The 72,089-nt window shown below is 41.3% G+C and overlaps 2 protein-coding genes across 2 annotated transcripts; one reads left to right on the forward strand and one right to left on the reverse strand.

Annotated features, from left to right (window-relative positions):
• The first annotated feature begins 7,922 nt into the window (after nucleotides 1-7,922).
• Nucleotides 7,923-13,120, forward strand: LOC140799272 (DNA-directed RNA polymerases II and IV subunit 5A). Its single transcript, XM_073153525.1, has 4 exons — nucleotides 7,923-8,297; nucleotides 10,351-10,530; nucleotides 10,716-10,829; nucleotides 12,880-13,120. The coding sequence occupies exons 1-4, from the start codon at nucleotides 8,100-8,102 to the stop codon at nucleotides 13,003-13,005; spliced, it is 618 nt and encodes a 205-aa protein (XP_073009626.1). The 5' UTR covers nucleotides 7,923-8,099; the 3' UTR covers nucleotides 13,006-13,120.
• Nucleotides 13,121-25,728: 12,608 nt separating this feature from the next.
• On the reverse strand, nucleotides 25,729-28,944 carry LOC140798446 (pentatricopeptide repeat-containing protein At4g39530). The gene has a single exon (XM_073152276.1). The coding sequence runs from the start codon at nucleotides 28,664-28,666 to the stop codon at nucleotides 26,186-26,188; it is 2,481 nt and encodes an 826-aa protein (XP_073008377.1). The 5' UTR covers nucleotides 28,667-28,944; the 3' UTR covers nucleotides 25,729-26,185.
• Nucleotides 28,945-72,089: the final 43,145 nt, after the last annotated feature.

The raw sequence follows: 72,089 nt of genomic DNA on the forward strand, positions 1-72,089 counted from the left end.
TAGAGGCTAGCCAACAAGTTCTAAAACAATATGAAATCCTAATTCTAGAGGATTCCTGTTGATCGCGTTCGAACGCACCCGATCGTGTTCGAATGCACTCAAAAAGTCCCTTCTCTAGATTTGCGAATGCGACACAGTCGTTCACAAGTCGTTCGAACACGAGCATTCACAAACGCGTTCACAAGGCGTTCACAAACGCGGGTGTTCACAAGGCGTTCACAAGCATTCACAAGCGCTCGAACGTGACTCCACATGCGTTCGAACGCGACCTATAAGAATTTTATTTTAATGAAAATAAACACCAAATGCAATAAGAAAAGATCCTAACTAAGTGTATCAGCCCATCACGCTTCCCCCACCTTGCCCTTAAGGTGAAAAGTTAGGGAAACACTCCAAGATATCAGTCTCCAACTTCCATGTCGCCTTATCAGATGGTTTGCCAAGCCACTATACTAGAATCTCTATCTCCAATTTGGTACCATGTCGTCATCGGCGTCTAGCAAGTACTCGAACTAGCTCTACGATCTCTATCTCCTCCAATGGCTCCGGTAGAACCAATCCAACAATCTCCAATGTGCTCTCTCAATAATAAAACATGAAAGACAGGGTGCACTCTCGACCCCTCCGGCAGCTCCAAACGATATGCAACCGGACCAATACGCTCCAACATCTGAATGCATTCGCAGTCCAGCAGCAAACCGCTTCGATTCTCCAACTCTGGATGGCGCTCTGAATTATCCATCACCTCCTGCAATAATCTCAAAATATCTGGGTCAGATGTACATGTATACCTCAGCTCATCAAGGAAGAAAAAGGTAGGAGATGAATAGGCTGCAAGCTCGGCGGTATCGGGTTGGCGCGATAGTGCATCCGATGCTCTATTTTCCGTTCCATTCTTGTATTGAATTTCATAATCATACCCCAGCAATTTTGTGATCCATTGCTGCTGTGCCGGAGTGTGTATGCACTGTCCCATAAAGTATGGAAGGCTCATTTGATCGGTTCGGATAATGAATCGTCTACCGATCAAATAAGGCCTCCACTTTGACGCCGCATGCAGAATTGTCAATATCTCTCTCTCATAAGTCAATAATTGGTGATATTTTTGCAATAAAGCCTTGCTAAGATAGGCAATAGGACGTCCTTCTTGCATTAGTACTTCCCCTATGCCAACACCCGATGCATCACACTCAATAATGAATTCTTTGGTGAAGTTCGATAGCCCTAGAATGAGTGCCGTCGTCATTGCTGTTTTTAATTTTTCAAAGGCTAAAGTGGCTTCATCCGTCCATCTAAAAAAGTCCTTCAACAAAGAAGTGAGAGGAGGGCTACTTGCCATATCCGATGATGAATCGACAATAATAACCAATCAGCCCCAAAAATCCTCTCAATCCGGTGGTAGTAGTAGGAATAGGCCAAGCAGTCATACATGCAACCTTTTGAGGATCTGCCGCTACACCATTCGCTGAAATGATGTAGCCTAAATATTCCACCTTCGGTACTCCCCATAGGCACTTGGACTTCTTGATCTTCAATTGGTTTTGTTCTACCAAATTCAGCACATTTTCCAAATGCCGCCAATGCTCCAATTCAGTCTTATTATACACCAAAATATCGTCAAAAAATACTAAGACATACCATCATAAGAGAGGCCAAAATATATCATTCATGAGGCCTTGAAAAGTAATTGAAGCATTGGTGAGACCAAAAGGCATCACTTGGAACTCATAATGCCCGTCCGGAGTCCGAAATACAGTTTTGTGCACATCCGCCGGATGAACTCTAATTTGATGATACCCAGCCCTTAAGTCAAGCTTACTAAATATAGTCGCCCATGCAAGCTCGTCGAGCAACTCCTTAATAATTGGAATAGGATACCGATCCTTGACAGTAATAGCGTTTAATGCTCAATAGTCGACAAAAAAATGCCATGTCCCATCTTTTTTTTGCACCAAAAGCACGGGGGATGAGTATGAGCTATGACTTGGTTATATAAGGCCTTGCTCCAATATCTCGGCTACCATCTTTGAGATAACTTCTTTTTGCACATGTGGATACCGATATGGCCTCATGTTCGCCGGTGCAGCCTCAAGTACAATCTCTATGCGATGGTTTGTCGCTCTCCTCGGTGGCAACTCCTGTGGCTCCTCAAATAGTCCAGAAAAGTTATCTAATAGATTAGACAATTCAATGATAGTACCTGAACTCGTTTGAGGCTCATCTCTTGCTGGTCCTAACTGAAGAAGATAGACCAAATCATACGCACCAAGCAGCCCCACCATAGGCTGTATCGTAGGAATCAGCGAAGTCCCCACCATCAAGCCACACATCTTTGTTTCCTTGTTTATATTTCATCCACATGCTTCGAAAATCAAATATGACGGGTTTCAAACTTTGTAACCACTGAGCACCAAGGACAATGTCCGCTTCTCGTAGCGCCAACAGATACAAGTCCACAATGATGTTGTGTCCTTGCACCCGTATACCGACTCGGCGACATAAGCTTTCCGCCCTAAGCTTCGTGCCGTCTCCAATAGCAATGTCAAACCCCATAGTCAGTTCAACATCCAAACCCAATCTCCTCACTAGCCTCTCATCTAGAAAGTTGTGTGTACTCCCCGAATCGATGAGGATGTGCACACAATACTTTCTAACGAGTCCGTCTACTCGTAACGTTCTCGGCGCGGAAGTACCCAAATATGCATGCATCAATATTTCAGCTTGGATATCCTCCTCCACGCCCTCCTCCACAATCTCCTCATGGGTCTCCTCTGGACTCTCTCCATCATCAACTACCTCATCATCCTCCTCAGGACCATCGATAAGCATCACGCTCCCGATCGGTTTAGAACACCGATGACTGGGGGTGAAATGCTCATCACATCGAAAGCAAAGGCCCTTCGCTTTTCGCTCCTCCACCTGGGAAGGTGTGAGAGTTGGAACGGGGGGTATTGTGCCTCCTCTAACATCGGAAGAATGTCTCAAATGTGGTTGTGATCTAGTAGTCGCAGCCGCTATTTTTGAAACTACAGAATTTCCAATCGATGTTCTAGGTGCAAACCGCCCATCTCGATTGCCCCAATTGGTTTTCGCTGCCATTTTTAGAGCTCTATGCTTTTGTTCCATCCTCACGGCCTTCTCAAAGACCTCCTGAAGAGTAGTAGGACATAGAGCATGAACATCCTCTTGTATCTCCTCTCGTAGGCTTGAAAACAAATATACTCATCAATGTACGTTCGGGCCACAGTGGCTCATAACGACTACTAACTCTTTCAAACTCAGCTTGGTACTCAAATACGGTAGTCCTTTGAACCATCTTGCTTAATATGGCAGCAAAATCTTCATATGCCGCTGTCCCAAATCTGCGTGTAATCCTCCTATAAAAATCAGCCCATCTAGTAAATCCACCACCACGAATAACCGATCTATACCAATGCAATGCCGTTCCTTGGAGGTGGAAGCTTGTCATCTGGACTTTTGCACCTTTCGCTGTACCTTGACAATCAAAATATTATTCAACTTGAAACACCCAATCCGTTGGATCAGCGCATTGGAATTTTGGAAAGTCCAAGCGTGCGGTTCTCCCTCGAATAGCATTGTCGGGTTCGCGAAGGATTCTTGGTTCAAGTCTAAACCTTTGTGCATGTTGATCATCTTCTCTAAATCCTCGAGCACGTACATCACCATATCCATAGGGATCAACCTCATCCTCATAGTGCCAATCCTCCTCATCGACAAAGCGCACCGGTGCCAGCACGCATGCCTCTCGGGTCCCACCACCGCAGTCTTAGATTTTGTAATGGAGGTGGGGGATGATGTGAAGGCATAGGTAGGAGGGGATCATTGACACTCATATGACGCACCTGGACCTATAGGGTATCGGTTCTATGGAGTCCCACCGTTGGTCCTTCTTGAAACTCTGTTCGTCGTCGAGGAGATGACGAACCCAATCGATTCACGACATATTCCTTGAATTCATTGTGATCCTTTTGTATGTTGTCAACTCTATGCAATAATATTTGGAACATGCCCCTTAGTTCATCCATACTCGAACTCATGGACGTTGGTTGACTCGGTCTTGCCGTGGTTGCTCCAAAGGAATCAACCTCATGGTTAGGATCATTGTGCATTGAATCCTCCCTTGTCGGTGTGCTCTCCATAGGTCTCCTTGTTGATGTCATCTTCCTTGTTTCAACCATTAATGGAGGTCTGAGGTTTGTCTGCTCTAATACCAATTTGATAGGCTCTGATATCAATTGATAAGCTCTGATACCAAATTGAGGCTCTGATACCAATTGATACCAATTGTTAGGCTCTGATACCAATTTGATAAGATCTGGAACCAAAGATAGCCTATGTTAAGATTCCTTCAAGATCTGAATTTATAACAGAAATTAGTTCGCGCAATCGAGAAAAAATATTTATCAAATGTTCTCTGGTAGTCATAAAATTATGAAACTAATTGGGTTGGATCTGTAACTTCCTAATCTACAACTTTAATATTCGAACTGTAGCAGGGAAAATAATACAGAATAACATGGGTGACGGTGGTAGTGACGGGTGGAGTGGATGTTATGGTTATGGATGGGTATGGAGATGGGGGTGGATTGTGGAAGTGATTAAGAAAAGTAGACGAAAGGAACAAAGTGATCGAGATCCCAAAGAAGAGGAGTGATTCGACAGGGAGATTAAAAACGAGGAGAAACCTTTCCAATGGTAGAGATGACAGAATGGTGAAGAGGAAGGAGGGAGGAGTCTAGAGAGAAGATAGGAGGCAAGAAATCAAGAATCCAATTCTTATATGAAGTTGGTTGCCATGCACATATTTATAGAGGCTAGCCAACAAGTCTTAAAATAATATGAAACCCTAATTCTAGAGGATTTCTGTCGATCGCGTTCGAACGCGCCCGATCACGTTCGAACTTGCCCATTCGTGTTCGAACGGACTCAAAAAGCCCCTTCTCTGGATTTGTGAGCGACACAGGTGTTCACAAGTCGTTCGAACGCGGGCGTTCAGAAACACGTTCACAAGGCATTCACAAGGCATTCACAAGAGTTCATAAGGTGTTTACAAGGGTTCACAAGCATTCGAATGCAACTCCACCTGCGTTCGAACGCGACCTATAGAAATTTTATTTTAATAAAAATAAACACCTAATGTAATACGAAAAGATCCTATCTAAGTGTATCACACATGAGCATAATATTGTGATAACATACTGTAAATAAAATAATAGTAAAATAAATACTACGTAAGACAATTATAACTGAATTAATATAACACTCATTAATAACAAGCTAAGATTCATATCATCTTTAGACTATGGAAGATTCACTTGCCTAGGTATTATAAATGAATTGTAAAGAGCTCTCCTCAAACGTCGATCCCCTCCTGCGTCTCGAAATCCTCTCCAAATGGTAATAGATCTACCAAGTAGTAATATTGAAACATAAGCTATTTATCTAGCTTCCTTAAACAATATATTTTGGCTAAGCTGTCATAACTTATTTGGTAGTTCCAAATAAAATTATCATCTTTATATATATATATATATATATATTTAGACAAATATTAAATCATTTTTGTTATTTCTTTAACCATTATAAAAATTATTTCATTGATCATTCAGAATTATAATATCCAAATTTAATTAATTAAATTAATTATTGAATAATTTAGTGGTAGAAGAAAATATTATTATATTTATAAGTTATCATATTATTTCAAATTTATTAGTACCTAATTCCTCAACTTCTAAAATAAATAATCTGGTTTAAACTAGGTTTTACACCTAAGTTATTAAATATCATTATCCTAATAATCAATCTTTGGGTATGGTGGTGATCCAAGAAGACATAGGAAGAGGCTCAAAGAGCCTCCTAGGAAAGTCCTCACGAAGAGGGAGATGCCCTAGGCCAAAGGTCTCGACCAAAAATGCCTCACGCAACCGAATTTGGTTTTGGTAGTCACCAACGAAAGGCTGCATGGCACAAAAGGTCGCATGGCACAACCTCCTTGGGACCTCGGTAGCCCATCAAAGGGTACCAATGAGTAGATCTTCCCTTGGGGAAACTCCCCGTACAGATGAGGCACTGGTCGGAGGTCATCGGTTGGAGAATTTCTCCGATTGAGCCGAAAATGGGATTTCATCTATTTAAAGCCAATTTTGCAAAAAATTATAAAATTAAAATGACAAGACTATAAAGACTAACCGGTAGATTGGGCAGAATGTTTTCTTTGCTTCGGTGAGGCTCCGACAACTTCTCCAAAGTGTCGATTAGCCGGTGAAGGTAACAGCAAACAATAAGGAACAAGAAGTAGAAAGAAGAGATGGAGGAATAGGAAGGGTGAGAAGGGGAAGGGGTTTTTGAAGAGGAAGGATGACCCCTCCCCTCCCCTAGGTAGCCGTGTGAATAGTGTCATTGCACTGTTCCACCTCATCCTTGATGAGGAAGATGAAGGGATTGCCGCGCACGAGCGCGACATGCGTACAATTTTTTAAAATTTTTTTTTTGTTTTGTTTTGGGTGTTACAGTTTGAACGCGATGTGGAAGCACAATCATAATTTGTTTCTACACCACGCATAATAGCTACTATATGTGCGATATCAATTCTACCACTTCATTGACCTAGGCCTACATTATACTGATCTTCATTCTTGTTAAGATATATTAACAGTTGAAATATCTTAAGGCTTACATTATTAAAACTTGACTGATTTAGATCTGCATAATATTATTTATGATAATTTAGATTAGCTGATGCTTTAGATATCACTAAGCTGATATTGTTAAAACTTGGTTGACTTAGGTATGCATAATATTGTTCATGAAAATTCAAGTTTACTAGTGATTAAGATATCACTTGTTCATTAGATTGTATGAGCAAAGTAATGAATTTCATCAAACCACTATGTACTCTATTATTTGGCGTAGACCCTATAAATAATTTATGAATCGTTTTCCCATAGAGTCTAATCACTTTCTTTCGAGAGAGCGAGTAATCACTTTTTCTGAAAGCGATTTACTTAGTTGCAAAATAAGGCTAAGAGCGATAAATTCTAGTTAAGACATCTTATGAAACCTACTCGATGCCCTAAGAGCATCTCCAACGGATGCTCCATATTTGGAGCCAAAAATGGAGCAAGAGCCCCGTGCACCATATTTATTAAAATAATATATATATATATATTTATATTAGATATTTTAAATTACTTAATAAGTCCTCTTAGTGTTATTATTTTTTAATAAAAAAATATGGTTAGAAAACTCTCATTGAGATCTTTAAAATAAGACTAATATTCAATAGTTTCAGAAGTAATTTTAAATTTCTAATTTTTTAATTAAATGCATCGAAATTACATTACACGAAATAAACATCGAAATAAGCATTACATGTCATTAACTAAAAATATCAAAATTACATTACATAAAATAAGCAGAAATTAACATTTTATAATAAAAATAATAGATGTTTAATAGTCTGGTAAGTCATCTCTATAGCCACCGATTCGGGTTCTTTAGCCACCGGTTCCGATTCCATAGCCACTTCCTCTTTCTTGACTGTCCTTTATATTGAGCTTCGAAATGCACTAATTTAATACTTATGGCAGAAGCATAGGAATGAAGGAATATAAATTTTAATATAATTTTTATTTAATGTATTTTATATTTGATGTATTTCATATTTGATGTAATTTAATATTTAATATTTACATTGGGAAATAATTTTGAGTAATTATATTTTAGGACACATAATTTATTATACTTATTTTTATAAATAATAAAAAAAAATTTAAATTAACTCAAAAATAATTTAATATTATACCCATTTTAAAGGTAATGGAACTTTCCAATAATATTATTTTTATTAAAAACTGATTAATAAAACTAATTATATACTCAGTTTAACTAATTAGATTATTTATGAAAAAGACAAATGGAGCCGGGCTAAATTTTTATGTTGGGGGGTTCCGGAGCTCCATGTGCTCCAAGTTCCAAATTGTTAGAGTTGCTCTAATATTCCCACTTTCGTCGGCACGACGCTTCTCCTCCTCCTCCACCGATAAACCCTAATAGGTCCTTGAAACCCTAAACCCATGGCGTCAGAGGACGAGATCAGTCGTCTTTTTCGAATCCGGCGGACGGTGATGCAGATGCTGAGGGACCGGGGCTACCTCGTCCTCGATGTGGAGGTCAACATGAACAAGCGCCAGTTCTTGGACAAGTTTGGCGAGGGTGTCAGGCGTGACGACCTCGTCATCAACAAGTCCAAGAAGAATGGCCCCTCAGATCAGGTGATTCTTGCACTTTGGGATCGTCGTGTCGTCTTTGAAAGTTGAAACTACTCATGTTATACAATTAACTGTGAAAGAGACAACATTGGTCGAAGGGCAATAAGGCTTTATTTTTTATTCTTTTATCAAAATTTTCAGAAATTTAATATGATCTATCTTTAGAAATATCCTTGTCAGAAATCAATGAGTTACTGAATTCAAGTTATATTGAATAATGTTTGAAACTTCTTATTAAACGCTCTCTGTTGAAAATATTTAGCCTCATTGTAGCTGGTGAGATATTAGATGAGAAAATTTGTCCCGTGTTCCTAAATATTTACCTGATTATGAGAAACCAATGGTTATTTTCGTACTTGTAAATTTCTGTTAATCAGTTCTCACAAGTATGGCACATAAATCCTAATATGCAATGCTAGTTAGCATTACAAATAACAAATAAGAAAGGTAACATATTTATTCCCTTCCTTTACCCCTTATCTTCACACCTTTTTGATTATCAGAAAGAAGAAAGGCATCCATAATGCAAATAATTTTGATGCCATTAAGTACTTTCTCACAACTGGTGACTTATCAAAAATCTATAGATCTTTACAATCTTTGTTGTAAGTATCAAGGATATGATAATTTCCATCTAGTTAAACTGCTGATTTGGAAAACTTATATATAGCTTTTTCTATATAAAGTGGGGGGTATAAGGAGTATTTATGTTTTTATACTGAATAAGAGGGGCCCAAATACACCAATTTCCAAGACTGAGGTGGAACCCCTTCGATGAGAAATTTGTTTGGTCTTTGTTCTTCAAGAGGGAGTAGAAGAAGGAAACTGATGTAGAGGAATTATTATGAAAGGAATTAAAGATATAACAGCATGTGATTTGGCGGAACAAATTATTGCATTAAATAGAGATGAATGTAGAGAAAGGATCCATATAGCCAAACCAAATGATGTTTTGGTTCTTTAGCAAGAACTAGAACAGTTACCTCATTCAGCTTTTTAGTGTCTGTTCTTTTTCCATCACATGCTTTTTTGTTTCCCAATATTCCTACTATTTAGTTTGTTGATTCAAATAAATTGTATGTAATTAACGGACATGTTTTATCCAAGAATCCTCCCTTTTCTTTTATGAAGAACATCTATTATGATTAGGATGTTCAATTCGTTATGATCTTGTGAAGTGGTTAAAAGCTGAATGATATAAGGATCAACAAGTTTTTGGTGTATTAAACTGGGCTTGACCATACATTTGTTTCTGTCGAGGGCTACTTTCTCCTAGTAGAGCCATAATAAATGCTTAAATGCTCCCTCTAATTTAGCCCTCTTATGATGGCTTACTTCCCTTTGTATCATAAAATCATCATATTTTATGTGATTTTCCATAAATTAATTGGAAATAGGTAGCCCTGTGCATGCATATGGTTTAGAGTCATATTTAGCTTATATTGGCTTTCATTTTGTTGATGACCAGAATACAAGAAGAAAAAACCAATTCATTTCCTTTTGTACATGGAGATCTAGCATTTCTTTTGTGGCAAATATGAAAACATTTAATATTTTAGTGTGCTGTAGTTTCTGCATAATTTATTTGTCATTAATGTACTGATACTTGGCATTCTCATTCTGGTGCACTTTCTGTGTTAATATTGGAATATATTGTAAATAGAAATGGTAATAAGAATCATTCTTTTATTTTTATGTTCAAAATTCACACAAAGAAGTCTTGTTTTACTTTTAGCATGAAGTCGGTAATAAGAAATTCTGTGTACGACATTTCTATGATGAATCTGTAAGTTAATAGACTATGTCTTGACTACTAATAGATAGACACTTCCATATTTTGATTGATGTGCGATTGTGCAACCATGGAGTACAGATTCTCTACGCCAGCTATTATGCTTTTTCTTTTTATACAAAATATATTTGATACCTCTATATATATATTAAGATCTCCAGAAAACTTTCTGGTTCTCTTTTGAGGAAATCTGATTAGACTTTAATATCTCTACTAATTAAAGACTAATCATTTTCGAAATACTCTTCTGTTTTGTGGAACTAGATTTACGTGTTCTTTCCAAATGAACCAAAAGTTGGTGTGAAGCAAATTAAGCAGTATGTTGAACGAATGAAATCGGATAATGTGATGAACGGAATATTAGTTGTTCAGCAAAATCTTACTCCCTTTGCAAGATCATCCATGCAAGAAGTTTCTCAAAAATATCATTTGGAGGTTTTTCAGGTGATTTTGCTTTCTCATTTTCTCATGACAATACACCTTAAGATAATAAATTGTGTTTGAATAGATGCCAAAAAGAAACTAAAAACTGAAATATTTGCATTTCTGTTTCATCTGCTGCATTTACTTGTATTTTATGTTGATGAGAACTTACTAATGATACTTACATCAAGATATGCTAAATGTAGGAGACAGAGCTCTTGGTCAACATTAAGGATCATGTACTTGTTCCAGAGCATCAATTATTGACTCCCGAGGAGAAGAAGACATTGTTGGAACGCTATACCCTAAAAGAAACTCAGGTAGAGTAAGCTTATAGAACTTATCATGCAATAGCGTATAGAACTTATCTTGCAATATATTATCTTTTCATTAATTAGTGATGGTCTCTTTTACAAGTACTTGAACTTTGTTAAGAGTTGCATATTGTCTACTCTGTACCTATATTCCTTAGTCCTTAAAGGTTTAAATTATAGTTAGTTTTTATAGTGTCAACATTATCCCTACTTTGATTCAATAACTTGTAGTACTTTAAACAAGATGGGCCCAAAGTTCTAAATATGTCTATAGCCCTATATCTAAGAAAAGAAATAGCACCCACTTAAACTTCTTGGTCTAGCCATAACACCTACACCTAGTGATGGTCTGTATTGAGTATGCTTCTGTGCTCGTATTCCATTGTCAACACTAATAACAAGTATCTTGATACTCCTTTGTTATGAGTTGTGTTGAGCCATTTCTCTCTTGCTTCGACAAATTCAATTCAATTTATGCACTCATCAAGTGCATGTATCTGTAGTCTGCTCCATTCATTGAGCAAGTATGTGCTAATTACTAGCTAGGTTCATATGTATTTATGAAGGTGAGATCGGGCACCAACATTGGAGCTTGTGCTCTTGCTAAGCTTAGTCTAATAATTGATAGTTGAGTTGAGCCTAAAATCTCTATTACATGGTTAGACTTGTCTTTGACGGTGACAAAATTTTGACCCGACATGCTAATGATACGAGTTGGATCAAACCAAGCTGCCTCGATCGAGCCCATAGAGATTGGATCTTTTTTTTTTATATTTGCTGCTTATTTCTTATTGCATTATAATCCTTTGCTTTAGTAATGTTTGCTTTTGAGTGCTTGTGAGTCCAATCCGGACTAGCTAACTGAATAGGCTTGATGGTAGCCATCTATATAACATTATGGTGCACACTGTATTGAATTTATGGAATGAATTGATCCTTTTCTACCCTTGCTCTCTCTTTTCTTTTCCTTTCTCATTCTCTTTATCTACGACTGTAGCCACCCACGACTATGTCGCCTCTAACCTCCGTCGATCGGCCAACCACCCTAGTTCTTTAGGAGTGGCCTACTCCTCCCCCTTCTTCCTTTTCCTTTACTGACGTCCTAAACTATCTCCACCTTCCCTAACATTCCACCACTACCATCCCTGTTGGCGCCACCTGATCACCGCTGACCATCACCTCCATTTGACCCCTAGGAGTCCATGCCTCCACTCACTGAGTCCCCACAAATCAGCTCAAGTCCTTCATCCTATAGGTCCGTCTTCTCCGACGTTCGGCCACTCTTTGGTTGATATCTGAAAATCTAACTGGCCAAACCTTGTGGTCTTGGATTCATTGGATTCTCTTTAAGAGCAATAATATATCCAAATTTTAAAAGGTTCCAACAGGTATATCTTTCCGAATCGCTCTCGCAAGGTCTGCCCTGAAATTTGTCGAGAGACCGTTGCAGATTGGATTAAGTCGCTTCCCATCCGATAGACCGGTGTTCATATTAGCCAACATAACAATTTCCCATGACCTTTAAATGGATTTGGGTTATGGATTTGTTTCTTAAATGTGTTGACTGACCTAATGAATTATTAGGTTGACTAACCTAATAAATTATTAGGTGTGTGATGTTTGTATTTGTGAACTTTGAATTTATTAAACTTAATCTGGTTCTGCAAGTCGACATATTTTAGGTGTATTAGTCATATATTTGAATTATTCACTTAGCCAATTTAAAACTAACCATGCTATATAGGCAAGTAATGTGGTTAGGTAGGTCAGACGTATAGTATAACCCGTGTTGTTTGTAAATAAACAAATTGTGTTCGTTTTTTTCAGAGAAAAAAAAAACCAACCTGTTCATTTGTTGGGTCTGGTTTGTAAAGGTGTCTTACGGTGTTAGGTCTGATATTTTATAGTAAACCCAACGGAATTGATACCTAGCCACATAGTACAATATCTTCTATGCTTTTGTTGTAAATTGTTCAAGTTATTTTCTCAAAGCATGTCTGAAGAAACATCATGACGTTTAATCTTAGCTTTTGTTTCCTGACTGGTTGTACTCCAGCTTCCTCGAATTCAGGTGACAGACCCTGTAGCTAGATACTACGGCCTAAAGCGTGGACAGGTTGTGAAGATCATCCGACCCAGTGAGACTGCAGGCCGATATGTAACTTACAGATATGTTGTCTGATTATGCCAGTTTTGGGGCTGAGTCTTTTATTCGCTAAAATCAAGCAGAACAGTGTGTAGCTATATGTCACTGCTCTTGAAGATTAATGGGTATGCTCTATTTTCTGAGTTCTTCCTGGAGACGCCTAATCACTAATCCTGTTTTTCAGTAGTTTTACCCAGCTTGATGTCAATAGGTATCTAACCTGGTAGAGCAGTGGAAAATTAAAAAAAAAAAAGAGTAAGAACAAGATATTGAATTGGCCTTGTGATTCTTGTACCAAATTTGCTCATTATGGATTGAGACTGAATACATTACAGGTTCAATGACTCTACTTGTCAGTGCTATTATATCTGAGTTATCCTTTTGCTTTTAGAAAAGAAATGGGTTGGGATAAAATGAAATAAAGAAATAAAAACTGTCTACCTTTTCCATCGGTTGGAATTAAATTCTTCCACTTTTGTTTAGAATTTAAGAACTTGTAAATTATAAGCTGGACAATAGGATCAACTTTGCTTGCATAGAGATTGGCCAGGTTCTAGTTATTGTAAACGCTTCCATGCAGGCCAGCTATAGTTACTGTACACTCAATGTAACTTCTTATTTAGCAAGAACTGTAACCCATTTATGCTACTGACTGGGCCTTATCTCTTCCTCTTCCCTTTTGAATATATATTTTTCTAGCTATCTGATCGGAAATGGCCCATCTTATATTAGAAACAGTTCTCTATTTTAACACTCTCTCCTTAATTCTTGCCCTTCCAATTCTTTTTCTTGCAATACTTGTAGATCTGAGGTAGTTAAAAGTACTCACTTTTAAGCAGCTTAAAATTTGGTCATACGAAGACAGGAGGTAGACACTTGATTAAAGAGAAATTTTGTTGGTCCATTTGCAATAAAATGCTCAATACCAATAGCTCTTAATAAGGTTCAATTACACTATTTCCAACGAAGTAGCTAAATGTAAACATTTATAACCACAGTATATACTAATTAACTCTTCTTTTAAATGGAAAAAATCCCACCAGTTTAGAACTAAGATAGCTATACAAAATGTCACCAGAATGAAATTCTAAAAAGATACCTACCAACTACCAATTCTATGTATCACAAGCATTTAAGTCCTCAAGATAAGAAAGTAAATCAACATTTAGTTTACAAATAGTTTTCGCAGTGATCAAACCAATTAAAGTAGTCATCCAACTAGATAACAAAAGCAGATATCCTAACCTCGTAGATCTTCTAAATTCTAAATGATCTAATCCATCAATTCTCTAATCAACTATGGCTATGGCTAACTATTAGTGGACTAAATTTGCAATAGATTAGCACATTACATGTTCTTCCATAGCATGATAAGCATCATCTATTAAGAATACAAGAGCCAAGTTAGTAAAATCACCTTATTAAAAGACTGTCAACTAAGGACAGATCTTGGAACTCCATTATTTTCAAAATCATCAATTTCTCTGTAAGCAACCCTTAAACCCTACTAGTTAACCAGGTATGCCAAAATCCAAATCAAATTCTTTCAAATTTTAGTCAGCATATTATATTCTCTTATTCCCACACAAATCTACCAACCATTTTCTATATGAAATTGTAATCAACTAAGTAATTTGTTCTACCTGATCTCTAAGTCTAAAAATTTCGTCCCTGGATTTGATTAAGCAAATTTCAGACTTATCATCTTTGGATCTGATTTGAAACACTTTTTGCTAACATGGAAATTTCATTTGACTTGGGAGGATTTTATTTGGATTGACTTATTGGTAAGTTCTTAGTGATTTTAAAGCCAATATGTTGTTTTTTTTTAATTTCGAGTTCAAATTCCAAATTTTATTCAAATAAATTCGGTATTACAGCAAAGGCCAATGGATGGAGCAGTCCACTTTTTTGTTATACAATTCTGAATTGCTAGGCTGGCTAGCAAGTGGGCCTTCGTGTTGTTAACCATACTCGTATAGCACACCCTATGAGAAAGATACAAAGAGATCTACCTTGTGCATTTCCGTATGATTGGTCTAACAGACTAATATATATCTTCATGATCATCGTTGATGGCCTTAACTACTTTGGCTGAGTCACTGAAAATCCAATAGGTTTTGTTCGGGCAGCACATGGAAGCAATGTCTACGCCGGCCAAGACTGCTAATGCCTCACCAGTATGCCAACTCCACCAACCAAAGCTCCACGCCAAGCTGCATCAATCCAAACCACATAATCCCCCGACTCGAGTACTACACTCAGATCCATGCGAGCAATGGCCCCATGCAATGTCTCGGTGGTTTCCGCTGCTTGGTTCTCTTGATTTATATACTGAGGATGATTCGTAGCCCATGAGTGATCTGCTTTAAGGACTATCTCATTCGGCGAGGAGGCAATCGCTCTGAACACCAAGTCATTCCTCGCCTTCCAAAGAGATCACAAGAGTTCCAGTGCAAATCCGAGAAGCTCTAGAGTCAAGATATCCTACTGCTTAGTAATCCACACGTCAAGGCGAGAAACTCTCTTGTCCAATTCTAGTCCAAGCCTGCGGTGGAACCAGGCAGCCCGAGCGAACTCGTAGTTGAAGAGAAGATGCTCCACAGTTTCATCCTTAGTCCTGCAACCGGGGCAGCAGGGGTCTGTCGTAGGAAGTTGATTGTTTAGGATTGCCTTCACTAGCAGCGCGAAAACTAAACAACGTTAGAGGAAAGTTCTTATTCTTGGTATGCTGGGGCAACTCTTCTAGACAAACTTTCACAAGGCCTTGGAGTGGTGAGAAACAAGAACTGTGCCAGTCACCCTTCTCGAGGGATTCATAGGCTGACTTGGCTGAGAAGATACCTCTTGGTGCAAGTTTCCATATTAAGCGGTCGGGGTGGGTCCTAGAAGCCGGATCTATCTATAGGTTTAGTATACACTAGGCTACTTCCTTTACTGTTGATTAGATCATAATCCCAACCTTCTTCTTTCATCAGGTCTTTAACTCGTTTAATCTTAGGGGTTAAGGTACTAGGGCAAATGTCAAGGATGGGGAGCCAAGGATCTTGAGCAATGCCAATAGAGCTACCATCACCCACCTCCTAGACAACATTGGCTCGAAGGCTTTCTTTTAAGTTTCATAATAGAGCTCCACATCCACAATGGTAGGCCTTTAGGCTTGGCATTCCAAAAAGAGGATTTAGGATAATACTTGCATTTTAGAAGCCGAGCCCAATTACTATTCATGGAGGAGACCAGCCTCCATGCAAGTTTGGCAATGAGGCTCTTGTTTACTAGTCGTGGGTTATGAATACCTAGTCCGCCATTAGAGGTTGGCCGACATAGTAGACTCCAACTGCGCTAGTAGATGTGCTTGTCCCCCTCCTTGTAGCCCCACTAGAAATCTCTCATGATAATTTTTTATCTTGTTAAGAGTTGTTTGCAGAAGAAGAGTTGCAGCCATGAAGTAGATCTGGATTGAGCTTAGAATAGATTTGATGAGGACTAGCCGATCGGCATGGGAAAGGTTTTTGACTTGCCACCCGGCTAGTTTGGCTTGCATCTTGTCCACTACATGGTTGCAATTTTTAGATTTTCTTCTAGTTAGTAGAAATGGGCTTCCAAGGTACTTCTCCTTTGGTTGGGTGGTTCTTACACGAAGCAGCGATATTATTTGATCTTTTAGTTGGTTATTGGTGTGAGAACTTATATAAATAGCTAATTTGTCCAGATTTAAAGCTTGGCCAGATATGCTACTGTAAAGCTCAAGGGTGTCCTTCAGATTGCATACTCCACATATAGAAGCCTTGCTAAAGAGAAGGAGATCGTCCGCGAACATAAGGTGATTGATTTTCAAGGCTTCCATTGCAAGCTTGATGCCTATGAAACTGCCTAGGCTAGCCTCATTGTCTAAGAGGATTGAGAGGATATTTGAGCCTAGTATGAACAAGTATGGTGATAAGGGGCATCCTTGCCAAATGTCGCGGCCCGGAGAGAAGAACTTGCTTGCCTCCCCATTCACCATAATAGTTAGATATGCCAACAAGAGGCAGGTTAGTACTCGATCAGCAAACTTATCTAGAAACCCAAAGAGCTTGAGGCAATCTCGAATAAAAGGTCATTCCATGCGATCAAACACCTTGGACAAGTCAGCCTTGATCACAGAACTTCCAATTTTGCTCTTGGAATGCTTGAGGAAGTGCATCACTTCTTGAGAGATTATAAGATTATCAACTATCTACCTGCTTAGAACAAACGTGTTTTGAGCATTAGAGATCATATTGCAAAGGAAAGGCTTCATTCTTTGGGCAAGGAGTTTAGATATGATCTTATAGATGGTGTTGCAGAGGCTTATGGGTCTGAAGTTCCCCACTTGCTCAGAGACCTCCTTCTTGGGTATGAGGACAATGCAGGGCTAGTTTAGCTCATTTTCCATCCTTCTAGTTGCAAAGAAATCCCTGACAATAAGTTCTACCTCCAGGGTCCAAGACAAGAGTGGAGATAAGATTCCTCTTCCTCGAAGAAGCATGAATTTGGAAATACTTGGTCTTACAGTCTCCTCCTTTTTGCTAATCAACTCTAGAAGGTAAAGGTCCTCAAGGCGGCATTGAAGGGGTTTTTCAGTAATCCAGGAATATGCTTGGTTGTCTACAGATTGGAGGTTGAGGAGAGCTTCTTTAGCATTTCTGATGTCTTTGTTGATGCTTCTGGCGTGTCTCCTCGCCTAGGATCGAATGGAGCAGGTAAGGGATCTCAAATATGAGGCAAGAGATTGCTGAGGATCATAGAGATTTGGCCACTCCCTGTAGTGCTTAGTGTAGGACTGAACTCTAAGCCACCAGTTCTCAACTCGGAAACTACGCTGCTTTGTAGTCCTTATTGGGGTGGTGTCAAGGAGAAGAGGGTTATAGTCCGACGACACCACAGGGAGGTAATAAACCCATGCAGAGGAGAACATATTGCACCAGTTTGATGAGACCTCTATCAAGGCCTTCGCGAATCAAGCTGTCATCCGCTCTGTGGTAAGACCAGGTGTAAGCTAGCCTCTAGAAATCCAGGTCTAGTAATCCGGCTTCATTTACTTTTCTTTTGAAATTTCTAAGTCTAGCCGAGGTAGGAGGAGAACCTCCATACTTCTCACCATGGTCGGAGATGCTATTGAAGTCTTCGATGTAGCAGAGCAGCCGCTGACCAGAGGCATACAAGTTGATGGTCATTCACAAAACTTCGTCATCACCATGGTGGGGATCTCCATAAATGCCACAAAATGCCCATTTGTCTTCGAGATCGAGTTCATGTATAGTTGCAGTGATGTAGCTACTGTTGGCTTCGATCACCTTCACCTGGAGTGTATCATCCTAGAGTAACCATAGACCTCTAGTGAAGCCAATAGTTCAACAATAAAATTGTTCTTGAGAGGAAGAGAGAGAATGATTCTTTCGGCATTTATTTTTCCATATTTTGTTTCAGAAAGGAAGGCCAAGGATGAGCGGGTGCTGTAGAGGAGGTTTGTGAGGTTGTGAACTGTTGAGGCCCCTCCGCCACCCTGATAGTTACATGCCAATACCCTCATTGGTGGCTTCATGATGAGTAGCTGCTCATCACGGGTTTTGAGATTGGTGCTTTGTTTTGGACATTCTTTTGGGTGCAAGCCTGCAGGGTGTCCAATGGCATGGCTTTAGTGATCTCATGGAGCTCTCGAGGTATGGATAGGGAGATAGCTTTCTTTCGAATAGAGAAGAGGGGTTGATGAGCTTTCTTTTTGTTTGGCGAGGCGGGAGGGATTGCCACATGAGTAGAGGAGGGAGTTGGAGCTGCGTCCTTTGCATGGACACTTGCATAGGGTTGAACAGATGGCATGTCAGTGTTGTGATGGGCTGTGGGGCCAATAACGGTCATCAAATCCGCGTGCGCCACTTTGTCCTTGCCTTTCTTGTCATCAACAGTTGGTTTGTGTGCGCCTATCGCTTTCATTCCCTAGCTACTATCAAAATGCACCGGGATGAGAACAAACTGCTCTCTTCATTAATGCGAACAACTGACTTGAGAGGTGATGTCGCCTTGTTGAGGCAAGTATTGCCTTCGAGCAGGGATACCCCCACTAGGCCCTCAACAGGTGTATGAGTAGGAGTTGCAGGACTGACACCCTCCCTCACTAGTATCAAAAGGGACAACACATCTTCTAACCTGGCAAATCTCGTACCTTCAGCACCATCGTCTCCCCTTCTAGGCTTAGGCAATTGTGGCATCAAGCCACGCAACCCCATGTCCAGCATGCTGGAGTTGGAACCTTCAAGGAAATGCCTAAGAGGAGGATTGTTTCCTTCTCCCCCTTTGTAGGGGGATTCAGACTGAGTTGCCACCGCATTAAGACTAACGAACCTTGGTTTGACGAGGCTAAGCAGCTGGGACCTCATATGGGGTGGGAACTCCGCTTTTGCTTTCTCCTCAAGGGCTCCCTTTTGCATGCACTCAATGAGATCATGGCCGATTCATTCGTAGAAGAAATAGTGGCGAGGAATCCTTTTGTATCTCACTGTGACTTCTACAGTGGAGCCGTTTAGAAGGGTGATGGAGATTAAGGGGGTCAGGGGTCAGGGGTCAGGGGTCTGGTGATATCTATAGAGATTCTCATTTTGATGAAGCGAGTCCATTTGCAACTATCGGCTGTGTCCGAGGTGATTAGGGTCCTAACTCTCTCCACGAGGGTTATTTCAGTTCTCATCGACATGTATTCTAGAGGAAGCCCATGGAATTGCACTTAGAACTCGTAGTGGGAGAAGGTCCATAGCTCGGTTGGGAGATTGGGTTGAAAAGGAGCAATAAAGAAGAAATCTCTGTTGAAGGACCAAGGTGAGCCCAACCAAACCTTCCATATGTCTATTTCCAGCTCAAAAGCTAGAAGATAAACTCCTTTGCCACCTTCGAAGAAGTCAAGTTCACCTTCCAAGTTCCAAACTCCAGTGAGGGTAGTTTCGAGGCCAGTAGAGTTGAAATTTCTATTAGTGATGAGCTTGCCAGTGAGGCACAAACTTGGTTTACATTTGGGAGCCATGCATTCTTCCACCATTGGGATCACCATCTCCATTTTCCCCTCGGGAGAGAAGTTCGAGAACTTTTGAAGAAACTCCTCATCCGAAGAAGCCATGGTTAGTGAAGGGAAAGAAACTCTTTGATGGTTAGAGAGTAGGAGTGTAGGGCAACAAATACTAAGGTAGATGAGAGCATACTTGACGGCGAGAAAGCTTGAGGGAAGACTAGAGAGATCTCTAGAGAAAAAAAAGAGTTAAGCCTATATGTTGTTTCTCTACTGAAATATGCCTTTCAGATTTTTGGACCTTTCTGATGAATCACTTATCTTTGATCCAAATGTTGGTGAAAATTGATCAACCAACATTGTTTTTCTCTTTTCTCCCTTCCTATTGGCATTCCATGTTTACCCTTTCTATTTTCCGAGAAAATGTCCATAGACATGGTATTTATTATCGATAAGAGACTAGAATACAATTCCAATCCATAGGAGGATCAGTCCAAGTTTTACGGATATCATTTTAATCAGCTAGACTAGAAAAATCATAAGCTAAGGTGTTATTCCACCTACTCATGATACAATCCATCCCTCTATTTGGACAATGGGCCAGTCCAAATAGTCTTGTTTTAGTTTTTTTTTCCTTTAGTTTGACCTTATTAAATTAAACTTGAGACATTAAAATTTAATTTTTAGAAAATAATAATGTACTTGTTTATAATATTAGGAGGACAGGAACTTTAGTAACTATAAAAAACACTGCATTTAGATTAATTATTCCTATAACTCTTGTGGGTTTATTTTTCATAGTTGTTTTACTAACAAATAAAACCTATCTAAACTTGTGACGTTAGTTCTACAATCTAATTTATTATTTAGTTTCTAAGTTATGTTTTTTTACTTATATTGCGATTATATTTGTCAATTGATAGATCTGTTACCATACGAGGAGGATCTCGTGTTATAGGAGGAACACTTGTAGCAGTTAGATACACTTCAAATAAGTGATTGTTTTGTAATCTAAGAATAGAGTAGACACATATTGGGATGATGCATTTTGACATTGTAATAATATTATGATATTTGAAAAATCCCTAGACACAAGTATGTATCTAAATACTAGGCAATGATATCACTCGTTTGCTTAAGTAAAAGTCTGAAGAAATATTAAAAACGAAAGCAGAGATGAACGCCAAGATTTTAACATGGAAAAACCCAAACGGGAAAAAACCACGGATCCAAACTCGGATCAAAACCAATCACTAGGATAGTAGCAGTTACAAGACTGACTCACAAAGCAACCCGTCGATTCAAACGACTTTGTTCCTCTTAGTCTTGCTCGCTAGAACCTATGATTCACTGCTTTTCGTGATTGATGTCCAACCTCAGTAGTCCTCGAGATTGATTTTTTGTCTAGTAGTCCTTAAGACGAAAGATTAAGCTTTTTAGAAGAGTAGGACCTTGTTAGTTGAAGAACCGATATAGCCTCAAGAAGTCTCCTTTGATATTACTTCTTCAACCACCCTAGAGTTAGGGCATCATATTACTTATATATGATCTCCAAGATAGAGCCAAATCCAAGTCTTATCCGAACTCACGAAAGTCCAAGAATTTCAAACTTCATTGGTGCGTTCGAACGCGGCCCGGGTGCGTTTGAACGGCCTGACTTGATCTCAGGTGCGTTCAAACGGGCCCAAGTGCGTTCGAACGCGACAGCTTGAATTTTTCCGGTTGCGTTCAAACGCGTTTGTGAACGCTGCTCTCGGTCTGAGTGAATGCATGTATCCGCGTTCGAACGCGTTTGTGAACGCACCTCTCGGTCTATGTTAATGCGTGAGCCCCCGTTCAAATGCGCTTGTGAACACAGCTCTCGGTCTGTGTGAACGTATGAGCCCGCGTTTGAATGCGCTTGTGAACGCAGCTCTCGATCTGTGTGAACACGTGAGCCCGCGTTCAAACGCGCTTGTGAACGCAGCTCTTGATCTGTGTGAACGCATGCGCCCGCGTTCGAACGTGCTGTGAACACGGTGTGAACGCGATGTGAACTCATAAACTTTTCTCCAATAATCTTGCAATTCTTCAAACTAGAGATTTTCTAGACTTGTATGAAACTCATACACATCTAAAAATACAATTGCCAACAATTAAAAACCTAACAATATTTTTATTCATTATTTTATTATTAACATTTATATGCTATAAATTCATAATGATTAACTACATGCTTTATATATCATGCACTTTAATTATGTTGATTATGTCATGTATGTTGTTACATATTGCACCACATGCATATATCCCCAATTAGTTAATATGTATGTTGAGAGTAGGCATGAGTACTATCAAGTATGATGGTCAAACACTTGATGATCATGAAAATTAATGATTGTGAGGTAGTGTTCATACTAGCGGTACTATTACGAACCAGATCTAGATCGATTTGTACATCAAAAAATTATAAATATTTAGATGGTGGTAGTTTCGCGAGTTAGGATTCTAATAGCTTTGGTTTTACCTAAATCGAAGGTCAAAATAAATGTATATATATATAAAAGTGGAACAAGGTTAGAACGGAGCAGAAAGGCAAATATCCAATGTTGTGGCAGTCGTTCAAGGGTGGTGGATGACCAAAGGTGATAGTGAACACCCGTAAGGTAAGGTGGCTGCTCGAGGAAGATGGTGGCTAGAGTTTAAAAGATCAGAAGATTTCTACGATTATGATCTACTCCTAAAAAGATAAGAACGATTTAATGGCTATATGAAAAAATAAAGACGAAAAAAATAATTTAACTAAGTTCAGATTCATTTCATGATAATTAACAACATATGTCCACTCCTATTTATAGGAGTAGAAATTCTAGCATATCGATCCACATACAGTTTATCTATATTATTTGAAATTTAAAGCAATAAGATAAATCTAACTTACTAACTCAATTTGAATTGACTTGACTCAATCGACTCGACTAACTTAACCTATATGATCGGATCATAACAATCCACCACGCTTCTAACCATCTTGTCCTTAATGTATCAATGGTAGTTTTCTTACCTTCCGTCACTCTTGAAATGCATGTCCTCGATTTCCATGTGGATCTCGTCTGCCACGTGGAGAAGGGAGCCCCTAGTGGGTTCTACTCTAGGGCCCACTTGTTTGAGCCACAGTGTGCCCTAGTCGTGGTTGTCTTGGACAAAATCCTAGTCATGGGTGGTTCGAGCCAAAGTCTTAGCGCATGCAATTTAGGGCATGACACTGGTGTGAAAGGTCCAAGAAAGTGACCGGTCATGATGGTTTAGGCCGATGGGACTTGGATTGCCACTAATGGAAAGCTAGGGGTTTCCATCGTAGCTTCCACCACAGGTGGGGAAGACGACGTCTCAACCGTTGCTGGGGGCTACTTCGGTGTTGCTACGATGGAGGGCTTAGTCTACAAGGATAGAGGGTGTTCCAATACGACCATAGAAGGGATGGTTGCCGCGGTTTCGATGATCTCCACGATTTCACCATTATTATGCTTGAAAGTGGATGTGGTGTAAAACCCAACTTAAAAAAAAAAAAAAATTGGGCATGACATGGCTGACCACAGCCGGCCTCGTGCCCATGCGACTAGCTGCATGAGGCAGCTTGCGTGGTGAGGCACCACACGCCCACCACCGCGGCGGGCCCCGACGCCACCATCCTCTCTCTCTCTCGCTGAGGCCGGCCTACCGCCGCCGTTGTCCTTGGAAACCACCGCCGCCACCTCCTCAAGCGTCGGTGAGCTCCTTTCCCTTCCTCTCTCTCTCTCTCACCCGAGCTCGGGCTCGTCGGAGCCGAGCCGCCGGTGAGAGGCCCGCAAGCTACCGGTGTCGGACCGGCCGGCCCGGGTCTGCACTTCCTTCCCCTCCTCTTTCTCTTCTCTTCTTCTTCTTCTTCTTCTTCCTTCTTTTCTTTCTTTCTTTCTTTTGTTCTTCCTTTCTTCTTCTTTTTCTCGGTCCCTCCTCTCCTCTTGCTGCAACAGTGCTGGGTCGAGCTGGGCATTGTAGCAAAGAGGATTATTTTATATATATATATGATTATTTCCCAATGTTAGATAAATTAATCTATTTAAATAATTAATTATTTTGATAATTTACACTCACTAATATAATTTAACTAACTATTTTTAGTATAATAATTTATTAATTTTAATTATAAATATTGCCTATAAATTTATTTATAGTTTAACTCACTAATATAATTATACTAAGTATTTTTAGTATAATAATTTATTAATTTTAATTATAAATTGATACGATCTCACCATTATTTTTAGTAATATAATTATTGTCTGTATCACGTTCGCAAATCTAGAGAAGTGGGAAATAGGTGCGTTCAGTTGCGCGTTTGAATCCCTACATCGCGTTTGCAAATCCAGAGAAGAGCGAACTAGGTGCGTTCAAACGCGAGCAGGCGTTTGAACACTATCAGCGATAATGTACTATTTAGGGTTAATTTTGAATTGTTTGGTTAGCCTCTAAAGGATGTAGATAGAAATCATAGTCATTATTCAAGAATTGAGTTTTGCTTTGCCTCCTTCGTCTTCTTCGCTCTTGTTCTCTCGATCCCCAGCGACGCCGCTTCTAACCTCCCTTGATCGGCTAATCACCCTAGTCCCTTAGAGGTGGCCCTCTATTCCCCCTTCTTCCAATCTATCCAACACTTTCTGTAACCCTTCCATCAACCATAACCCTTCCACCACCACTTTTCACCGGTGCCACCCCATTAACGCCGGTCCACCCCCAACCACCATCATCCTAGGATCTTGTGCCTCCATCCACGGATCCTGATCAAACCCCCTGACATTCGTCCACTAATCAGACAATATCTCGAGATCCCCACATCCGATCCGTCTAAAACTTGATTTGTTGAAAGTTCTTTTCCGGACTACAACCTATCCAAATTTCACGTCGATCCGACGACGGCATCTTTTAGGATCTATTTATAAAGTTACGTGCCAAAATCAATCCAGATCTGAGAATTGGAAGAGATCAAACCTTAGCCAAAATGGGAGATTATATCAATGTCATGATTATATGTGCACAGGAGTGTATCTGTGCGTGACGGGCTCTGCTCGTCCTGTCACGTGAGCCACATGTGTCATGTGGGCGCGTGGCTGTGCAGGTGCTTATGCCAGGCAGGGGTGTTACAGGTGGCAGCTATTTTGTGGCGGTCGACAGCGGTGGTAGTCGAGGGTAGCTAGTATGGCCTTTGTCAAGGCCTGGATTGAGTTCTTGAGGGAGGTTTGCATCTCCTTCAAGTTCTCGATGGACTCTATCATTACCTTCGCCCACGTGGGTGGCTTACGTTAGCGATTGCTAGTGATGATAGTGGCCCTAAGAAAACCTCCACAGGAATGGAGATGAGTTCCTGATCCTCCATAGTCGATCTTTCCTTGTTCATTTTGGATCGCATGATAACTATTGTCCAAGAAATGTCGACTCTGATACCAATGTTATGAACTAGATCTAAACTGTTATTAAATTAAATAAATGAAACTATCACAAAGATTTATTAAATTGGAAATGAATACGATACACGACACAAAAGAGCATTAGTGAGTTTTTCTGGAGTAAACCAACTCAGCAGCTCTAACCAGGAAACAACTATTCCAACTGAATGCTAATCAGAAAGAAGTATTCTAGAACTTATTTCACTCAAAGTGAATCACATAGTTAATTTTTTTTTGGAATTAGAGGCAAAAATCAAACAGCTTAAATTTGCTCAAGGGTTGCATGAAATAGATTTATAACCAGGGAAAAACTTTGGACTTATCAACAGATGGTAAATATTTCTCTAACTTATACGACATTGTTTCAATTGAAGAATGCATCATATAGTCAAACCAATACAGTTCAGGAATAAGGTTCATAGTGTTGCAGTTGTTGCCGCTTTCAATGGTTGTATATATTTGTTATCATCACCATACAAGAGATTAAAGAGAGTGGATTAGACGTAAAGGCTCACATGATTGTCTCTGCTCAGATGGTTAGGATATTTGGATCAAGTTAACTAGTGCAGAATTACTAGCAAAGCTTCTCGAATTGCACAATCCATTAGGGTTCCCTGTGAACTTCAAGGTCTCTGCTCTGTAATAGATTTGCATTTGCTTGAAAAATGACAGCTCTTCAAGAAAAATATGGGCACAGACATGCAATAATTTCAAATTATCGCAAATTGACTTCCTACTAACAACAATAATCATTCTCATCGAATAATGAACGTTCCAACATGTTGTCATAACCAACACCTTTTAGTAGTTCTGTCAATCCATCCAACACTGAATAGATCAACTCTGCCTGTTGATGCTCTTTTCCTCTTGCAATGAATACATGGACCTCCTTCATCACTTCAATCCAACTATAACCTGGCTCCTTAACTGCTCCAATTGAATCCATTTCCTCTCGCACCTTCTCCACATCAACCCACATCCCCTTGGAAGCAAGCATATTTGACAAGAGGACATGAGGGCCACTATCTGTGGGATCCATCAAAAGTGCCATTTTAGCGGCATATCTTCCTATTTCAATGTTGCCAAACACTCGACATGCATTGAGTAAGCTCCTCCACACAACTGCAGCTGGTTCAATTGGCATGTGTTCAATAAATTCTTTTGCCTCCTGCAGTTTCCCTGAACGACCAAAAAGACTAACTACAGAAGCATAATGTTCCATTCCTGGCTCAATGCTGTAATTTTCTTTCATCAAATTAAAATAATGTAATCCTTCATCAAGAAGCCCTACATGGGCACATGCTGATAGTACACCAACAAATGTAACATAGTTTGGTTCTACTTGCTTGTTGGTCATCATCTTGAAAACTTTGAGAGCTTCTTCTGCATACCCATGTTGTGCATACCTTGAAATCATGGAGTTCCAACACACAATGTCCTTCCCACGAGTCGACTCAAAGAGGACCCAAGCTTCTCTGATGCAACCACACTTTGCATACATGTCTATAAGAGCATTTGAAACATGAGGATCAAAGTCTACACCTGCTTTTATGATCTGGTTGTGAAACTGTAAGCCATGAAATATGCTTGCAAGATAACTAGCTACAGTAACAAGAGCAACAAAAGTGAACTCGTTAGGTACCATTGGAGAAACCTGCAATTGGTGGAAGAGTCTTATGGCCTCTTCACCTTGCTCATTTTGGGCATACCCAAAAATCATTGCATTCCACACCACGAGATCTCTGTCTTCCATCTCATCAAAGACAGCTCTTGCATTTTCAACAAGTGAACACTTTGAATAGACATCAACCAAAGCACTACCAGCATAGGGATCCAACAATATCCCTGCTCTAATGATAACACCGTGAATCTGCTTGCTCAAATCCACAGCCGATAGTGATGCTGATGCCCCAAGAAGGCTAACAAACGTCAAAAGGCTTGGACATAACGAGTGAGACCGCATTTTATTGAATAGATTGAACGCTTTTGTGAGCTCCCCGTGGCTTGCATATCCTTCAATCATGGCATTGTAAGAGATCACATTATCTTCTGCCAAGACATCAAATACATCTCTTGCCTCATGTAAAGAACTACACTTTGCATACATATCAATGAGGCCATTCTTTACATATTCATCAGACTCGATATTAGCTTTAATGGCATAACCATGTATTTGCCTCCCTTTCTGCAAATCCATCAACGAGCCACATGAGCTCAGGATACTCGTACAAGCAAAACCATCAGGCCGCCACCCTGACTGACTCATTTCCAAAAACAAGACCATTGCTTCACTGTCATAGGAATTTTGCATGTAGCCTACTATCATTGTGGTCCATGAGACAAGGTTCCTAGCAAACATCCAGTCAAATAACTTTCGTGCAGTACCCAATCTAGAGCATTTGGAGTATAAATCTATCAACACATTGTTCACAGAAATATCCATTTCTGTGGCACTTCTATATGCATAACCATGGATTTGCCTCCCTCCCTCTAGAAAATCAACTGCAGAGCAGGCACTAATGGCACTCGAAAGAACAAATCTATCAGGTCGAACCCCCTCATCCCTCATCAAGTTAAATAACTGCAATGACACGTCGCTCTTTCCAATTTGTGAATAACCCGTAATTACTGCAGTCCAAGTCACTGAGTTCCTAATGGGGAGTGCATCAAATATCAAAGTAGCCTCGTCCATACATCCAATCTTTGCATATAAATTAATCAAAGAAGTACCAACATAGACATCGATATCAAAACCCAATTTGATGGCAAGATTATGAACTTGGATGGCAGGGCGAACGGCCTTTGACTGGACACATGCTCGCAGGACACTGGCGAGAATGAATTCATTCGGCATATCCAAAGAGACCATTCGGAAGCATGAAAAGAGGGAGAGGGCCTCTTCCTCTCGACCGTGCTGTGCATACATGGAGATCATTGATGACCAAGAGATCAAATTCCTGCGAGGCATTCTGTCGAACAGTTGGCGTGCAGAACGAAGTCTGCCGAATTTGGAATAGCCATTTAAGAAAAGGTTGCTTAAGAAGAGATCGGGGTAGAGGCCGGAAACGATGGATTGGGCGTGGATGGGTCGGAGATGGAGGTGGTGCGTTTGATCTGTGATGCATGACTGCAAGAGATGGGTTAGGGCTTGGGCTTTAGAGTGGGTGTTTTGCTGCGAAGGAGATGGGAAAGCGCATGCGAAGGATTTAAATTTCATGCAGGCGGAACGGCTAGCTAGCTGAAGGATTTCCACAGCAATTGCTAGATTTGACGGGAGCTAGGGTTTCAAGATTAGGATTTGGTTTCGAAGTGAAGAGATGTAGCGGCATATCTCGTCTTCAATGTCTTTGATCTTTTGCATCAAGGTCGTCATTGTCGCCCCAGCTCTGGTGGTGGCCTTCCGCCCCCGCCTTCTCGATGTTCCCCTCCCGAGGAAGGATAAGAGGAAATTACGAAAGTGTCACTGTGTACTGTGGGCCTTTCTTTCGGCTCAAAACTGGCCACATAGGTACGAAGCTTTTAGACCCCATTGTTGGATCCTATATAGTAGGGCTGCCAAAATAAACAACTAACTTGGGCTCAATGCGAGCTGAGCTTGAGTTGAGTTGAGTTGAGTAGATCATAAGCCAAAGTTTATTTCTCTTTTATATTTGATTTCATCTACAAAGCAAATTCAAGAATACATGCCTACCTACCAAATCATTTCCAAAAATCATTTACCTATCTATCAAATATGAAATGATTCGTACAACCTCTTTTAAATATCCATCACCTCACATGGTGCATTTCCATCTACTTATGTGCAACTCAATCCATTCCCTATTCTTCGGCTGTGTTTTTCATAATTCAATTCCAAAAGGAGATTGCCAAGTAAGTGTATCTATGAATTCTTACAATCTAGGGTGTAGACGATCTGAGCATTGTCTTCCTAAACCTCACCAAAAACGATAATGGAGAATCTTCTCTTCTTGAGAGTGATGGGAAGAGCACCACCGGCCTCGGAAGGAGAAGAGGATGTATCTCTTCGGGGAGCTTCATCATCTAAGTCGACTAAGGACAGACAACTAGAGAGGCGATTCTAGGCAGATGTGGCAACAGGTCATCAAACGCCCCCTTGGCACACAAGGGTGCATACCGAAAGCAATACTAGCAAAGTTAAAGGCCCAAACAGACGACTGCATTATGGTAGACCCGGAGGTGCTGTAGGCATGTCGAGATAGGTGGAGACTTACCATGTTAGGGCATTTCCTTTGTAGGGGCTTTCCCTTGACCAGGATAAAGTTCATTCTAGCAAAACTATGGAACAGGATTGACAGGTGATAGGTTACGGAATAATTTCTTTAAGATCTGAATTTATTGCAGAAAGCAGTCCACGTAACCGAGGGAAAATATTCAACAAATATTCTTCCGTAGTTAGAAAATTACGAAACTAAGTGAAATCGATCCATAACTCCCTGATCTACGTTTTTCGTATACCCCTTTCGCATATTTGAACTGCAATTGGGATGAAAATATGATATAATGCGGATGATGGTGATGGTGACGGGTGGAGTGGAAGTTAGGGTTATGGATGATAATGGAGATGAGGGTGGATGGTGGATGTTGTTTAAGGGATAAAGACGAAGGGAAAGAAGTGGCCTAGATCCCAAAGAAGAGGGAGGACTCAATAGACGAGAGAGATTAGAAGTTAGGAGAGACCTTGCCAACGAAAGAGGTGGTATGTTGGTGAATAGGGAGGAAGAGATTAGGGTAGAGAGAATAGAGAGAAGATAGGAGACAAGAAACTAATAATTCAATAGCATAATAAATTTGGCTGCCATCCACACCTTTACAGAGGCTAGCCAATAAGCCCTAATAACCCTAATCCTAGTGGAATCCCGCCAATGATGTTCGAACGCGCCCATTGCGTTTGAATGCACAAAAAGCGTTCTTTGTCGATGCGAACGCGATGCAGGCGTTTGAACGCACCCGACCGTGTTCGAACGCGCATTTCACGTTCTCTATTTTTGCGAACCTGATGTAGGTGTTCGCAAGGGCGATCGAACGGGACCTATAGGTATTTTACTTTAATGAAAATAGATAACTAGTGCAATAAGAAAAGACTCTAACAAGGTGTATCAATGGGTTCTCCGTCTCAGGCATGGAAGAAGGCTTCTATGTGTTCCGATTTGAAAGAGAGCCTGATCTTCAATACGTGTTGGCTAATGGCCCATGGATGATCCAAGGGATGGTGCTTAATCTAATACCATGGCAAACAACTTTTAGCTAACAGAGGATGCCTTTGTTATTGCACCTGTTTGGATCTAGTTGCACAACCTACCAAAAGAGTACTGGGAGCTCGAGGCCCTCATCCTAGTGATTGCCTACTTTGGAAAACCTTTGAGGGTGGATGAGACTACACTAGACCATACGCGAAGCAGATTTGCCTATGTGTGTGTAGGTGGACCTGATGAGGCCGTTGAAGACGGCAATTTGGTTAGGGCCGAGGTTGGAAAACCTAGACCAAACAGTGGTGTATGAAATGTCTCACTATACTATTTCACCGTTTAAAGGAAGCTGCGACAAGGTGCCCAGTGGAGAGCAGCGGCCTACAAGCCACCAAACGAACCAATGGGTAAATCAGGCGAACAACACAAATGACCAGTGGCAAGTCGAATGGCTCACGCACAAGGCCCAAGGCACGAGGAAAGGAAATCACCTCAGGAGGCTTCTATTCTCAGGAGCAGTACGAAACAAACAAAACCAACAAATAATAGTGGGGATGGGCATGCGCCAACCAATGTGTCCTCAAGGGATAGTGACAACTCAACCTCCCCCTTACGTTAGGATTACCAAACCCATGCAAACCCTAGAGTGAAAGGGGGAACATCCACTGGGGCTAACAAAGGGAAAGCTAAGATACAGGACTTGCTAGAGATCTCGAGGTCGCCAAAAATCTCTCCACTGGATAACCCGCTCTAGAAGGACATCCTGCACACTTGCCAATCAAGTATAAGTCAAGCCAACAAGGAAGATGGGCATGGCCTAGAAGAAAACAGAGGCTATTTGATGGGAGACAATGCCCAAGTCAAGCCAGCGGTGCACCAATGGGGTTCATGTCAGACTAGGCTTAGGTATGACCAGAGAGCAACGTTCTGCATATGTATGAACCAGCAAGGGAAGACTCCAAGTTGGTAAGGCACAAGGTTGGTACCCTGCTGAAGTCCTTCAGTATGGCTTAGCATAGGCAAGCTCAGGTCCATCCTTACGAGTTGAGGGCAAGCCCGATGCGACCAACGACAAAGTGGTAGTCGAGCTAAAGAAGGCCTCGTCCCAGAGTGGAGAAATTGAATAAATAGACATGGAGATAGATCAAAGCAAGTCATAGCTAGCGCTTGTAGCCTATGGGGAGGACATTTTGATGGTGCCAACACACCAACAGGAGGAAATGATGCCGATTGGTGGTGCGGTAGATAAGAGACTATTGCCCACCTCAAAGAGAGGTAGGATTCATTGAGTTGTGCTCACTATCTCCTATATAGCGGTTTCCATGATTAAGACAATTGTATGGAACTGTCGGGGAGCACTAAAGAACGAAGTACATGACTAATGTCATGACCTCAATAGGGAGCATAACTTGGATTTCCTTGTCCTGCTTGAATCCCATGCCTGCTAGGAGTCAGCCAAGGGAGTGGCCAAAGCGCTAGGGAGATACTAGAGCTGCTTTGCGATTCTGGTTGCTGCTAAAGCGGCATCATAGTATTATGGAAAAAAATAAACTAGCTAGGTAGATGTGGTAGCTTCATCAAGGTATGCTATTCACCTAGAAATCTCTAACACTGCAGGCAAGACTTGGGGTCGGACGGCGATTTGCGCTAGCAATAATTTGAGTGAACAGAAGGATCTCTAGGAGGAGTTGAACAATGTCATGACAATCAAGACCCTATGGGCAGTAATCGGGGACTTCAACGCTTACCTCTCCATTATAGGTTACGGAATGATCCCTGCAAGATCTGAATTGATTGTAGGAAGCAGTCTGCACAGTCGAGAAAAAATATTCATTAAATATTTTTCCATAGTCAGAAAATTAAAAAACTATCATTGATCGATTTGTAACTTCCTGATCTATGTTTTTTATATTTACAGCTTTTGCAGATTCGAACTGAAACTGAGACGAAAATACGCTTTAGTAGGGGTGAGGGTGGTGGTGACGAGTGGAGTGGATGATAGTGTTATGGATAATAATGGAGATGATCGTGGATGGTTGATGTAGTTTAAGGGATAAAGACGAAGGGGGAGAAGTGGTCGAGATCCCAAGAAGGAGGGAGGACTCGACAGATGAAGGAGATTAGAAGATAGATAAGACCTTGCCAACGGTAGATGTGGCTGGTTGGTGAAAAGGGAGGAGGGAGATTAGGGTAGAGAGACTAGAGAGACGATAGATGAGGGTAGAAATCAATATTCATTCATCATAATGATTTTAGCCGCCATCCACACCTCTATAGAAACTAGCCAACAAGTCAAAATAATAATTATTAACCCTAATTCTACTAAACTCTAGCTGATCACGTTCGAACGGGGTCGACCGCATTCGAAGGCCACAAAAGACATTCTCTATGGATGCAAACTGATGCAAGCGTTTGCACGCGGGCGTTCGAACGCGCCCGACTAAAATCTCCATCTCATCGGATGGCTTGCCAAGCCACTCGACTAGAATCTCCATATCTAATTTGGTACCATGTCATCGTCGGCCCCTACTGAGTACTCGAACTGGCTCTACGATCTCTGTCTCCTCCAATGGCTTCAGTAGAGCTTATCTAACGACCTCATGATCACTAATCGCTCTCTCAGCAATGAAACATAGAAGACAGGATGCATTCTCGACCCTTCCGGCAGCTCCAAACGATATGCAACTGGACCGATACACTCTAACACCCGGAACGGACCAAAATAGTGATGTGCTAACTTTTGGTTACGCATCGGACGCAAGGTCACCTGTCGATACGGTTGTACCCTCACAAACACCCAACTACCGATGTCGAACTCCTACTCCTAATGGCTATGATCATAAACTTGCTTCATGCAGTTTTGACCAAGTTTAAGATTGGCACGTAACCTCGTCAATGTGGCATCTCTATTTATCAAAGCTAAGTCTACCTCCGTTAGATCTACAGATGTCATTGGATCATAAGCACGTAATGTCAGAGCAGTGCATCCATACACCGTCTCAAATGGAGTCATGTTAATGCTACTATGGTAGGCGGTGTTGTAAGACCACTCTGCCCACGGTAAGAACTCCAACCGTCGTCTCGGCATATCTCCAACAAAGCACCTCAATTACTGCTCAATGCCTCGATTAACCACCTTAGTTTGGTCGTCCGTCTGTGGATGGTAAGCCAAACTGAAATACAATCGAGTCCCCTACAATCTGAAAAATTCAATCCAAAAGTCACTCATAAATACAGGATCATGATCGGAGACGATCGTGCATGGCATGCCATGTAACCAAGCAACATCTCTAACACAAATTTTAGCCAATGGCTTGGCTAAAAATGGATGTGACAATGTAGAAAAGTGCGCATACTTGCTCAATCTGTTAACAAACCATAAAAATAATGGAATAATTATGTACCAACGGAAGACCCTCTATGAAATCCATAGAAATATCTTCCCAAACATGGTCCGGTATGGGTAAAGGCTGTAGTAATCCGACCGATTTTAATGTGGTTGCTTTAGCCCTTTGACAGACTTCGCAAGCACTGACAACACTCCTCACATCCCGCCTCAATTCTAGCCATGTGCAACTCTGAGATATCCACCTATAAGTCCTCAAGACACCCTCATGACCAGCCTCTCGAGTTTGGTGGAAGTGCTCTAATAATTTCTGCCGCAATCCATCATTTGTGGGCACTCGAATGCATCCGCGGTCCAGCAGCAAACCGCCTTGATTCTCCAACTCTGAATAGCGCTCCGGATCATCCAACACCTCCTACAACAATCTCAAAACATCTAGTCAGATGTACATGCATACCTCAGCTCGTCAAGGAAGGAAAAGGTAGGAGAAGAATAGGCTGCAAGCTCGGCAGTATCAGGTTAGCGCGATAATGCATCTGCCGCTTTATTTTTCGTTCCCTTCTTGTATTGTATTTCATAATCATATCCCAGCAATTTTGTGACCAATCTCTACTATGCTGGAGTGTGTATACGCTGTCCTACAAACTATGTAAGGCTCCTTTTATCAGTTCGGATGATGAATCGCCTACCGATCAAATAAGGCCTCTACTTTGTCACTACATGCAGAATTATCAACATCTCTCTCTCTCTCATAAGTCGATAATTACTGAAATTTTTATGATAGAGCCTTACTAAGAAAAGCTATGGGCCGTCATTCTTGCATTAGTATAGCTCCTATGCCAACTCCCGACACATCACATTCCATAACGAACTCTTTAGTGAAGTCCGGTAGAGCTAGAACGGGCGTCGTCGTCATTGCTATTTTCAGTTTTTCAAAGGCTGTAGTGGCTTCATCCGTCAAAAATGTGAGAGGAGCAGGGATCTTGCCATACCCGGTGATAAAGCGGCGATAATATCCGGTCAACCCCAAAAATCCTCGCAATCCGGTTGTAGTAGTAGAAATAGGCCAAGCGGTCATGCATGCAACCTTTTGAGGATTCGCCGCTACACCATCTGCTGAAATGATGTGGCCTAAATACTCCACTTGTGGCGCTCCCCATAGGTACTTGGACTTCTTGATCTTCAATTAATTTTGTTAGGTTTTTATTTATTGGCAATTGTGTACAAAATATTCTAAGTGTAGTTTTTCATGTATATGAGCTTTACACAAGTCTAGAATATCTCTGGTTTGAAGAATTGCAAGATTATTGGAGAAAAGCCGTCAAGTTCACACCGTGTTCACAAACGCGTTCGAACGCGGAATCTGCGTTCACACAGACAGAGAGCCGCGTTCACAAACACGTTCGAACGCGGGTACTGCGTTCACACAAACAGAGAGCCGCGTTCACAAACGCGTTCGAACGCAACTTGAAGAATTCAAGTTGTCGCGTTCGAACGCACTCGGGCCCGTTCGAACGCACCTGACTTCAAGTCATGTCGTTCGAACGCACCCGGGCCGCGTTCGAACGCACCAACGAAGTTTGATAAAATTGGACTTTCGTGAGTACGGATAAGACTTGGATTTGTGAGTACGGATAAGACTTGGATTTGGCTCTATCTTGGAGATCATATATAAGGATTGTAATGCCCTATCTTGAGGGTGGTTGAAGAAGCATTATTGAAGGAGACTTCTTGAGGCTACATCAGTTCTTCAACTAACAAGGTTCCACTCATCTACAAAAGTTAATCTTTCATCTTAAGGGCTATCTAGACGAAAGATCAATCTCAAGGGTTACTGAGATTGGACTTCAATCACGAGAAGCGGTGAATCGTGGGTTCTAGCGAGCAAGACTGAGAGGAACAAAGTCGTTTGGATCGACGGGTTATTTTGTGAGTCAGTCTTGTAACTGCTACTATTCTAGGGATTTTTTCAAATTTTGCTTCATCCTCCAAATGCCGCCAATGCTCCAATTTAGTTCTACTATACACCAAAATATCGTCAAAGAATACCAAGACATACCTTCGCAATAGAGGCCAAAATATATCATTCATGAGACCTTGAAAGGTAGCTGGAGCATTGGTGAGACCAAAAGGCGTCACCCGAAACTCATAATATCCATCCGGAGTTCGAAATCCAGTTTTGTGCAGATCCGCTGGGTGAACTCGCCCTTGCAAGCTCGTCTAGTAGCTCCTCTATAATCGGAATGGGATACCGATCCTTGACGGTAATAGCATTTAGTGCCCGGTAGTCAACACAATAGCACGGAGGATGAGTATGAGCTATGACTTAGTTGAATGAGGCATTGCTCTAACATCTCAGCTACCATCTTGGGAATAATTTCTTTTTGCATATTTGAATACCGATATGGCTTCACATTTGTCGGTGCAGCTCCAGGTACAATCTCTATGTGATGGTCCACCGTTCAGCTCGGTGGCAACTCCTGTGGCTTCTCAAACAGTCCAAAAAAATTATCTAATAAATTACACAATTCAATTTTAATACCTAAACTCGTTTGAGGCTCATCTCCTACTGGTCCTAACTGAAGAAGATAGGCTAAATCATATGCACAAGGCAGCCCCACCATCGGCTGCATCGCTGGAATCGGCGAAGAACGAACGCCATCAAGACACACATCTTTATTTCCTTGTTTAAATTTCATCCACATGCTACGGAAATCAAATGTGATGGTTCCCAAGCTTTGTAACCACTGAGTGCTAAGGACAATGTCCGCTCCTCGCAGCGCCAAAGGATACAAGTCCACAATGATGTCGTGTCCTTGCACCCATATACCGACCCGGCGACACAAGCTCTCCGCCTTAAGCTTCGTGCTGTCTCCAATAGCAACGTCAAACCCCGTGGTCGGTTCGACATCCAAACTCAATCTCCTCACTAATCTCTCGTCTAGAATGTTGTGTGTACTTGCCGAATTGATGTGGATGTGCACACAATGCTTTCTAACGAGTTCGTCGACCTGTAATGTCCTCAGCGTGGAATTACTCGAATATGCATGTATCGATATTTCAGCTTGGATATCTTCTTCCGCGCCCTCCTCGATGGCCTCCTCATGGACCTCCTCTGGACACTCTCTATCATCAACAACCTCTTCATCCTCCTCAAGACCGTTGATGAGCATCACACTCCCGATCGGTTTAGAACACTGATGACCGGGGGTGAAACGTTCATCGCATCAAAAGTAAAAACCCTTCGCTCTTTGCTCCTCCACCTTGGCAGGTGTGAAAGTTGGAACGGGGGTTCTAGTGCCTCCTCTAATATCAGAAGAAGGTCTCAAAGGTAGTCATGGTCTAGTACTCATAGCCGCTGTTTTTGAATTCGCAGAATTTCTAGCCGGCGTTCTAGGTGCAAACCGCCCATCTCGGTTGCCCCAATTGGTTTTCGCTGCCATCTTTAGAGCCTTATGCTTTTGCAACATCCTCACAGCCTTCTCAAAGGCCTCCTCAAGAGTGATAGGACAAAGAGTACGAACATCTACCTGTATTTCCTCCTATAGTCCTGAAATAAATGTGCTCATCAATGTCGGTTCGGGCCAAGGTGGCTCACAACAACTACTAACTCTTTCAAACTTTGCTTGGTACTCTAATATGGTCATCCTCTGAACCATCTTGCTTAATGTGGCAGCAAAATTTTCATATGCCGCTGTTCCAAATCTATGTATAATCCTCCTACAAAAGTCAGCCTAACCGATAAACCCTACACCACGAATAACCGATCTATACCAATGAAGTGTTGTTCCTTGGAGGTGAAAACTTGCCATCTGGACCTTTGCGTCCCTTGACAATCAAAGTATTGTTCAACTTGAGACACCCAATCCGTTGGATCACCGCCTTAAAATTTTGGAAAGTCCAAGCGTGCGGTTCTCCCCTGAATAGTGTTGTCGGGTTCGCGAAAGATCGTTGGTTTAGGTCTGAACCTTTGTGCATGTTAATCTCCTTCTCTAAATCCTCGAGCACGTCCATCACCATCTCCAAAGGGATCAACCTCATCCTCAAAGTGCCAATCCTCCTCATCGACGAAGCGTACCGGTGCCGCAAGCCTCTCGGTTTCCACCACTATCGGTCTTAGGTTTTGTATTGGAGGTGGGGAATGATGTGTAGGCATAGGTAAGAGGGGATCATTGACACTAACATGTCACACCTGGACCTGTTGAGTATCGGATTGGTGTGGTTTCACCACTGGTCCTTCTTGAGGTACCGATCTTCATCGAGGAGATGATGAAGCCGATCGGTTCATAACATTTTCCTTTAGATCATTGTGATCCTTTTGTATTGCATCAACTCTATGCAGCAATATTTGGAACATGACCCTAAGTTCATCCGCCAAGCTCATATTCACACCCATGAACGTTGGTTGACTCGGTCCTGCCGTGGTCACTCCAAAGGAATCGACCTCACGGTTAGGATTATCATGGGTTGAGTCTTCCCTTGTCGGTGTGCTATCTATTGGTCTCCTTGTTGATGTCATCTTCCTTGTTTCCACCATTAATGGAGGTATGAGGTTCGCCTGCTCTGATACCAAATTGATGGGTTCTTGTATTAAAAGATAGGCTATGAAATGATTCCTTCAAGATTTGGATTTATTATTTGAATCAGTCCGCGCAACCATAGAAAAATATTCTTCAAATATTATATTGTAGTCAGAAAATTACGAAATAAGTGGATTAGATCCGTAACTCCCTGATAGACAATTTTTGTATTTATGCCCTTTGTAGATTCGGACTGACACTGGGAAGAAAAGATGAAAGAACGCGGGTGATGGTGGTAGTGACGGGTGGAGTGGATGTTAGGGTTATGGACGATTATGGAGATGAAGGTGGAGGGTGAATGTGTTTAAGGGATATAGAAGAAGGGGAAAAAGTGGTCAAGATCCAAAGAAGAGGGGGGAATCGACAGTCGACGAAGATTAGAAGTTAGGAGAGACCTTGCCAATGGTAGAGGTGGAAGGATGGTGAAGAAGGAGGAGGGAGATTAGGGTAGATAGATGAAAGAGAGGCAAAAAATCAATATTCCAATAGCATAATGAATTTAGTTGGCATCCACATATTTATAGATGCTAGGCAACAAGTCCTAATAACAATAAGTAATCCTAATTCTATAGGATTCCCACCGATCGCATTCGAACGCGCCCGATCGTGTTCAATGTACAAAAGACGTTCTCTATATGTGCGAACGAGATGCAGGTGTTCGAATGCAGCGTTCGAACTCGCCTGACTGTATTTGAATGCGCATTATGCGTTCTATGTATTTGCGAACCTGATGCAGGCGTTCGCAAGAGCGTTCGAACATGACCCCTCCTGCGTTCGAACGCGACCTACAAGAATTTTATTTTAATGAAAATAACTAACTAATGCAGTAAGAAAAGATCCTAACTAAATATATCATCTATCTAGTCTCTCTACCCTAATTTGCCTCCTCTCTCTTCACCAACCAGCCACCTCTACCGTTGGCAAGGTCTCATCTATCTTCTAATCTCCCTCATCTGTCGAGTCTTCCCTCCTCCTTGGGATCTCGACCACTTCTCCCCCTTCATCTTTATCCCTTAAACTACATCAACCATCTACCCTCATCTCCATTATCATCTATAACCCTATCATCAACTCCACGTGTCACCACCACCATCACCCCCACTATAGCGTATTTTTGTCTCAATTGCAGTTCGAATTTGCAAAAGGTGTAAATACAAAAAATGTAAATAAGGAAGTTACGAATCGATCAACCTTAGTTTCATAATTTTATGACTATGGGAGAATCTTTGGTGAATATTTTCCCTCAATTGCGGGGACTGCTTATTGTAATTAATCCAGATCTTGAAGGGATCATTCCGTAACCTATCAAGGCCAAAGTGCAAAGCCTTTGAAGAATTCATGGACAAAGTAGAGCTTTGTGACTTGGGGTACAAAGGCTCTCCATTCACGTGGTGCAATAATCAATAGGGGAGTAAACGAATATGGGTAATGCTAGATAGAGCGCTAGCAAATATCATGCCCCCTTATTGCTCATGGTGCCTTCAAATCGAGATAGACCGAACCGTCCAAACAAATTTGAATTGTACTAGCTTGAACATGATATAATTCGGACTTCACCGATGTCGTCCCAAGCAAGGATACACCTTATGGGTGTCTTTTCTCATTGTTTTAGTGTTTTATTAAGAGAAAAATAAGATTTTTGTAGGTTGCGTTCGAACGTGGGTGGGTGCGTTTGAACGCGCTTGCGAATGCCTGCAGGCATTCACAAATATAGAGAATGGGAATTGTGCATTCGAACGTTGCGTTGGAATGCGGGTGGATGCGTTCGAACGCACTTGTAAACGCTTGTAGGCGTTCACAAATACAGAGAATGCATTTGGTACGTTTGAACGCATTCGACCCCATTCGAACGCGGTCGGCGGAAATCCATTATTTCTAGTGTTAATAAGTGCCATTTTTGAATTGTTCGGTTAGCCTCTTAAGGTGTGGATGGCAACCAAATAGGGGATTATCAAAGAATTGAGTTTTTGCCCTAATCTTCTTCTTCTTCTCCTTCTCTCTCATTCCCTCATCCCACGGCTCTGCCGCCTCTAGCCTCCTTCGACCGGCCACTCACCCTAGTCCCTTAGGGGCGGCCCTCTCCTCCCCCTTCTTCAAATCTCTCTACCTTTGCATTAACCCTTTCCACCATCCATAGTCCTTTCACCACCACCTTCATTACCGGTGCCACCCCATTACCGCAGGCCTACCATCTCCATAATCTACCTAAGGTTCCGTGCCCCCATCCATTGATCCAAAGAACGGACTCCGTGATGTCCGCCCACTTATATGAAGATATCTCCAAATTCTGCTGTCTGATTCACCTAAAATTATTCTTCGAAAGCTCTTTACCAGGCTACGACCTATCAAAATTTCACGTTAATCTGATAGCTGTATTTCCAAGAATCCTCTTCTAAAGTTCAGTACAAGATCCTGTGCAGATCTAAAAATGGGATAGATCAAACCTTAATCTAGGGGAGATCGTATCAAAAGTGGATCAGAGCCATCATTTATTGGACACGCACTTCCTATGATGACAACAAGAGCCATGGCTGCACGGCGAAATGAGGAGGATGAGATTTCCCCAATGGAGGAGAGGGAAACGGCTAGAGGAACTTCCACCCGCGGAATCGCTCAACCGAATCTGAATACAGAAGAGCCCAACATTCAAGCCATGATTGGATCTCTTTCTGAACAGATGGCCATCAATAATCAGATGATGATAGAGATGATGCAGGAAATACGAGCGACAAGAGAAGCTATGGCGATCAAAAATGCACTAATAACTCCCTGACACGAGTCTACCACCATGAACCCACCGCCACTGGTTTAGAACCTTCACCAGCAAGAACCCATGCTGCCACAACCCTATGGACAAAGGCCAGCAAGGATGATTCTGCCAGGCCAAGTTGCAGGTGAGCCCATCCATCGGGCAAACCTAAATGGAGATCATCTTGGAGGTCTAGACCCTTAGGCGAAGCAAGATGAACTAGAACTGTGTTGGGTTAACATAAACCAAAGGAGGAATCATCCACCATTCAGGGCTTGGATATGATCCAGACTGAGGCAATGGTATTCATGGGTGAACCATGCATCTTGACTTTCCAAAGTTCAAAGGCGGCGACCCGGTCGATTGGTTGTATACGGCGGAATAATTTTTCTAATACATTTAGTTAGGATCTTTTCTTACTGCATTAGTTATTTATTTTCATTAAAATAAAATTCTTGTAGGTCGTGTTCGAATATAGGAGGGGTCGCGTTCAAACGCCCTTGTGAATGTCTGCATTAGATTCCCAAATACAGAGAACGCGTAATAAGCGTTCGAACGCCTACATTGCGTTCACACATACAAAGAACGTCTTTTGTGCGTTCGAACGTGATCGGCGGGAATCCTCTAGAATAAGGGTTACTTATTATTTTAGGATTTGTTGGCTAGCCTCTATATATATGTGGATGGTAGCCAAATTCATTATGCTATTGCATTATTGCTTTTTTGCCTCTTAACTTCTCTCTAGACTCTCCCTTCTCCCTTTTCACCATCCTTCAATCTCTACCGTTGGCAAGGTTTCTCCTAACTTCTAATCTCCCTCGACTGTCAAGCCATCCCTCTTCTTTGGGATCTCGACCACTTCGTTCCCTTTGTCTATATCCCTTAATTATATCCATCATCCCCCTTCATCTCCATACCCATCCATAACCTTAACATCCACTCCACCCGTCATGACCACCATCACCCATGTTATTCTGTGCTTACGTCCCATGTGTAGTTCGAATTTGCGAAGGGCGTAAATACAAAAGTTGTAGATCAGGAAGTTATAAATCTAATCCACTTTGTTTCATAATTTTATGACTATAGGGGAATATCTGACGATCATTTTTCCATGGTTGCGTGGACTACCTTTTCCTATAAATTCAGATCTTAATGGAATTGTTCCGTAGCCGATCTTTTGGTACAAGAACCTATTAATTTGGCATTAGAGCTTATCATTGGTATCAGAGCCTATTTTTGGTAGCATAGAACCTATCATCTTGTATTAGAGCCCATCATTTTTGCATACCAAGGTATAGCGGAAGAGTATAAGGTGACACTTGCGAGCTTCCACCTTGAAGATGCAGCACTTCATTGGTTTCGGGCAGCCAATGCACGTGATACGATTGAAAGTTTGGCCGATTTCTGCACCGATATCACACAGCGATTTGGAGTGTCGGGGTATGAAGATTTCAATACTTTTCTCTCAAAGACTATACAAAGGACCACGTTTGGAGCATACCAAGAAGAATTTAAGAAAATAAGTAGTCGCTGCCAACCTCCTTGGACTGATCAACAACTTCACAGCACTTTCATCTTGGGGCTGCAGGGAGACATACAAGCCGACGTGAGGGTTTTAAGGCCTAGAGCCTTAAAGGAGGCCTTCGAGGAAGCGGTATTAATGGAAGATAAGCATCGAGCAATGAGGATGCACATCAAATAAAACTGGACAAGCCAAGATAGCCACAACCCAGTTCGGCCTACCATCGCGGTAAGAAATGCAGCCGGCGTACCAAGGGTTGCTGCTGCAATGGTGCCTCCTCGGGCACTCTTGAGGCCCTCCCATGATGTGAAGTACGCACCTAGAGGTCCAAGTCAAGCACTCACACCTGCTCAAGTGGAAGAGCCGAGAGCCAAAGGCCTTTGCTTTCGCTATGATGAAAAGTTCGTACTTGAACATCGCTGCGCCAAACCGATGGGATCGGTGATGCTAATAGATGGATTAGAAGAAGTTGCGGATGCGATTGCAGCGGAAGATGAGAGTGTGGCTGGATAGCAAGAAGGAGTAGTGGAGGAGCATCCCGTAGAAGACATTATGGCTGAAATCTCCCTCCACGCATATTCAGGGATAGCCGCGCCAAAGACTTTGTGGGTGAACGGTGTAGTAAAAAAAACCATAGTGAGAATCTTGATCAACACCGAGTCCACCCACAACTTCATTGACAAGAGGCTTCTTAGGAAGATTGGGCTCGAGTTGGAACCCACGGAAGGGTTCAATGTGACAATTGGAGATGGCACCACATTGCGGACATATTTTATTTGTGAAGGTGTGGAGTTGAAGGTGCAAGGCCAAACTTTCACATTAGATCTTTATCCATTGAATTTGCGGGGTGCCGACATCATCTTGGGGACTCAATGGCTTCAAAGATTGGGGCCCGTAACATTTGATTTTATAAACCTCACACTGACATTTTGGAGGAATGACCGGAGAGTCCTGCTGGATGGAAACCAGCCGCGGTAAGGGCCAATATTGCAACCGCTGTTTGGACTTCCATGTGTAGGGGACCGAGCTCTACTCTTGCAAATAGCTATTGCTAAACCAGAACATCCACCATCAAATGTAATACCCATTGACATGAAGGAGCTGCTGTAGGAATTCATCGACCTCTTCAAGAAGCCCTGAGGACTACCGCCGACCCGCCACCATGACCACCAAATCCATATTATCCCAGGGGCTGAACTAGCCAATGTTCGGTCGTATCGGTACCCATATGTCTAGAAGGAGATTGATACACCTTATTAGAGTCTTTTCTTATTACATTAGTTCTTTATTTTAATTAAAATAAAATTCCTATTAGTCGCGTTCGAACACCCTTGCAAGTGCCTGCATCAGGTTCACAAAAATAGAGAACACAAAATGCATGTTCGAACGTCTGCATCGATAGAGAACGCGTTTTGTGCATTCAAACGCGATCGGACATGTTCGAACGCGATCGAGCGCATTCGAACGCGATTGGCAGGATTCTAGTAGGATTAGGGTTAATTATTGTTATTAGGGCTTGTTGGCTAGCCTCTATAAAGGTGTGGATGGCAGCCAAAATGATTATGCTATTGGAATATTAATTTCTTGCCTCCCTATCTTCTCTATACCTAATATCCCTCCTCCATCTTCACCAACCTACCACCTCTACCATTGGCAAAGTATCTCCTAACTTCTAATCTCCCTCGTTTGTCGAGTCCTCCCTCTTATTTGGGATTTTGACTCATCTTTATCCCTTAAACAATATCACCTATCCACCCTCATCTCCATTATCATCCATAACCCTAACATCCACTCCACTCATCACCACCACCACCATTCGCATTGTATCATATTTTCATCCTAGTTGTTGTTCGAATCTGCGAAGGGCGTAAATACAAAAAACATAGATCAGGGAGTTACGGATCGATTCTTTCATAATTTTATGACTATGGGAGAATATTTGGTGAATATTTTCCCTCGATTGCGTGGACTATTTCCTGCAATAAATTCAAATCTTATAGGAATTGTTTCGTGACATATTAGTGGTATCGAGGCCAGACAAACCTCAGACCTCTACAAAACAAGAAAGATAAGGAGACCAATGGAGAGTACACCGATAAGAGAAGACTCAATCCATGATAACCCTAACCGTGAGGCCGATTCCTTTGGAGCGATCATGGCAGGACCGAGTTAACCAATGTCCATGGGTGTGAACATGGGCTTGGTGGATGAACTTAGGGGCATGTTCCAAACATTGCTGCATAGAGTTGACGCAATGCAGAATGATCATAATGCTTTAAAGGAATATATCATGAATCGATCAGCTTCGTCATCTCCTCAAAGATCGGTGCCTCAAGAAGGACCAACGGTGGGACCATATCGAACGGATACCCTATAGGTCTAGGTGTGACATTTTAATGTCAATGATCCTCTTTTACCTATGCCTTCACATCATCCCTCACCTCCAATACAAAATCTAAGACTAGCGGTGGTGGAACCTGAGAGGCGTGCGGCACCAGACCTAAACCAAGGATCTTTCGTAAACCCAACAATGCTATTCGAGGGAGAACCGCATGCTTGGACTTTCCATAATTCCAAGGCGGTAATCCAATGGATTGGGTGTTTCAACTGGAATAATACTTTGATTGTCAAGGGACAGTGGAGGACGCAAAGGTCTAGATGGCAAGCTTTCACCTCCAAGGAACGACATTGCATTAGTATCGATTAGTTATTGGTGGTGGAGAAGATTTACCGGTTGGCCTAACTTTTGTAGGAGGATTATACGTAGATTTGAGACAGCGACATATGAATATTTTGCTGCCATATTAAGCAAGGTGGTTTAGAGGACGACCGTATTGGAGTACCAAGAAGAATTTGAAGGAGCTAGTAGTCGTTGTGAGCCACCTTGGCCCGAATTGACATTAATGAGCATGTTTATTTCAGGGCTGCAGGAGGAGATATAGGCGGATTTTCGTGCTCTTTGTCCTACCACTCTTGAGGAGGCCTTTGAGAAGGTCGTGAGGATGGTGCAAAAGCATAAGGCTCTCAAGATGGCAGCGAAAATGAGTTGGGGCAACCAAGATGGGTGGTTTGCACTTAGAACGTCGGCTAGAACTTCTGTGGGTTCAAGGATAGTGGCTGCTAGTACTAGATCACAACCACCTTTGAGACCTTCTTCCGATATTAGAGGAGACACAAGACCCCTCGTTCAAACTCTCACACTTGCCTAGGTGGAGGAGCGAAGAGGGAAGGGCCTTTGCTTTCGATGTGATGAACGTTTCACCCCCAATCTTCGGTGTTCCAAACCGATCAGGAGTGTGATGCTCATCGACGATCTCAAGGAAGACGATGAGGTTGTTGGAGATAGAGAGTGTTCAGAGGAGGTCCATGAGGAGGCCATGGAGGAGGGCGCGGAGGAAGATGTCAAAGCTGAAATATTAATGCATGCATATTCAGTTACTTTTGCACCGAGGACATTGCAGATGGATGGACTCGTTAGAAAGCATTGTGTGCACATCCTCATTGATTCGAGGAGTACACACAACTTTCTAGATGAGAGATTAGTAAGGATATTGGGCTTGGAGATTGAATTGACCGCATGGTTTGATGTTGCTATAGGAAACGGCACGAAGCTTTGGATGAAGAGCTTGTGTCGCCGGGTCAGTATACGGCTGCAAGGACACGATATCATTGTGGACTTATATTCGTTGGTGCTGTGAGGAGCGGACATTGTCCTTGACACTCAGTGGTTACAAAGCTTGGGACCCGTCACTTTTGATTTCCGAAGCATGTGGATGAAATTTAAGCAAGGAAACAAAGATGTGCGGCTTGATGGTATTCGATCTTCGTCGATTCCTGCGATGCAATCGATCGGGGGGGGCTGTCAGGTGCAAGTGATTTGACCTATCTTCTTCAGTTAGGACCAGCAGGAGATGAGCCTCAAATGAGTCCAGATACTACCATGAAGTTGTCTAATTTATTAGATAAATTTGCTGGACTATTTGAGGAACCAAATGAGTTACCACCAAGGTGAACGGCGGACCATCGCATAGAGATTGTGCCTAGGGCTGCACTAGCGAATGTGACCATATCGGTATTCACATGTGCAAAAGAAAGTTATCTCCAAGATGGTAGCCGAGATGCTGAAATAAGGCCTCATACAACCAAGTCATATCTCTTACTCATCGCCCGTGCTATTGGTGCGAAAGAAGGATGGAACATGGCATTTTTGTGTCGACTATCAGGCACTAAATGCTATCACCGTCAAGAATTAGTATCCCATTCCAGCCATAAAGGAGTTGTTGGATGAGCTTGTAGGGGCGACCATATTCAGCAAGCTTGACTTGAGGGCCGGGTATCATCAAATTAGAGTTCACATGATGTGCATAAAACTGCATTTTGGACGGGCACTACGAGTTCTGAGTGATGCCCTTTGGTCTTACCAATGTTCTAGCTACTTTTTAAGGCCTCATGAATAATATTTTTCAGCCTCTACTGTGAAAGTATGTCTTAGTACTTTGACAATATTTTGGTGTATAGCAGGACTGAATTGGAGCATTGGCAGCATTTGGAGGATGTATTGAATTTGTTGAAGCAAAACCAGCTGAAGATCAAGAAATCTAAGTGCCTATGGGAAGTACCACAAGTGGAGTATTTAGGCCACATCATCTTAGCGAAAGGTATAGTGGCGGATCCTAAAAAGGTAGCATATATGACCGCTTAGCCGATACCTACTACTACCATAGGATTGCGAGGATTCTTGGGGCTGACCGGGTATTATCGCCGCTTCATCGCCGGGTATGGCGAGATCGCTACACCTCTCACTTCTTTGTTGAAGATGGACTCATTTAGATGGACGGATGAAACCACTATAGCTTTTGAAAAATTGAAAACAGCAAGGACAACGACGCCCATTCTAGCTCTACTAGACTTCACCAAAGAGTTCATTATAGAATGTGATGCATCAGGAATTGGCATAGAAGCTGTACTAAATTTTTTTATGAGAGATGTTGCTCGGTTACATGGCATGCCATGCACGATTGTCTCGAATTATGATCATATATTTATGAGAGACTTCTAGAGGGAGTTTTTCATATTATGGGGACTCGATTGAACTTTAGTTTGACCTACCATCTATAGACGGATGGCCAAACCGAGATGGTCAATCGAGGCATTGAGCAGTACTTGAGGTGTTTTATTGGAGAGATGTCGAGAAGATGATTAGAGTTCTTACCGTGGGTGGAGTGGTTTTACAACACCGCCTACCATAGCAGCATTGGCATGACTCCATTCGAGGTGGTATATGGGTGCATGGCTCCGACATTATACGCTTATGATCCAGTGACATCTGCAGATCGGATGGAGGTGGACTTAACTTTGATGGAGACAGACGCCACATTGAGGAGGTTGCGAAGCCAGCTTAAACTTTCTCAAAACCGTATGAAGCAAGTTTATTATCATAGCCATCATGAGCAGGAGTTCGACATTAGTAGTTGGGTGTTTGTGAGGATACAATCATATCGACCAGTGACCTTGCATCTGATGAGAAACTAAAAGTTGGCACATCACTACTTTGGTCCGTTTTAGATATTGGAGCGTATCGGTCCAGTTGCATATAGTTTGGACCTGCCGAAGGGGTCAAGAATGCATTCTATATTCCATGTTTCATTGCTGAGAGAGCGCATTGGAGATCATGAGGTCATTAGATTAGCTCTACTAGAGCCATTGGAGGAGACAGAGATCGCAGAGCCAGTTCGAGTACTTGCTAGGCACCGACGACGTCATAGTACGAGATTAGGGATGGAGATTCTAGTTGAGTCGCTTGGCAAGCCATCTGATGAGGCTACATGGGAGTTAGAGACGGACATCTTGGAGTGTTTCCCTGACTTTACCCCTTGAGGGCAAGGTGGAGGAAGCGTGGTGAGCTAATACACCTTATTAGAGTCTTTTCTTATTACATTAGTTGTTTATTTTTATTAAAATAAAATTCCTGTAGGTCATGTTCGAACACGGAATGGGTCGCATTCAAACACCCTTGCGAATGCCTGCATCTGGTTCGCAAAAATAGAGAACGTAAAATGCGTGTTCGAACGCGGTTGGGTGCGTTCAAACGCCTGCATTGCGTCCACATCGACAGAGAATGATTTTTGTGCGTTCGAACGTGATCGGGCGCGTTCAAACGCGATCGGCGGGATTCCATTAGGATTAGGGTTAATTATTATTATTAGGGCTTGTTGGCTAGCCTCTACAAAGGTGTGGATGGCAACCAAAATCATTATGCTATTGGAATATTGGTTTCTTGCCTCTCTATCTTCTCTATACCTAATCTTCCTCCTCCCTCATCACCAACCTACCACCTCTATCGTTGGCAAGGTCTCTCCTAACTTCTAATCTCCCTTGTCTATCGAGTCCTCCCTCTTCTTTGGGATCTCGACCACGTCTTCCCTTTCGTCTTTATCCCTTAAACAACACCACCCATCCACCCTCATCTCCATTATCATTTATAACCCTAACATCCACTCCACCTATCACCACCATGATACGATTTGGACTTCACTGATGACGTCTCGAGCATGGATACACTTTAGGGGTGTCTTTTATTCTTGTTTTAGTATTTATTTCATAGAAAAATAAGTTTTTTTTGTATGTCACGTTCGAACGCGCTTGCGAATACCTACATCAGGTTCACAAATACAAAGAACACAAAATGTGTGTTCGAACGCGATATGGGCACGTTCGAACGCGTTTGTGAACGTGTATATCAGGTTCGCAAATACAGAGAACACAAAATGTGCATTCGAGCATGTTCGAACGTGATCGGCAAAAATCTATTATTTTAGGGTTAATAATTACCATTTTTGAATTATTTGGTTAGCCTCTAAAGGTGTGGATGGCAACCATGGAATCTTTATTGAATGAATTGGGTTTTGCCCTTGTCTCCTTCATTTTCTTCTCTCTCTCGTTCTCTTGTTCCCCGACGATGCCGCTTCTAACTCCCCTCGACCGGCCACTCACCCTAGTCCCTTAGAGGCAGCCCACTCCTCCCCCTTCTTCCAATCTATCTATCTATCACCTTGCCCTAAACCCTTCCATCATACGTAACCCTTCAACCTCCACTTACTCACCGGTACCACCCCATCATTGTCGGTCCACCACCCTTCACCATTATCATGGATCTCGTGCCTCCATCCACGAATCTAAAGACGTACTCCCTAATGTGTGTCTACTTAGCAGACGATATCTTGAGATTTCACCATCTGATTTGCTTGAAACTAGATTTGTTGGAAAGCTCTTTGCCGAGGCTACAGCATATCAAAATTTCACGTTGCTCCGATAGTTGCATCTTTCGAGATCTATTTTCAAAGTTCCATGTTAGATCTTGTCTAGATCTAAAAATCGGGATAGATCGAGCATTGGCCTAACGGGAGATTGTATCAAGTTGGTATTAGAGTAAGGTTCATATCACACCACCACCATCCGAATTATATCATATTTTTGTCCTAGTTGCATTTCGAATATGCGAAGGGCGTAAATACAAAAAATGTAGAGTAGGGAGATATAGATTGATTCCACTTAGTTTAATAATTTGCTAACTACGAAAGAATATTTTGTGAATATTTTCCCTTGGTTGTGCGGACTGCTTCCTACAATAAATTCAGATCTTGAAGGAATTGTTTCGTGACATATTAGAGATCAGCAAATTGGTAGTCGAGATGCTAGAGCAAGGGATCATCCAGCCAAGTAGGAGCGCCTACTCATCACTGGTGTTGCTGGTTCGAAAGAATGACGGGAGTTGGTAGTTCTATGTTGACTACCGAGCCTTGAATACAATCACCGTCAAAGATCGGTACCCAATACCGGTGATCGAGGAGCTGTTGGACGAACTCACAAGGTCGGCTTATTTCAGCAAGCTTGACTTAAGAGTAGGGTACCATCAAATCTGCGTCGACCCGGATGATGTACACAAAATGGTGTTTCGAACTCACGATAGCTACTACGAGTTCTGAGTCATGCCGTTTGGGCTTACCAACGCACCGGCGACCTTCCAAGGGCTGATGAATGATCTTTTTCGTCCACTCTTGCGTTGGTATGTGCACGTTTTTTTATGATATTCTGGTATATAGTAGGAGTTGGAGCGAACAATTGATGCATGTGCATGAGGTGTTGAATATCTTGCAACTGAACTAGTTGAAGGTCAAGATGAGCAAGTGCCTTTGGGGTAAGCCGATCCAAGCAAGATCAAACACATGGTGAATTGGCCGATTCCCACTACTCCGCGGGAATTAAGGGAATTCCTTAGGTTGACGGGGTACTATCGGCGATTCGTTGCCAATTATGGCAAGATCGCTGCCTTGCTGACCTCCTTACTTAGAAAAGGAGGGTTTCAATGGAAGAGCAAGGCGACGGTGGCTTTCAAAGCATTGAAGACAACCATGTCTACTGCACCTGTTTTGGCTTTGCAAGATTTTAGCAAGCCCTTCATGGTGGAATGTGATGCCTCGGGTGCAGGCATTGGAGCTGTTTTGATGCAAAAGGGAAGTCCCATGGCATATATGAGTAAGGCATTGTCAAACCATTCACAACAATTATCCACCTATGAGTTGAAATGCTAGCAATTCTGCACGCCGTCACCAAATGGCGACCCTATTTGATTGGCCGATGATTTACTATCCGCACGGACCAGCATAGCTTACCTGTTACGATCACGCCTCTGGCTATGGAGCTCTGATACCAGCTTGATACGATCTCGCCTTTTTGGTGAAGGGTCGATCTCTTCCAATTCTTGATTTGGAATAGATCTGGCGCGGAACGTTGAAATAAAATCTCAAAATATTCCGCCGTCGGATCGATGTGAAATTTTGATATATTGTAGGCCCGGAAAAGAATTTCCAACAAATCAAGTTTCAGGCGAATCGGAGTTGGGGATCTCGAGATATCGTTTGTTTAGTGGACGAACGTCAAGATGCTCTATTTTGGATCCGTGGATGGAGGCACGAGATCCTAGGTAATGGTGGATGGTGGAGGACCGGCGTTAATGTGGTGGCACCGGTAAAAAGTGATGGTGGAAAGGTTGTGGTTGATGGAAGGATTAGGGCAAGTGTTGGATAGATTGGACGAAGGGGGAGAAGAGGGCCACCCCTAAGGGACTATGGTGATTAGCCAGACGAGGGAGGTTAGAAGCGGCGTCGCCGGGGATTGAGAGAACGGGAGCGAAGAAGACGAAGGAGGCAAGGCAAAACTCAATCTCAATAATCAATAATCAATTTGGTTGCCTACCACATCCTTTTATAGGCTAACCAACAACTCAAATTAACCCTAAAAACACAATTTTTGTCGACCGCGTTCGAACTCGCCCGACCGCGTTCGAACGCACCGAGTTCGCTCTTCTGGATTTTCGAACGCGATGCAGGCGTTTGAACGCACGATCGAACGCGCCTGTCGGTATTTGCGAACGCGATGCAGGAGTTCACAGTGCGTTCAAACGCACTGCGTTCGAACGCGCAGTACACTATCTTCACCCACGTTCACAACCATGTTCACAAACCGCGTTCGAACTCACTCCACCCGCGTTCGAACGCGACTTACAGAAAACTTATTTTAATGGAAATTAAATACTAAAACATGAAACAAAAACACTCCTAAAGTGAATCCATGCTCGAGACGACGTTGGTGAAGTCCGAATCGTATCATTACCCTACTTCATGGAGCAACGTCTGCACACCCTGGCACAACAATGGTGGGTCACGAAACTCCTTGGGTATGACTATGAGCTAGTCTACAAAAAGGGGATCGAGAACTGAGTCGCCGATGCCCTTCCGCACCAACCGGACACAAGCGAGCTCGCTTCCTTTTCAAAACCAACCTTCCCTTTATTTTTAGATCTACGGAGAGCCATTGTAGAGGATCGAGTCATGGAGGAGCTCAAGTATGATATTATGGATTGCTTCCCCAATTTCACACCTTGAGGACAAGGTGGTGGAAGCATGGTGGATTGATATGATTCAGACTTCACCGATGTTGTCTCGAGGAAAGATACACCTTATGGGTGTCTTTTCTTACTGTTCCCTCGACTGTCGAGCCACCCCTCTTCTTTGGGATCTCGACGATTTTGTTCCCCTCGTCTACATCCTTTAACCACTTCCACAATCCACCTTCATCTCCATACCCATCTATAACCCTAACATCCAATGCACCCGTCACCACCACCATCACCCACGTTATTCTATATTTCCATCCCTTCTACAGTTCGAATCTGCTAAGAACATAAATACAAAACTTGTAAATCAGGAAGTTATGGATTTAACCCAATTAGTTTTGTAATTTTTTGACTACAGGAGAATATTTGACGAATATTTTCGCACGGTCATACAGATTGATTCTTGTAATACATCCAAATCTTGAAAAAATTATTGTGTAGCCTATCTTTGGTATCAGAGCTTATCAGTTAGTATTAGAGCTTATCAATTTGGTTCCATATCTTAACAAGTGATATCAGAGCTTAACAATTGGTATCAGAGCCTATCAAAGTGGTATTAGAGCAGGCGAACCTCAGACCTCTATTAATGGATGAAACAAGGAAGATGATATCAACAAGGATGTAACGACCCAAAAAAAAAGTTATGGGCACGACGCGACCGACCACACTGTGGCCGGCCTCGTGCCTATGCAAGCTACGCATGCAGCTTGCGTGGTGGGGGTGCCACGTGCCCGCTGCCGCTGCCGCAGCCAACGGGCTGCGACGGGCCTCGGCGCCGCCGCAACCCCCTCCACCGCCTTCTCTCTCTCTCTCTCTCTCTCTCTCTCTCTCTCTCTCTCTCTCTCTCTCTTTCTCTCTCTCTCTCTATATCTATTTATCTCTCTCGGTCTCTCTCCACTATCTTTCGCACTCCTCGTCGCCGATGTCGGCCCGCCGCCACCTTCCCAAAGCCGCCGCCACCAGTGAGAAGCTGTCTCTCCCTCCCGGCCGACTAGCACGTCGGCCCGGCCGGCTAGCACGTCGGCCCGGCCGGCTAGCACGATGGGCCCCGTCGTCGCTGTTGTGGCCTCCCTCCCCATCGCCTCTCTCTCTTTTACTTCTCTCCTCTCTCTCTCTTGGTCTCTCTCCCAATATTACCACCGCCGAACCGTCGCTGTCGTCGTTGCCACGGTGGCCAAGGTGAGCTTCTTTTCCTCTCTCCTCTCCTCCCTTCTCTCTCTCTCTCCCTCCCTCCTCTCTCTCTCTCTCTCTCTCTCTCTCTCTCTCTCTCTCTCTCTCTCTCTCTCTCTCTCTCGCCCGAGCTCGTCGGAGCCAAGCCGCCGGTGAGAGGCCGGCCACTGGCTGGCCAGTAGCGGCTGGTGCCCTCCACGCCGGCCCGGGTCCATAAGCTCCTCCCTTAACTTCTCTCTTTCTCCTCTTCCTCTTCTCTTCTTCTTCTTCTTCTTCTTCTTCTTCTTCTTCTTCTTCTTCTTCTTCTTCCTCTTTCGTCTTTTTATTTCTTATTTCTATTTATTCTTCCTTTCTTTTTCCTCAGCTCCCCTCCCCCTCTTCTTCTTCTCCTTCTCCTCCCTTCTTCTTCTTCTTCTTCTTCTTCTTCTCCTTCTTCTTCTTCTTCTTCTTCTTCTTCTCCTTCTTCTTCTTCTTCTCCTTCTTCTTCTTCTTCTCCTTCTTCTTCTTCTTCTTCTTCTTTCCTTCTTTTTCTTCTTCTGCTTTCCTTCTTTTTCTTCTTCCTCCTTGGCTTCTACTTCTTTTCTCTTCTCTGCACAGTGCTGGGCTTAGCCCAGCACTTATGGCAGATTTAATTAATTTATTAATTAATTATTTTATTTATGTTATTTATTTAGGTATTTTTTCTTCTTAATTAATGCAAATAGATTATTTAGACATTAACTATTTTAATAATATTATATATTCTTCAATATAATTTTATTAATGATAATTTTATAATTAATGATTAATTAGGTATAAATATAGGTAATACTTATATTTATTTATTTATTTATATATCTATTAGATTAATAGATAGATTTGTAAATTATAATTATTAGATTTATATTCTAATACCCTCATCATATATATTTTAAGTATTTCTACTAATTTTATGATTATTCTGCAACAAATAAAATACTAAGCTTATTTAGTTATTTATTTATTATTTTATCGTGTAAAGACTGCATTGTCCCTAATTAATCAAGATAGTGTATGAACTATAAAATTAATTATAATTAGATCTTGTCTATACTTATTTAGCTTTTTATTTTATTTTATAGTTATATATTTAGAAATACTCTCATATAAAAGGAAACAGGCCTCTTCTCCTTATGTTATAACTAACATTTTATAATAATACTAGAATTATAATATTTGAATCATATCTATATTATAGACCTAGTTATGTAATAAAAAATAAAGAAAAGTGATTCTAAACCTAATAAACCTTTATATTTTAACTGAATTAATTCTAATTAGATAAACGGCTAACATCATACTACTTAAATATTTCATATCCGGAACCCCCTTATTTGAGACCCCGTGGACCTTGCTAGCGATGAGTGTCACTCGGTTACCTAACGGACGTGAGAGATGCGTGGTTTGTGTCTTCTGATCAGACGATCCGGAACTCTCTTATTTGAGACCCCGTGGACCTTGTTAGCAATGAGTGTCACTCGGTTACCTAACGGACGTGAGAGATGCGTGGTTTGTGTCTTCTGATTAAATGGTGAGTAGTCTTATCCCCTAGACGTCTTTCTCAAATTAGATTATATTATATATTATGTACATGCATGTTTTGGCCTCTAGCATGATTATATGACTTTACCTATTGATGATTACAGTCGAGCATATTTTATCATGCATTTGATTATGCTGATCTGGTACATTGGTGATATATATAGAGATGATTAGAGATAATTATATTGTTATGATTGTTTACCGAGTTGATCTGTAGCATGAGTATGCATGTAATAGATTAGCATGAGTATGCATGTGTTGACGATATAGTTGGAGACTACATTGCATCATTTTCTCTTGATTCCTATTCCACCTAAATTCCTGTTATGTGTTGACTTGTTATCGTACTAGATATATGCATTTGATCTGTCATTTAGAAGGAAAGCATGACATGTGATTGATAGGATAGTTGATAGAAAGCGTGAGGATACCCGAGTGGGCGCGAGAGTTAGGACGCGCTTGGTGGATGATTGATCGCTCGACATAGTCGCGATCCTGTTGGCCTTACGTCCAAGGTCGTTAGTCTGTGTGCGCAGCAGACATTCGGACACATGCCGTTCTCCAGGGCATATGTGGCGAGTTATCCTCACGAGATTTCTATCAGCTAGAAGGGTGCCCGGTCTAGATGGATGTTGATATCCTTAGCGGATGGCAGGGTATGATTATATTTGAGATACTCTTTGCGGATGACAGAGTATGCTCTGAGCCTTCAGGCATGATGTTGAGACGGGGTGTTGACTGTGCACAGTGGTCTAGTATGATGATATTATACTGAGATGTTGGTGATGATTGATGATTGTGATGTTGAGAAATGCATATGATTTTATTATTATTTGGTTACCTGATTATCGAGTGATCAATATGCATTATATATGGTTGCATTTGATATCATAGTATGATCATGGTCGGCATGCATCATGTGTCATATTTGAGAGAGAGTTATGGTGATAGTATGTCATGGAGATTTATTTATACATTGTCGATGATTATATATTCTACCAATTATGACATGACATGTTATCTATTTTTCATTTATGTATTATTGAGGAATATTTATATACTCATTCATGACATGATGCTCTTTCTGATTCATATTATCCAGTATATGATTTACTCTCTGTTTGACATCACTGATTCGGGGTAAGGTCTATTCACTGAGCCTTTTGCTCATGACTCTCTTTATTTATTTTCTAACCCCCTCAGATACGTGGTATGTGATAGCAACTTGAGATATCTTGAGAAGATATTTTAGAGCGATGATGAGGTGAGCTATAGATGCGAGAGGGCATAGATGATAATTTATATAGAAATTGAGTTGTATCAGTATTTGATATTCGTACACTGTTGTATTAGACAATAAATTGTATAATACAGGTCGAATCATAGTGTACTCTTATATTACTCGTTTTAGTTGTATCTTGATGGTTTGTTGTGGCCTGCCAGATTATGTAGTGGTTTAATGTATATTATTGTGGACTGGAATATTCATATGTTAACAGGTTTATTTGGTTAATAATATGATTTAATTGGTGATGGGTTATGTGATTATGGATATGTTAGCATGTAGTATTTAATGATGTCATGATTGTATGTGTACAGGAGAGTATCTGTGCGTGACGGGCCCCGCCCGTCCTGTCGCATGCGCCGCGCGTGCCGTGTGGGCGCGTGGGCGTGCACGTGCCCGTGTCGAGCGGGGGCGTTACAAAGGGGACCTATGGAGAGCACACCGACAAGGGAGGACTCAATCCATGATGACCCTAACCGTGAGGTCGAGTCCTTTGGAGCGACCATGGTAGGACCGAGTCAACCAACGTCCATGAGTGCGAATATGGATGAAATTAGGGGCATGTTCCATAAATTGATGCATAGAGTTGACTCAATTTAAAAGGATCACAATGATTTCAAGGAATATGTCAAGAACTGATTTGATTCGTTATCTCCTCGAAGGCGATCGGAGTTCCAAGAAGGACCAGCGGTGAGACCCCATCGAACTAATACCTCACAGGTCCAAGTGCATCATGCGAGTGTCAATGATCCCCTCTTACCTATGTCCACACCATTCCCCACCTCCGTTGCAAAACCCAAGACCGGCGGTGGTGGAACCCGAGAGGCGTGCGGCACCGACGTGCTTCATCGATGAGGAAGATTAGCACTTTGAGGATGAGGTTGATCCCTATGGAAATGGTGATGGACGTGCTTGAGGATTTAGAGAAGGTGATCAACTTGCACAAAGGTTTAGACCGGAACCAAGGATCTTTCGCGACGCCGACAATGCTATTCGGGGGAGAACCGCACTCTTGGACTTTCCAAAATTCTAAGGTGGTGATCCAACGGATTTGATGTTTTAAGTTGAACAATATTTTGATTGTCAAGGTACAGCGTAAGATGCAAAAGTCCAGATGGCAAGCTTTCACCTCCAAGGAACGGCATTGCATTGGTATAGATCAATTCTTCATGGTGGTGGATTTACCGGATGGGCTGATTTTTGCAGGATGATTGTTAGGTTTTAGTGTTGGCAATTGTGTATAAAATATTGTAAGTGTTTTTATATATGAGCATCCATACAAGTCTAGAAAGTATTTGGTTTGAAGAATTGCAAGATCAAAGGAGAAAAGTTTTCGAGTTCACAGCACGTTCGCACAGACAAAGAGTAGTGCTCACAAGCGCGTTCAAACGCAAGCACAAGCACTCACACAGATAGTAACTAGCGTTCACAAGCGCGTTCAAATGCGAGCATAAGCGTTCGCACAGACAGTAACTAGCGTTCATAAGCGCGTTCGAATGCGAGCGCAGGCGTTCGCATAGACAGTAACTAGCGTTCATAAGCGCATTTGAATGCGAGCGTAGGTGTTTGCATAGATAGTAAATGCTATTTCTATGCGCGTTCGAACACAGTCTTGGCCGTTCGAACACAACCTGTGAAAATCAAGCCGCCACGTTCGAACGCACTTGGGCCCGTTCAAATGCACCTGAGATCAAGTTAGGTCGTTCGAATGCACCCGGGCCGCGTTCGAACACACCTACGAAGTTTGCAATTTTTGGACTTTCGTGAGTTTGGATAAGACTTGGATTTAGCTCTATCTTGGAGATTATATATAAATATTGTGATGCCCTAACTCTAGTGTGGTTGGTGAAGCAATTTGAAGGAAAACTCTTGAGGCTACATCGTTTCTTCAACCAACAAGGTCCTACTCTTCTACAAGGCTTAATCTTTCGTCTTAAGGGCTATCTAGACGAAAGATCAATCTCGAGGGCTACTAAGGTTGGATATCAATCACGAGAAGTGGTGAATCGTAGGTTCTAGCGAGCAAGACTAATACGAACAAAATCATTTGGATCGATGGGGTGTTTTATGAGTCTGTCTTGTAACAGCTACTATTTTAGTTATTGGTTTTGATCTGAGTTTGGATCCGTGGTTTTTTTCCCGTTTAGGTTTTCCACGTTAAAATCTTGGCGTCCATCTTTGCTTTTGCTTTTTAATATTCTTTCATTTTTTACTTAAGCAAAGGAGTAATATTATTACCTAGGGTTTAGATACATACTTGTGTCTAGGCGTTATTTCAATTGGTATCAGAGCAGGTTCTCTCACTTTTAGAGAGAGATCAGATAGGCATGGATTTTCATAGAGATGGACAATCGTCTATTATATCTCCTATTCTAGATGGATCAAATTATGGATATTGGAAACCTAGGATGAGAGCTTACTTGAAGTCTATAGATGAGCGAGTATGGATTGCCGTAGTGAATAGTTAGAGTGCACCAATGTACATAGTGAATGATAAGCTTGTTGGAAAACCGATAGAGTCGTGGGATAGGGCAAATTATGAAAAAGTTGGATGGAATAGCAAGACAATAAATGCAATTTTTAGTTGTGTTTCCTCGGAAGAATTTAGAAGAATTTCTACTTATGAGATAGCAAAAGAAGCTTGGACGATCTTAGAAACTACTCACGAAGGAACCATGGCTGTAAAACTTTTGAAACTTCAGAGGTTGATTACTAGTTTTGAAACTCTTTGTATGGAAGAGAATGAGACATTTGATGAGTTCTATGCAAAGCTGAGTGATATAATCAACTCCAGTTTCAACCTACGAGAGAAAATTCCTAAAAATAGAATTATTCATAAGATCCTTAGGTCTCCCGTAGAAAGGTTTCAGGCAAAAGTTACAGCTATTGAGGAAAGTAAAGACATCGATTCAATGAAGGTTGAATAATTGGTAGAAAATTTACAAACATTTGAGTCCAGCCTTTTAAAACCTAAGAAGTCCAAAGGTATGGCCCTAACCATTGTTGAACAAAATTTAGAGAAGTCTGATGATGAAGGTGATTTAGATGTTGAGATATTGACCATATTTGTTAAAAAGTTCAATAAATATTTTTGGAAGCCAAACAAATTAAATGCTAAAAACTTGAGAAAAACAAAGCCTTTGTAAAAAAGAAAAATCATGTGAGTCCGAATACTGGGGTGAGCAACAATAATTTGAAACAGAAAAATAAGAATTCTGATAATAAAGTTTGATATTTTGAATGTTCCGGTTTTGGACACATCGCACAAGAATGCCCTAATTGTCTTAAGAGGAAGGGTAAAGCTATGAAAGTCATTTGGGATGACTCAGATGAATCTGATGAGGATTTTGAGAAAGACCAAGAGAACTTTGTAGTTTTCGTCTCCTCTCTTTTTAATACTGACTTTGTTGTTGATTCTGATAGTACAGATGAACAAGATGTGTTACCAGTTGAAGAAGAAGAATCAGAAATACAAAAGGCCTATAATTATTTATACTTGGAGTTGTTTAAATTCAAGAAGAGCAATCTTAAACTACTTCAACGACTCAAGGTAATCGAACTAGAAAGAAATCAATTTAAGGAGAAGTACAAACTAGAACTTGAACGTGTCAAAAACCTTACTCAACAACTTGACGATGCGAAAGATAAGATGAAGGCTGATGAAATTAAACTAGAACGATTGCAAAAGGAAGTGACATTTCTTAAAGGGAAGAACAAACTTGACCAGATTTTAAACGCTCACATTTCTGGAAAAAACATGTATGGAGTTGGATACACTGGTAATTCAAATAATAACAAAAATATCTTTGTTTCTACAGGTCTACAAAAGGAAGAAAACCTCAGGCCATCAACCACATTTACAAAGCAATCCTGGATGAATGTCTCTAAACTAAAGATGAATCAATAAACTAGTAAATCTTCAACGGCGCAAAAGATAAACATTAGACATACTCCTCAACAAAAGGTGAGTAAAAAAGGGTTTGTTCCGACATGCTTTCATTGTGACATTTTATGGCATATTCGACCTCATTGCAAATTTTTACAAAAACCTAGGAGTGCCTTCATTTATAGGGTGAATGATGGTAATATTATATGTTATGGATCTAGAACATCTGATAATTGCTATGTTGTTGGAACTTTATATAATTTGAAATATAGCAGTGCTTCTTTTGACATTGCAGATCTTTGGCATTAACGTCTTGGACATGTGAATCACAATGAATTGTTTAATCTGTCCAAACAAGAAGTGGTAAGAGGAATACCTAAGATGAAGGAAATGTCAAAAAGTGTGTGCGGTCTATGTCAAATTGGAAAACAAATTAGGGTCTCACACAAGAAGGTAAATGCAACTACCACTGACAGTGTTTTACAATTAGTCCACATGGACTTAATGGGTCCAACAAAAATGGAAAGTCTTGGAGGTAAATGGTATATATTCTTAATGAATGATGATTACTCCAGATATACCTGGGTTGCCTTTTTACGTGAGAAGTCTGAAACCTTTGAAGGTTTTAAATAACTATGCTTGAAACTACAGAATAAAAAATCTACTACCCTAGTTACGATTCATTCTGATTATAGTAGAGAATTTGAAAATGAAATTTTTTTCATATTTTGTGATTCTCTTGGTATTCAGCATGAATTTTCAGCTCCTATAACTCCACAACCGTGTTGTGCAGGAAATGGCTAGTGTTATGCTTCATGCTAAAAAGGTTCCCCAAAGGTTTTGGGCTGAGGCGGTCAATACAGCGGTACATGTGAAAAATCGTGTTTATCTAAGACTAGATACAAAAATGACCACAAATGAAATTTGAAAAGGTAAGAAACCTAGTGTTAAATATTTTCAACTATTTGGTCGCAAATGCTATATCTTGTGTGATCGAGAACACTTGACTAAATTTGACACTAGTAGTAGTGAGGGCATCTTCTTAGGGTATTCTAATAATAACAGAGCCTACAGAGTATTCAATCTTGACACTTCTACTGTTATGGAATCTGCTAATGTTATTATAGATGAAACCACTATTGACAAAACTGAAGTTACTCCTATATTTGTTCCTACAGGTACACATGATGACATTGAAAAGGAGCTTGATCTATCAATTGAAAAATAGGACGAGGACAATGTTGAAAAGAATAAAGATGACTACAGTATATTAGAACCATCAGCCAGAGTGAAAACTAAATCATCCACTATCACAAGTGATCAGAGACGTGAATGAACCAATGAAGACAAGACGATAAATCCAAAGTGAGGTATCATTTACTTGTTATGCATCTACGTTTGAACCTAAAAATGTCAAGCATTTTAGATGATTTTTGGGTCAATGCTATGCATGAGGAACTAGAGTAATTTTCTAGAAATGATGTTTGGTATTTAGTTCCGAGACCTAAGAATGTGAACGTAATTGGAACAAAATGGATATATAAAAATAAAAGTGATGAACATGGCAATATAGTTCGAAATAAAGCCTGACTAGTAGCATAAGGATACACTCAGATTGAAGGTATAGATTTTAATGAGATATTTGCTCATGTTGCTAAATTAGAGTCTATTCGTATACTACTTGTCATTGTTTGTTATTTAAAATTTAAATTATTTCAAATTGATGTTAAAAGTGATTTCTTGAATGGTATTCTGAATGAACATGTATATGTAGAACAACCTAAGAGTTTCGAAGATCATAAATTTCCTTCTCATGTGTTTAAATTGAGAAAGGCCTTCTACGGGCTAAAACAAGCTCCAAGAGCTTGGTATGAGAAGGTGATCACTTTCTTAGTGGATGCGGGGTTCACTCGAGGGGGAGTGGACAAGACATTGTTCATTAGACATGAAAACAAGAGTTTGGTTGTGGCACAAATATATGTGAATGACATTGTCTTCGGGGCAACGAGTCAATCTTTAGCTAAGGAGTTTGTAGATTTTATGCACAATCATTTTGAGATGAGCATGATAGGTGAGTTGAAGTTCTTTTTAGGACTTCAAATTACTCAATTGGAGAGAGAGATTTTTATCGCTCAAACTAAGTATGCTAAGAATCTAGTGACTAAATTCAGGTTAGAAAATGCAAAACATGCTAGAACTCCTATGAGTACAACTACCAAACTAGGAAAGGATATTTCAGGAAAAAGTGTTGATTAGACACTATATAGGAGCATTATTGGTAGTCTTTTGTGCTTAACTGCTAGTAGACTAGATATTGTATTTAGCGTGGGTGTGTGTGCTAAGTTTCAATCTGAACCTAAGGAGACACATTTATTTGCCGTGAAACGTATCATAAAATATGTCAGTAACACATTGATTTGGATATCTGGTTTACTTATGACTCGGGTGCTATCATATCGGGATACACAGATTCTGATTGGGCAGATTCATGTGATGACAGAAAAATACTTCAGGTGGTTGTTTTTATGTTAGAAATAATCTAGTAGCTTGGCATAGTAAGAAACTGAACTCTATATCTTTATCTACTGTTGAGGCCGAGTACATTACAGCGGGTAGTTGTTGTTCTCAATTATTGTGGATGAAACAGATGGTCAAGGATTATGACATTGAACAAGATACTATGCTGCTTTATTATGACAAAATGAGTGCTGTTAATATATCGAAAAATCATGTTCAACACTCGCGTACAAAACACATTGATATCCGACATCATTTTATACGGGATCTAGTTGAAGACAAAGTAATAGCACTGGAACATATTGAGACGGAGAAACAATTGGGAGATTTATTTACAAACCTTTGGATGTACAAAGATTTGAGTATCTTCGAACATCTTTAGGGACTTGTGCTTTGGACTGATTCCTTTAGGGATTTGTGTTTTGGTTTGCATGTTTTTATTTCTTTTCGTATTTTTTAAGGTTTTCTTTTACTCTAAATTTTTTTTTGTTTCAATTTTAGATTTGTCGAGAGTTTCTTTTTAAAAAAAAAATTGATGCACTTATAAATTCAAAAATATATTCTTGACATGTAAATATGACTTTTTCTTGATTATGAGTTATTATAGTCAATTTTGTTGTCTTGTAGTATATTGTGTCATTTCTGATTTATTCACTCTCTCGACTTCTATAATAATTAAATTAAATTTAATGCACTCATAATGTGTGTATATTTATGAGTGAGCATGACATCATGAAATATTTTCTTAGATGACTCATTATTGACCTTGATTTGCACAGTTTGACCTCATGCTTAGTCATCAGTAATGTGTTCATAAAAAATTAATGAAAGGGCTACAATGAGTTAGTGTGAAAGCCATCTTGTTTAGAGTCCAGTTTGACTCAGTACATTGCTTGAAAATTTTTCAAAAAAAAGGGTGATATATGTGAATATCAGTTTCATATTCTTTGATATGTAATACAAAAAAATGGCTACCTACTCATGTGTGAAAGCCATCATTGCACCTATATGGTTTCAGTGAAAAAAAATACAGAAATTTTTTTTGTCAAGTTCTGGTGAATAAGTCAAAAAGTGCAAAATTATTTTAAGTCGGTTTGACTACTGTGTTGGATCATTGTTTAAAATAGGAAAGTTTGTTTAAGAAGATTGTTTCATGTTATCTATGCTTAACTTGCATATGCATATTGTTATGATCAATCAAGATTAATTTATAATTTGAGTGATGCATTAAAGTTGATCATATACTCTTGATGATTTGATTGATCTGTGTATGACCTATTTTATTTAATTGCAATATTCTATGTCTTAAATCTATTTTGAATTTTTAGAAGTGCATCTCCAAAAATATTTTTATATTTTTTTACTGATTTAAATATTAAAAAAAAATTGGCGTTCGAACGCAGGCTTCTTGAGTTCGAACGCGTGCCTGGCGCGTTCAAACGCGCAGACTAGTGCGTTTGAACGCACTCATGGGTTCTTTAAATATTGCGTCCGAACCCAAGGGTTTTCATCTTCCTTCTTTCAAAGCCTAGAAACCCTTTATTTCCTCTCTCCCAAATCTTCAAGATCTTCAAGTTTTTCATCAGATTTTTCACTTCAAACTCTTTCAAAGGCTATTTCTCCTTCGGATCTAGAGTCTTTCGGCCGAATCTTCAAGATTTTCTTCACTTTTTGCAAGGTATGATCGTGCATACAATTTCTTATTTTTTATTCAAATTAGTCTCTTGATCTTGGTTGATTTTGTGCATTTTCGAGTTTTGATCAAGATAGAGTTTATATCTTACTGTTTCTTGAGCGATTGAACATGACAAATTTTCTTCTTCTCATGGAAGATGAATTTCACTTAGGGCTTTCATGGTTTCTATGATTTTTTTGGCTTTCTTGTTTTTTTTTGTACGCTTTGGGCGTGTTGAATCTTGCGATTTGTTTCTCTCTCTAGAATGCCTTAAAAAGCTGCAGTTTCAAGAAGCCAAGGCCGCCTTCCTCACCATCTTCGGCTCCCAAGTTTTCTTCATCAAATGTGCAAGGAGATACAAACATAATTTTGGCACTCGTCCGATAATCTGTGAAAGGCTAGTTGTTATCTCTGATTTTGCCACCTTAGGGATAGAAAAGATGTTCAGTGAGCGAGGTTGGCTGTCAGTGTGTCGGATGGACAGGACAGCGTATGTGGAGGTTGTCCGGGAGTTTTTTAGTAATGCCACTCTTTTGGAACGATGTATACGCTCCACCGTCCGAGGGGTATCCGTGTATTTGAACTCTGAAATCATCCGTGCTGAATTCCAACTTCCTAATGGCGAGTTCCAGTATCCCTCTTATGAGCCTCTTCCTGTTGTTCAAGATTTTGCTGGTGATGTATTAATACAAAGGGAAGAGTGGATAGGTAACATGATGCCACATGCGAAACCGACATCGATGGCTCGCATGTTACATCTCATCTGTCTCTACAACATCACTCTGAAGACTCGGCATTCCAGTATCAGTCAGGACCAGACCTTCCTCCTTCATGTGATACTTGTCGGGGTTTCTATTAATTTGGCTGCTATAATATATGATTCTATTTTGACAGCTGCACAAAAAGAAGCTCCTCGTGAGGGTTTGCCGTATGGTATTTTCATCACCAAACTGTGCGCGCAGAGTGGTGTGAGAGTGGACACTACAGAAGCATCAGTTACTACCCATAAACCATTGGATTGGATCACAATTAAGAGGAGTCAAGCTCATGATCCACTGTCTCCTTACAAGCCGACCTCATCTTCCGCCGTTGAACGTCGATCACACCAAGACAGTTCTGATGACAGCTTTGACGATGACTCATATCACCTTAAGGGAGAGTTTCCACAGTTCCCTGAACGGTTTGATTAGCTTAGCACTCAGGTGCATGACTTATAGTTGGCCGTGAATGACTAACGGGCTAAGCAAGCTCGTCAAGGGACAGTGCTCGACTCGGTTTTGTCGATTCTCCATCGTCAGTTTCCTCCTAGTTCCTAGTCTTTGGTAATTTGTGTCAAAAAGGGGAGAGTTAGTTTCTAGTTTAGAAGAGATCGTGTGTTTTAGGGGGAGTAAGGAGTGAGTTTAGGAGTTTAGGGGAAGTTTATTGTATGATAATTTGCTTGATAACTTGTGTTTGCTTGATAACATGTGTTTACTTGATAACTTGACATGCATTATTGTGTTTGAATTGCTTAGTGAATATATGATCTTTCACTTCAAGTTATTTTCAGTTGATCTTGGATTGGTATGTTTTTTATTTGTAGGGATTGAAGTGCTAAAACTTTTAGACTTGTTGAATGCTCATTTAGGATTCTTTGTGATTATTGTAAACTAGATATTTTGTCACAAATTGCCAAAGGGGGAGATTATTAGGTTTTTAGTGTTGGCAATTGTGTACAAAATATTCTAAGTATTTTTATACATGTACATGAGCATTTATACAAGTCTAGAAAGTATTTGGTTTGAAGAATTGCAAAATTAAAGGAGAAAAGTTTTCGAGTTCACAGCACATTCATAGCGCGTTCACAATGCGTTTGCACAAACAGAGAGTAGCGTTCACAAGCGTGTTCGAACACGAGCATAGGCGTTCTTACAGATAGTAATTAGCGTTCACAAGTGCGTTCGAATGCGAGCGCAGACGTTCGCACAGGTAGTATCTAGCATTCATAAGCGCGTTCGAACGCGAGCGCAGGCATTCGCACAGACAGTAAGTGTTGTTTCTGCGCGCGTTCGAATGCAGTCTTGGCCGTTCGAACACAACCTGTGAAAATCAAGCCGCCGCGTTCGAACGCACTTAGGCCCGTTCGAATACACTTGAGATCAAGTCAGGTCGTTCAAACGCACCCGGGCCGCGTTCGAATGCACCTACAAAGTTTGCAATTTTTAAACTTTCGTGAGTTTGGATAAGACTTGGATTTGGCTCTATCTTGGAGATTATATATAAGTATTGCGATGCCCTAACTCTAGTGTGGTTGGTGAAGCAATTTGAAGGAAAACTCTTGAGGCTACATCGTTTCTTCAACCAACAAGGTCCTACTTTTCTACAAGGCTTAATCTTTCGTCTTAAAGGCTATCTAGACGAAAGATCAATCTCGAGGGCTACTGAGGTTGGATATCAATCACGAGAAACGGTGAATCATGGGTTCTAGCAAGCAAGACTGAGAGGAATAAAGTCTTTTGGATCGACGAGTTGTTTTGTGAGTTAGTCTTGTAACTGCTACTATTCTAATGATTAGTTTTGATCCGAGTTTGGATTTGTAGTTATTTTCCCATTTGGGTTTTTCCATGCTATAATCTTGGCGTCAATCTTTGCTTTTGTTTTTTAATATTTCTTCTATTTTTTACTTAAGCAAAGGAGTGATATCATTGCCTAGGGTTTAGATACATATGTGTGTCTAGGCGTTATTTCAAGGATTATACGCAAATTTGGGACAACAACATATGAAGATTTTGCTGCCACATTAAGCAAAATGGTCTAGAGGACTGTATTGGAGTACCAAGCTGAGTTTGAAAGAGTTAGTAGTCATTGTGAGCCACCTTGCCTGAACGGACATTGATGATTACATATATTTCAAGGCTGCGGGATGAGATACAAGCGGATGTTCATGCTCTATGTCCTACTACTCTTGAGGAGGCCTTTGAGAAGGCTGTGAGGATGGAACAAAAGATTAGGGCTCTAAAGATGGCAGCGAAAATAAATTGGGGCAACCGAGATGGGCGGTTTGCACCTAGGACGTCGGCTGAAAATTTTGTGGTTTTAAAAACAGCGGCAGCGAGTACTAGACCACAACCACCTTTGAGACCTTCTTCAAATGTTAGAGGAGGCACAAGACCCCCCGTTCGAACTCTCACACCTGCCCAGGTGGAGGAGCGAAGAGCGAAGAGCGAAGGGCTTTTGCTTTCGATGTGATGAGCGTCTCACCCCCGGTCATCGGTGTTCTAAACCGATCGGGAGTGTGATGCTTATCGATGGTCTTGAGGAGGATGATGAGGTTATTGATGATGGAGAATGTCCAGAGGAGGCCCATGAGGAGACCGTTGAGGAGGGCGTGGAGGAAGATATCCAAGCTAAAATATCGATACATGCATATTCGGGTACTTCCACGCCGAGGGTGTTACAAGTAGACGGACTCATTAGAAAGCATTGTGTGCACATCCTCATTGATTCGGAGAGTACACACAACTTTCTAGACGAAAGGTTAGTGAGGAGATTGAGTTTGGATGCCGAACTGACCACGGGATTTGACGTTGCTATTGGAGACGGCACGAAGCTTAAGACGGAGAGCTTGTGTTAGTGGGTCGGTATACGGGTGCAAGGACATGACATCATTATGGACTTGTATCCGTTGGCGCTGCGAGGAGCGGACATTGTCCTTGGTACTCAATGGTTATAGAGTTTAGGACCCAGCACATTTTATTTTTGGAGCATGTAGATGAAATTTAAACAAGGAAACAAAGATGTGCGACTTGATGGCGTTTGGTCTTCACCGTTTTCTGCGATGTAGCCTATGATGGGGCTGACTTGTGCGTATGATTTGGCCTATCTTCTTCAGTTAGGGCTAGCAGGAGATGAGCCTCAAACGAGTTTATGTACTATAATTGAATTGTCTAATTTATTATATAACTTTTCTAGACTGTTTGAGAAGCCACAAGAGTTGCCACTAAGGAGAGCGGCGGACCATCGCATAAAGATTGTACTCGGGGCTACATCGGCGAACGTGAGGCCATATCGGTATCCACATGTGCAAAAAAAAGTTATCTCAAAGATAGTAGCTGAGATGTTGGAGCAAGGCCTCATTCAACGAAGTAATAGCTCATACTCATCCCCCGTGCTATTGGTGCGAAAAAAGGATAGGACATAGCGTTTTTATGTTGACTATCGAGCACTAAATGCTATTACTGTCAAGGACCAGTATCCTATTCCAGTTATCGAGGAGTTGCTGGATGAGCTTGTAGGGGCGACTGTATTTAGTAAGCTTGACTTAAGGGTCGGGTATCATCAAATTAGAGTTCACCCGGCGGATGTGCACAAAACTGCATTTCGAACTCCGGATGGGCATTACGAGTTCCAAGTGATGTCTTTTGGTCTCACCAATGCTCCAGCTACCTTTCAAGGCCTCATGAATGATATATTTCGGCCTCTCTTGCGAAGGTATGTCTTGATATTTTTTGACGATATTTTGGTGTATAGCAGGACTGAATTGGAGCATTGGCAGCATTTGGAGGATGTGTTGAATTTGTTGAAGCAAAACCAATTGAAGATCAAGAATTTCAAGTGCCTATGGAGAGTACCAAAAGGGGAGTATTTAGGCCACATCATTTTAGCGGATGGTGTAGCAGCGGATCCTCAAAAGGTTGCATGCATAACTACTTGGCCTATTACTACCACTACCACCAGATTGAGAGGATTTTTGGTGCTGACCGAATATTATCGCCGATTCATCGCCGGATATGGCAAGATCGTTGTTCATCTCACTTCTTTGTTGAAAAATGACTCTTTTAAATGGACGGATGAAGCCACTATTTCTTTTGAAAAACTGAAAATAGCAATGACGACAGCACCTGTTCTAGCGCTATCGAACTTCACCAAAGAGTTCATTATGGAATGTGATGCATCAGGTGTTGGCATAGGAGCTGTACTAATGCAAGGAGGACATCCCATAGCCTTTCTTAGTAAGGCTTTGTCACCAAAATCTCAGCATTTATTGACTTATGAGAGAGAGATGTTGGCATTCTGTATGCAGTGACAAAGTGAAGGCCTTATTTGATCGGTAGACAATTCATTATCTGAACTGATCAAAGGAGCCTTCCATACTTTATGGGACAGCGCATACACACTTTGGCACAGCAGCGATGGGTCACAAAATTACTAGGATATGATTATGAAATCCAATACAATAAGGGAACAGAAAACAGAGCGGCGGATGCACTATCGCGCCAACTCGATACCGTCGAGCTTGCAGCCTATTCATCTCATACCTTTCCTTTCCTTGACGAGCTAAGGTATGCATGTTCATCTGACCGATATATTTTGAGATTGTTGTAGGAGGTGATGGATGATCCGGAGCGCCATCTAGAGTTGAAGAATCGAGGCGGTTTGTTGTTGGACCGCGGATGCATTCGGGTGTTGGAGCGTATTGGTCTGGTTGCATATCATTTGGAGCTGCCGGAGGAGTTGAGAGTGCATCATGTCTTTCATGTTTCATTGCTGAGAGAGCGCATTGGAGTTCATGAGATCGTTGGATCGGTTCTACCGGAGCCATTGGAGGAGATAGAGATTGTAGAGCTAGTTCGTGTACTTGCTAGATGCCGACGACGACATGGTACCAGATTGGAGATGGAGATTCTAGTTGAGTGGCTTGACAAGCCATTCGATGAGGCAAAATAGGAGTTGGAGATTGACATTTTGGAGGGTTTCCCTCACTTTTCACCTTGAGGGCAAGGTGGGGGAAGCGTGGTGGATTGATATGAATCGGATCAAATCGGATCACATCAAAAAGAGATTAGGCTCAATGGATTGAGTCTAATTATCTTATTTGGTTATTTGGGTTAGTTAGAGTCTTAGTAGGTTAGGATTTTATTTAATTAGCTAAATCCAACTCTGTGCAGTTTTGGGAAAATATTCGTAGAACATTCTACACATATCCAAATAATATCAAACTAGTTGTATAAGGTCTCCAACATCCAAATATACAACTTTGATATTCATTACTTCTCCAGATTCAGAATCAATATGTGACAAAATGAAAGCTTAATCCGAGAGGTAATCGGAGAAGATATAGAATACTGGTGTAGTTAGTTTGTTAGGGTTTTATATTGTTTTAGGACTTGTTGGCTAGCCTCTATAAATATGTGGATAGCAACCAACTTCATTATGGAATTGGATTATTAATTTCTTGCCTCCTATCTTCTCTCTAGAATTCTCCCTCCTCCTTCTTCACCATCCTTCCACCTCTACCGTTGGCAAGGTTTCTCCTAATTTCTAATCTCCCTCGACTATCGAGCCACCCCTCTTCTTTGAGATCTCGACCACTTCGTTCCCTTCGTCTACATCCTTTAACCACTTCCACAATTCACCTTCATCTCCATACTCATCCATAACCCTAACATCCACTCCACCCATCACCACCACCATCACCCACATTATTCCATATTTTTTGTCCCTTCTACAATTCAAATCTACAAAGGAAGTAAATACAAAAGTTGTAGATCAGGAAGTTACGTATCTAAACCAATTAGTTTCGTAATTTTTTGACTACGGGAGAATATATTACAAATAATTTCTCACGGTCGCATAGATTGATTCTTGTAATACATTCAGATCTTGAAGAAATCATTGCGTAGCCTATCTTTGGTATCAGAGCTTATCAATTGGTATCAGAGCCTATCAATTTGGTTCCGAATCTTAACAAGTGGTATCAGAGCCTATCAAAATGGTATCAGAGTCTATCAAAGTGGTATTAGAGCCTATTAGTGATTGATAGGGCAGTTGATAGAAAGCATGAGGATACCCGAGTTGGCGGAGGGTTAGGGCGTGCCTGGAGATAATTAATCGCTCGACATAGTCGCGATCCTGTTGGTCTTATATCCGAGGTCATTAGTCTGTGTGCGCAGCAGACATTCGGACACATGCCGTTCGCTGGAGCATATGTGACGAGTTATCCTCACGAGGTTTCCATCAGCTATTAGGGTGCCCGATCTGGATGGATGTTGATACCCTAGCGAGTGGCGGGATAGTGTTATATTTGAGATACTCTTTGCGGGTGGTACAGTATGCTTTGAGCTTTCGGACATGATGTTGAGACTGGGTACCGGGTGTTGACTGTGTATAGTAGTCTAGTATGATGATAACATATAGAGCTGACATTGA

The sequence above is a fragment of the Typha latifolia genome, chromosome 12 (assembly GCF_019914945.1).
Source record: "Typha latifolia isolate L0001 chromosome 12, TyphaL0001v2, whole genome shotgun sequence".
NCBI classification, from domain to species: domain Eukaryota; kingdom Viridiplantae; phylum Streptophyta; class Magnoliopsida; order Poales; family Typhaceae; genus Typha; species Typha latifolia.

What these genes read in the sequence shown, in the direction of transcription:
- LOC140799272 (XM_073153525.1), top strand. Translation starts at nt 8,100, where the DNA reads ATGGCGTCAGAGGACGAGATCAGTCGTCTTTTTCGAATCCGGCGGACG. An exon ending in ATCATTTGGAGGTTTTTCAG is followed by an intron (nt 10,531 to 10,715) that starts GTGATTTTGCTT and finishes TGCTAAATGTAG; the next exon opens with GAGACAGAGCTCTTGGTCAA. An exon ending in ATACCCTAAAAGAAACTCAG is followed by an intron (nt 10,830 to 12,879) that starts GTAGAGTAAGCT and finishes GTTGTACTCCAG; the next exon opens with CTTCCTCGAATTCAGGTGAC.
- LOC140798446 (XM_073152276.1), bottom strand. Translation starts at nt 28,666, where the DNA reads ATGAAATTTAAATCCTTCGCATGCGCTTTCCCATCTCCTTCGCAGCAA.